At 41.7% G+C, this 54,014-nt stretch overlaps 1 protein-coding gene and 1 long non-coding RNA gene across 3 annotated transcripts; one reads left to right on the top strand and one right to left on the bottom strand.

Moving 5' to 3' along the window:
- Positions 1-936: 936 nt before the first annotated feature.
- Positions 937-46,808, bottom strand: PPP2R5A (protein phosphatase 2 regulatory subunit B'alpha). The gene is made up of 13 exons (XM_028724695.2): positions 45,638-46,808; positions 21,583-21,779; positions 13,418-13,519; positions 12,118-12,210; positions 11,026-11,156; positions 9,002-9,061; positions 7,351-7,459; positions 6,099-6,152; positions 5,009-5,059; positions 4,575-4,694; positions 4,367-4,494; positions 3,312-3,413; positions 937-2,262 (listed from the first exon to the last, which is right to left on the bottom strand). The coding sequence occupies exons 1-13, from the start codon at positions 45,789-45,791 to the stop codon at positions 2,106-2,108; spliced, it is 1,458 nt and encodes a 485-aa protein (XP_028580528.1). The 5' UTR covers positions 45,792-46,808; the 3' UTR covers positions 937-2,105.
- A 363-nt stretch (positions 46,809-47,171) lies between these two features.
- LOC114594693 (uncharacterized) lies at positions 47,172-51,070 on the top strand. Of its 2 annotated transcripts, none has more exons than XR_003706050.2 (2): positions 47,172-47,391; positions 50,072-51,070. It is a non-coding gene; the product is annotated as an uncharacterized LOC114594693 (long non-coding RNA). The 2 variants fall into 2 exon arrangements; XR_013392153.1 differs by having other exon boundaries at positions 47,172-49,320.
- Positions 51,071-54,014: the final 2,944 nt, after the last annotated feature.

Below are 54,014 nucleotides of genomic sequence, written 5' to 3'. Positions count from 1 at the left end.
CCCACCATCATGAGAAATTCCTAATTGAAAATCTGTGCATATTTATAAACACTGTACACAAGGAGCCCCTGCTGGGTTTTATTATTTTGGTGGTGGGGAGAATAGTCAGGAAAGAATCCCCCGCCCCAATATACTACCACCTGACCAGCAGGTCTTTGGATTTAGCAGTTCCTCCACCTCAGAATATCCCTCCCTTTCATTTCTTATACCTTGTATTTTATTGTTTTGCTATTTGAAGTCCACAGAAATCAAATTGTGATGCAACAAAGGACAAATCCTGAGCTCAAAAGCAGATGGAACAAGAAGAGAGAATCTAAATCTGCTTTGGGTGAAGGCAGGGACAGACCTGAAGGGGGCAGTCAAGAGAGAGCAAATCGGTTTAATTGCATGTCAGTGGCTTGGAGGTAAAAAAATCCCACAGAACACAGCTTTCCATGTGTATGTATCCCATGCCAAACTGAGAAAGAGATCAGCCAATGAAGTGAAAGTGAAACTAAGGATCATATAATGTAGGAGTAGCCTCTCTCGTTTTGTCACCACAAGAATTTCAGTTTGCCATATGGAATGATCCTCCCCTCTCCACACAGTTCTGGGGGTCCACAATTCGGGGAGGGGGTGGCACACGGGGGAGGGGAGAATGCATTGCACAAGCCGAAGATCCTTGCACAAGGCTACCGCTGATGGGACGCAGTTGAATCCCACCTTGTGTTCTCTGTACAAAGGCTCATTTAGAACTACACCAGAGACTTATGTACGTTCATTTCTTTTGCCAACTTCTCTCCTTTTCAGTTTCACAGCCCATATTTTGTTCAGTCCTTTCATTTTATTTTACACAAATCTGAATACCTTTCTTGAGAGCTCTCCCCACCCCCAAAAACACAACCAACCTTCTGTCTGGCATGGTAAAACTACAAAGATGGTAATATACAGCACTAATTACAAACATAAAGACTTTATTGATGCTGCTCAATCCCTCAATCTTTCAATACAAAACCATTTTCCGCACAATTGCAATTTAAGAGACTGGAATGGTACTCTGATAGAAAGTTCTGCAAAAAAAAAAAAAGAACACCACACCACCTGATCAAGTAAAAAACAGACAAGACTTCTAGAGTCAGCTTCCCATCTTAAATAAGCACACTGTATTTTTCTTAAAGCAAAACAAGGAACTGTTTTGTCACACAGATGTTTCTATACCCGAATAGGAATTGCACCTTTAATAAGAGACTGGACCATCTTGCAGAGCCAAGCTGAAAGCAAAAACTGCTAGGCTCTCTACAAGGAGTCCTGAGCTAAGTTAGGAGCTCCATTGATTGGCTCCACCCCCAGTTACAGGACCAGACAGATAATGACTGATTTCTCACTAAAGAGAGACATGAGAGGCAAGCACAGCAAAGCAACTGTTGAGTGGAAGCCAATGACAGTTTCTCTTTATCCAATCATAAAGCTCACATGTGCTGTATCATATTTTTAACTTGTGCTTCATTTACACTCCATCCCCATAGCGCTTTGCTCTCTGAACCTCTTTATGTAGGAATAGCTCTGAAATCTGTAATGGACAGATGATGAATATCCCATTCAGATACAGACTGCTATTCAATCCTAGACACATTTACTCAGAAGCAACCCCTATTAAGTTCAATGGGGCTAGCTCCCATATAAGTAGGAATACAACTACAGCATTAATCTGAGAAAATACAGAAAACCTAGAAGTTTCTTCCAGAATCTCAGCCAAAGTCTGGAGTAATGTGAAAGCACACTGGAGGGAAATGTAAATAGCTGACTTCTATGCCTATGTGCAACACAATAAAAAAAAGAGAAAAATTCAAGTCATAATTTTCACCACTCCCATAATTAAATCACACACATCATTGATGATAAAATTCATTTCTATGAAATGTCAGAAGTGACAATATAGCAATGATTAGAGACAAATTTACAATATGCTGTGGTAAATAATGTCACATTCAATTATTGTATTTAAGTTCAAAAAATTTCATTTACATTTTGCCAGAGGGGGGAAAAATGGCCATTTCAAATATACTGATGAGGTTTTTCTTTTGCATTTTTACATAGTTTTTTAAAAAATGTGTATAAAACATGCCTCACAAAGAGAGGCTGTCTCTCTCATTTGGCACTTGATCATTTTGTGCATTTGTCACGGAGGACGTGTTGCTCGGCTGGTCAGACACAGCGTGCTTTAGCTTTAGTTCTTCCAGCTTTTGCCACAGTTCTTCGCGTTCCAGCTCTTTCTTCTTCTCTCTGCAGAAAAGTAAAGCAAAGTGAGTCTTTGGTCGCTGTGCACTCAACGAGTTTGATAAAGCAAGCGTAACAGAAGTCCTGTTTATCATAGTGTGAGCCTGTGCCCTTGCCTGTTGGTGGCTAACTGGCAGCTTACAAGCCACATCTGACCCACAGCACCTACTGGTTCTGAAGTGGACCTCATACACAGCTCCTGGATTGGCCCAACAGCATCATGTGAGGCACTTCTTCCCAGGTCGCTGGACAAGTAGTGAGAGACGCCCAGAGGGCTCTGGGGTGACTTTCCAATCCACTGCAGATAAAGGAGTTTAATAGAGGTGCTGGCAGCAGAAAAGCTGCCCTCTCTGAAATAAGAGAATGCACTAGAGCAATGTCCTTTCCTTTAATGTTGAGAGGACTGGGAAGGGGGAGGAGAGAATGAGTGGCAATGTTATGCCAGGAATACTCAGTGCCCCAGCAACTTGGATGGAAAATTTATCCGTTCCTTGAGTAGATTTATAAGGAATAGTTTAGTCCACCTTTTTGCCCAAAACATCCTTCAAGGTAGCTTTTCAGTGTAAACTCAAAATCACAAAGCAAATAATAAAACAATATACTGATCAACACAGAAGCAGCAAAACACCACATATAGGAAATGTCGCAACAGGAAAAACAAAGGATAAAAAAGGAACCGAAGACCCAGCAAAACAAAAAAGGTTTTTAAAGAGTATTGACTGTAGTGGAAGGGGTCACACAGATCTCCTACCTAGTGGAAAGAGTTCCACAGCTTAGGTGCTGCTACTGAAAAGGCCCTGTGTCATGTCATTGTTAGTTGCACATCTGACAGTGCCAGGACACTTTTACAAGGTCTCTACCAGGTGCTGCTGGCATGGCAGGACAAGGCCACAGAGCTGCCTTCCTGACCAGCATCGGGGTTGCTTGATGAGGCTAGTGGGGAGAGATTTATTTAGCTACAAATTTACCATAATGTCAAATTAGTATTAATTTAGAGGATGTTTTCAGGCACATTTTGTATAGTCAAAATGGAGGTGGGTGAAAGAAGTAAATACCTTTGTCTTTCTGCTTTATAAGTACTTGTGAGTTCATCAAACAGTTTCCCATTCATCTCCATCAGTGTTTTCAGCACATTATATACTAATGCCACAATGGTCCTAGAAGAAAAGGAAAAGTAGAATGTTAAATTAAGAGAAAAATGTTGTGTTCCAACATTTGTCTTGAATGTCTGACTTTTGTTTCCCTTCTGTATAAAATACAAGGCAGCTTCATGACTCAACTTGTGCACTGGGGATGTTTGCCTTTCAAGTTACAAAACGCTGGGAAGGAGTTCCAGCTAATCCAGCTGAACTAATTGTTACCATTGTAATATTACCTAGTTCAAATATTGGAAGCGTTTGGTATGCATCACAATGTAACATCAAAATAGGGAATGCTATTTTCAACAAATTCCTATGTTCAAATAGTGTTATAAATGCCACAATTGCAAGAAAAAAAGCACTTTCATAATGGCTTCCATTTACAAGGACTCAGAACTTAAGTTTATCTAAAACCATTTGAAGAAACAAGTTAAATGAACCCAAGTTGCAGGCTGACGGGTACTGCGAGATGTAGTGATGGTTACCAACTTGGACAGCTTTAAAAGCAGATTAAACAAATTCCTGGAACATAAACTATCATAACTAGTAGCCTTTGTTCTACATACAGTATCAGGGGCAGTATGAACACCAGCTGCTATGAAGCAGAAGCAGCAGAGTGCTGTTGTGATCATGTCCTGCATGTGTGCTTCCCATAGGGACTTGATTACCCATTGTGTGAACATGATGCTGAACTAGATGGGTCCAACCCCTGCAATGCAGCAATCTTTCACCCAATGTGGGGCTCAAACCCACAACCCTGAAATCATAGAATCACAGAATTGTAGAATGGGAAGGGACCCCAAAGGTCGTCCACTCCAAGCCACTGAAATGCAGGAATCTAAATGAAAGCATCCATGACCGATGGGTTAAGAGTCTCATGCTCTACCAACTAAGCTATCCCACAACCACAGCAGTTACTGTATGAATATCTGAAGGAACTTTTGAAAGACTGAATGCTAAAGAATACATACGGATTCCAGTGTTCTTTGGAGATCTTGTATAAACTACCAAACATAATTGGCAGAATTTTATCAATGTTCTCCTCAATCAGACCCAGAATATATTCATTGTTCCAGAAGTACAAAGCCCTTTCAGCAACCTGAAATATACATACAAGAATTATCAGGACTATGAGGTTGCATAGAGTCTGTTAAAAAATTTGAAAATGCCGTGTTATACCTGAAAATGTGAACTTGACACACACTTGGCTATCTGTTTAAAGAGAGGTTCTTGTATTTTTTTGAACTGTGTTGGTTCTATAACATCCAGGATTTCTTCAATTTCACCTAAAAACATGACCTGTTATAAAGAAAAGCATGTGGGCTTGATTCTAGTCACATCACAAGTGGCTACACAACAGATCTGTGACAAACAGTAAGTTATTCTAGAGGGATTTGGTAACCAAACTCTTGAGCGCTAGAGGAATACCTCCATATACAGACACTGACCACAAAGGGATGGACTTCAGTGCTAAGACAATTATTTTTAAAATATGAGTAGAATCCTACTTATTAGCAATATTACAGGTAGAATAAACAACGTTCAGACATGTTAAGTATTATTATTATTATTATTATTTGCAATTCAATATATGGAAATTAATAAGAACTGACCTCTTTCTGGCTGCATGTTTTGGGCCAAAATTTGAGCAATCCTCTGATAACCTAGGTTGTAAAAATAATTTAATAGGAGTCATTACACACCTGTTAAGATTGATTTATACCTTTAGTCACTCACAATGCACAGAAAGACTACCTTAATTTTGAGTACTATAATTATATAATTTTAGATAAATGCATCTTGACTTTGAGTGCAGTTCTGTTCCCGTCATATCTTAAACTGTTTTAGCTCTGTGTTTTCGAAAGCTAATTCATACATTTATTGGTGTTATAGTATCTTCTATTATTCTCTTGGAATTCAACTCACAGCTTTTAAAAGGCTGAATTTATTTTTCTATCTGTACAAAAATGTACATGGTAACTTAAAAAACCATTTACACATTACACAAGAAACTACAAGGAGTCAGATAAACCATTAGTCCATCTAGCTCACTCAGTGTCAGAACCACGCTATCAGTAGTGGCATATAGGAGTCTTTCCCACTTCCCAATTATTTGGACAAACACTGATCTTTCAACAAACACCAAAGGAGTACACCATTCCTTAATTTTCAATCTTAAATTGATTTAACAATACCTTTATTCAGGTTCCATTTTGTTGTCTGTATTGCACATATTAACAGAAATGTGGGATACAAATTTGTGGGACAAGAAATACATGTAATGCTAGAAATGTCTGTACTAAACTCCACTTTTTCATGTAGCTCAAATGTTTATCAATATCAGCTTTGTTAAACAAGTCTGGTCCACCATAAACACTGCTTAATGTAAAATTCCCAGAGGCGAAAAGTCTATGTAGTAATTTCGAGAGTCTTGCTAATTCAATTATTTTAATTTGTTCAGAATTCAAGCAAAGTCTAGATCTATGAATTAGGCAATTCCTATTAACAAGCCGTCATGCTTGCAAAATTTGGCATGGTTTAGTAGCCAAATCATTATTTGTAGTCACACTGACCCTTCCCTGATTCTAAATCCTCTGGCACATGTGGACAATGAGGCGAGCTGAACAAACATAGTGGAACTAATATTATTATTTTTTAAACCAAGTGCACCAAAAATTTTCAAACTGAACATATATCACTTACCGGTTCTGTTAACGTCATATCTTTTTCCAGGAACTGAACAACACAATAGGCCAGCTAAAACACAGATAAAAGGTTTAAATGTTTTGTTGAAAAAGATAATATTGCACAGGTTTTCAGTGTTTTAAAAGGCAATTAAGCATGTTATCCATACATGATAATTACTAAATCAACAGAAAATGAGACTAATATAAAACTCTGGCTAAACTTTATGATCTGAAAGATCTGGATTCAAATTCAGATCTCAAGCACTCCATTCTTCTCTGCTGTGAGGGGAGGAGGAAAAACTGGCCAAGAGAGCTTCAAGTAGAGGATCTCCTGGTTTAGTGAACCTCCTAGTCAAGGTAAGACGGCAAGGAGCATGCAACCCAAGCATGGGAAGGGGGATGGAGAAAGAAACTACATACTAAGAGGAAGAATATGAGCATCACTGCTGACATTGTTAGTAGTAGTAGTAGTAGTAGTAGTAGTAGTAGTAGTAGTAATGAATTCATTAATTGCCTTCTAAACCACTGTCTGAAGGCAATTTACAGATAAGAAAATTAAAAACACAAGAACAAATCCATTTAAAACAAGAATAAAACCCTAACAAGAGGACACTTGTGGTAAGGACCCATTTATCCAGCTGTGGCAACCCAGTTGGATAGGTGGCATTATTATTATTATTATTATTACTACTACTACTACTACTACTACTACTATTTTAACGGGTGTTATTGTTTCATTTCATCTTTGTTTTTATTACGTATTTTTTGTTTTATCTTGTATTTTTATGTTGTGAACTGCCCTGAGACCTATGGATGAAGGGTGGTATGCAAATTTAATAATAATAATTAATAATAATAATTACTTAAAGCCATGTCTCCCAGGTGCATGTTTTACTTTTCTAAACTGTAATATATAGGTCAAGTTTAACAAATCCTGTACATTCCTAGAATCAAACAAGTACATGAGAAAAATATGTATATAAAACAGAGAAAACATTATTACAGACAAAAAATAAAAGGCAAGAAACTATAAAGTAGGTACATGAGGTGAGTAGTTGCACATGAGTCCAAGTAAAGATTATCAATTTTATCAGATCGTCAAGTACAGTTTCAGATTTGCCAGGCTTGTAACGAGGGTTGCCTTGAATCTGAAATATTTCTAAAACTTTAAAGTAAGCTAACTTTTTTAAAAATAACAAATAAAAATCAGAGCATGTGGCCATATCTGCATAGCCTAGAGTATTCCAATCAAGATTAAAATCACATACCTGTGCATGAAATAAAGCTAAAGCCTTTGCAGTATGCATAGGGATGAGAACCTTCATAAGGAACTGCTTATGTTCTGCCTTCAGTGGCAATGCAAAACCATTGATAATACTGTAGGGGGAAAGAAATTAGACAGGAAAGATTATTACTGTACTGTTTTAAAAATATAAATGTACAGTTAATATTAAAAATGTAGCATAAGATCAATCCATCAATGCACTAAATCCAAAATTTCTTTGTAAAGATTTATTGCAATAATCCTGTTGCTGAAGACATTGACTACAGGGCAGTAAATCTCAGGAACTGTTTATCAGGCTTGCTCCGTCCTCTTCAGCAATCAGATGCCCATCCTTTCAACCAGGAGCAGCAAGTGCTTTTGATGGTACAAAAAGCAAAATCAATCCAAAGCAGAATCAATGTAGCTAAGTTTGTATCAACTCAGTGCAGCTTCTAAGAACTTTTGACGCTTTGTTCTCCATATGGAAGACACTTCGGTACAAGGAAAAACATGCAAACTGCATGATCATTCCATGACAAGGGTACAGAAGCCTATTCCATGGCATGTGAATATTGCATGTACAAACATTGAAACAGATCTGTGGGAGGGGGTTAGTTTAAATAAGAGCTCTCCAAACAGGCAATTCATAGCAACTGGGGTGAGCCTCAGGGTGCCCCCTTTTTAATACTTTGAAGATGGGCTTCAACTCAAGCACCTTACTTCCCAAATTAGGCAATGCTCCAGTTGCCAGTCACCATGAGGAATCCTCTTACTGAATTCTTTTGAAAAAGTGTTCTCTGCTTTAACAATGTTTAGATGGGACGATAGTTGAACTGGCAGAAATGGTTTTGGTGAGAATCACACAGCTAAGAATTTAACTATAAAACTAATGCTTTGGAGAAAGGAAGAGACAGACAGGCTGTCACAGGCATCATATTCAGCCAACCTCGGTTCCTGGCAGTCATCTCATAGTTGTAGCATCACATGGTGTTTCTACAATTATCGTTTATGGTGTAAATCATTTAACAGGAAGGTAGGGAAAGGATTCACAATGTACCAGGGCAGTGCTGCAGTTATGGGATGCTCCTGAGGCGGGGTTGGAACAATGTGTTAGTACATTAGCTAAATACCAGAAGTGATTATGGCAGTCCTGATTTACCTAAGGCTGGAGCTCCAAATACAAAGAGAAGGGCCAAGTTTAGCAGCAGAAAGGGAGCACGATGGGTGCTAAAACCCTTTCTGCGTCCACTATTTATTACCCCATAGTCCCTTCATCAAGCCTTTTATATCCAACCAAGAGCACTTCTGTTATGAGAGCTTGGCTGAGGGGCATTTCATTCAACGAGAAAAGCTACAAAGAGGAAAGTGGCTGGCAGAGGCCAGGGATTTGGTTCTACATTTATCACCAGCAAGCCCCACTTATGGTTACGTTTTCCAACCACCTCTTTCTGTGTTTAACACACATGGAATTGCTGCTCCCACACTCAGGGAGCAAAATCAAGAACAAAATCCACCAAATCTTTTGAACATTGCTCAAATGGCTCTGCCAATTGCCCTGGGACCTTGGGTGAAGGGTGAATAATAAACTGTAACAATAATGATAATAATGATAATACCACCAGTTAATTGGCTAACTGGCGAAAGAGTAAACCTACCTTCCTAGTATCTCAAGTAGCTCAGCAACACCATTAAAATGTTCTGTTTCATATATAAACCTGTCAGGATACATTTACAGTCAGTCAATATATGAGCAAAATGGAACACAGAAAATAAACACACACACACTTCAACAGTTTCTTTTTTCTTTTCCTTTTTTTGCCTAAATTTCCAATCTAAATCTAATAAATAAATAAAAATATTAAATTGCTAAGCTCAGCTTCATTTTAGTCTAGACATAAGGGAATCCATTTGCAATATTGTACAACAATGCTCTAGCACTAGAGGTAGAGGGGTAGGTTGCGGTGCATCTAAGCCATATTGCATATTCGGTTTCAAGTCACCATCACTAAACATCCATTCATGCATAAAGCTTGCCATATCAGCAACCAGGCCTGATTAATTTCTATAATTTTAGAAAGAGGAAAACCATCAAATTGATTTTTAAAACCACAAAGAAAAGGAGACAAGTTAAATGTCTGCCTGCGCTAGAGGAATGGATATGTCATTACATCCCTGAAAATTCAATGCCACAGACATGGGCAGACACTCCACTCTCTCATACTACTCCCTCAAAAACCCCTTGCATGTTGCATATGAATTACAGACTTGTCTCCAGAGCTGATACACTGAAGTAGCAGAAGGTATTTGTGCTGCTGCCAGAGGAAAAGGAGAAGGGGGAGCCCCGCTTGCACCAGCTCTGGGAGTCTCGTACTAAATCATAGAAGAAAGCACAGCAAGGCTGGAACAAGAATGTGCAATTTCAAGCAGCAAGCACAGTTAAAGTGTTCATAGTGGAGGAGCAGCCTTTCTATACATCGAAATACTACTGGTTTCAGCTGTTTAAAAACACATATAGACACTTTTCTTCATAAACCTGCATGGATAGAAGTTATTTGATCAACTGGTGACTTTTCTAGCATTACTTGATCATTCTCCTTTCTCCTGGCCAGAACTTAAGTGTGACAGAACTTAAAGCCCTGCCTGTTTTATATGTGAATTACCACTTCACTGGACACCTATGGCAAATATGAATGTTCCCCAGGAGCTACGGCTGATCAAGGGAAAGTATACTTATCTTTGAAGTTTGTCCCTTCAAAAGGAAAAGAAATTCCTTGCACATTTACACTTCTCCAAGTGCTAAATAAACCTCCAGTGCCCAGATGTTTAAACAGTCCAAACTTACGGTTTCATGCTTGAAGCCTCCAATCTGCAAACAATGGTTGCTGAATCTGCTATTTGTATATAATACTTTATCCCTGAAACTTTCTTGTTGCCAGAGTCAGCTTTATTATTTGCAGTTCATACCTCCTCTGCCATGCAAAGGGTGAGCTGTTTCTCCTTGTGCAGGACCTTCTGCTTGTGCAGCAGGACCTTCCACCCCTGCCCCCATGCCACACCCAAATTTCCTCCAGAGGCTTGGGGAAACTTCCAGGATAGATTATGGGGTATGCAGGGAGAAGGGGGTAGGAGTTCCTGTTGCACAGCAGAAGTTGTTTTGCTCACGCAAAGCACTACTTAGAGCTACAATGAATACAACACAGTCTTTCAAAGCGGCTGAAGCTACCTATCTTTTAGGAGGAAAACAGACAAAAACCCTATTTTTGGATGCACATTATTCATATCTTATTCAGAAGTGGGTGAATAATTCACATCCGTCAATGAATTCAATCAGTTTAACTGGAATTAAGTAGGCATAGGATAGCAGCCAGGTTGCACAACATGTCAGTTTGGGGTTTATGGAGAAGATAGGAAGAAGGTTCTGGAAAGTTATGGAAAGTTACCTCAAGGGGGAGACAGTCCATATTTCCCTAGTCCTTTAACCCAGCAGCAGCTCTTTTTAAATCCATTGCTTTCAAGTGTATGAGAAGGGTGTTTGTTTGTTTGTTTTTTATCCCCATACATGTGGATAAGCACCCTAGTAAAAGACTGTGGCCAAGTAATTTTATTTTTGTTAAAATACATTTGCAAGATTAATTTGTATGTTTAGTAAACAACCAAACAAATACTACATATATTGTACCTGAGAAAAATATTGTTGATTTGTTTTCTGATGAATGCTCTTAATCCAAGGAATTTGCCATAAATTCGGTGAAGCACTGTTTTTAGGAAGTCTCGTTCTCGTGGATCTTCACTATCAAAAAGCTCCAACAGCTATTAATAAAGCATTGCTTATTACTTCAATACCCAGTAACTAAATCCCTAACTGATAAAACCCTAATAAAATAGTCCCTAATAAAAACAAGTTTGACCCGAATTCCTCCCGCCGTCCTCTAAACTATACCAAAATTAAGCACTGGATTGATTCAGTGACATGTTGTCAAAAATTACTTCACACATAAATGCAGGTCAGGGAAGCTCTCAGCGAATTCATTCTTTATAAACAGCATTACATAAGAAAGAGCAAAAGCATAGATGCTACATCAATCCTTTGGGCAGGTAGGGGGACACACAAAATCTACAGCAAGGAAATACCTTTAATTGGGACCAACCAAACCACAATGTTGTGTCAAATTTCAGTTGGTCCTTGTAAAAGTATTTCCCTATTTTAGAGAACAGGAACAATATTACTGCCATGTAATAAGTTCATAAAACATTTCCTTAAGCCCACCTAAGCCTCTGAAATGAATGAGCACAACCCAGATAGGTTACATAAGCAAATCCTGCTAAAATAAGTCTTAGGCATAGTTAAAAAAATTAAAGCACATTATTTCAGTATGACTCAGGTTTGGGTCAATTTAACCATGAAATGATCCCCATGTTGCTAAATTAGCTGAAGTGCTCAGTGGCAATGTTAAGTAGTTTTCTCCACCACAGTTTTGTTTCTTGCTCTACACAATGATACATGCAACATTGACTCAAATCCAGAGTTCCCATAAGCAGAATCAGCTCCTCCTCCTAAGGTCTTCCTCCCTCTGCTTCCTGAAAATCTACTCCAAATAACTGGGTGTCCCTTCAAGACAACTTCCCTCTTCTGCCAGCGGAAGCATCGACTGGATTGAAGCTCTCCTTTAAACTAAAGAAGCCTTTCCATTTGTGGAATAGGTTCTTTAGATTCAACCAATTATCTTTATACAAAATTAGTAAATAACAAATATTTCAGATGACTATTTACCTGTTGTACAAATTTCTGGTCAATGTGACGTTTTGCGATGCTAGGTTGGAAATCAGGACTTTCTAAAAACCTTAGTAAAAATTCGTACACCAGCTAGGAAAGAGTAAAACAGATACATTTAGAAAATATACCTTTAAATGCAGTAAATTCACAAATTTAAAAGTAGCAAAAAGCTTATCCACTATATAAAGGGCCAGCAGAAGTGTGTTCCAAATAAAAGTAAATGTGTTGGCTCTTAAAGAGACAGCACCTCTTTTCCTGATCTACTGTGATATTTCAGCAGCCAAGTGTAGCCTCTCTCAGGCTTGGTGCAGAGGAATGTTTTCCTGATCCCCTGTTAACCATTCTTAAGATACCAGGAGTGCTTCTGAGCACACATGTGCCCAGAGGTTTTGGGCCATATGCTGCCAGCAGGGATATACAGAGTATCCAAGCCAAAGCACAGAAGAATCAGACATGAGATGACAGTTAGGTGCATCCAGGGGAGCAAAGAAATCAAGATAAATGAGAACAGAGTAGAGACAAATATAGATTTGACAGTAAGGTAATCAATAATTCTGTGAGGGTCAGGTTCAGTTGAGCTCCCTTCCAAATCTACAATTCTATGATTCTACGAACTTAAAGAAGAATTAAAGAATTAAAGAATGGAAGCTGTGGGTTCAGAAAGTGACTGAGAAAAGTCAAAGCAGTAGGAGTAAACCTCAAGTTCAAGGAGTTTGGAGGTGAAAGGGAAATCAATATTATATAGTTACTTAGGAATAAAAGGTATATATTACATTTCCAAAACTGCTACCCTAGCATACTACAGTGGTACCTCGGGTTACATACTAACGCAGAAATAGTACTAAATAGTTCCACTAACGCAGAAATAGTACCTCGGGTTAAGAACCTTGCTTCAGGAGGAGAACAGAAATTGTGCTCTGGCAGCGCAGCGGCAGCAGAAGGCCCCGTTAGCTAAAGTGATGCTTCACGTTAAGAACAGTTTCAGGTTAAGAACGGACCTCCGGAACGAATTAAGTACTTAACCCGAGGTACCACTGTACTAGCATACTGCCGAATGAAACGTTTGAAAACCAAAAATCAAAAGGCTATTGGCAAAGTGAATAGTGAAAATGGAAAAAAGCGCTACAGAAGCCGTTGAACTTCCAAGGCATGTTTGAAAACGGAAGCATTCACTTCCAGGTTTTTGGCGTTTGGCTTCCAAAATGTTCGGCAGCCAAGACGTTAAAAAACCGAGGTTTCACTGTACAGAAACAGCATGAATTGGGAATACAAATAGTTATACAAAGGAACAATATACCTGTATATGGGGCCATGAAGCTTCTAACGTAGGTTCATCTTCTTCTGGATCAAAATCTGGATTTTCACTTGGTGGAAGTGTCCTGAAGATATTAGAACCAATCTGCAAGAATATGGATACATTTTAAGCTAATTTAATTGTGCGCAAAGAAGGACACAAATATTTATTTTTATGTATTTATAATTATTTGTTTATTGCATTTAGACATATGACATGCAACAGTTACATAAAATGAGAATTAATTTAAAACAGCATATGCTCAGATAAACATTTCTGGCAACATTAACAAGTTGTGTTATGATATAAATTGTTACAGATATGAAATGATGTATAATAGTGTATATGTTTGGGTTGTTGACCATTAGTAAAAAGGATTTTGAATCCAAAAAATTTAATTTATTGGAATTTATACGAAGTAAGGGAGAAAAGGGAAAGTTAACATATATTCCCTATGCATACCAAACTGTAAACTATTATTCGTATAATCAACAAAATCACAAAATGCATAAACATTGTTGTGTTTCTTCCGGCCTCTTGCTACTTATAATTTTTGTGTCAGTTTTTCCAATAATGCTGTTTACCAAATTACATTATACCATTGATCCATAGTCAATAATTGTAATGATTTCCATGTCCTGGCGATGGTTGCTCCTATAGTGGTTAATAGATGTGTTATGAATTCTTTATTTCTAATTTGTAACATATCAAGACTATACAAATTAAGTAGAACTAGTCCTGAAGTCATGGAAACTGTGTTTACCTTGTAATTAAAATACTTATGTAAATACATTTGTAAATACAACCCTTCCGTTTTTGGACATTCCCAACACATGCGCTGATATGTCCCTATAATAGGACATCCTCTCCAATGAATTGGAGATCTGTTTGGTTTTAGATTAGTACCAGTCATGTACAATTTTAAGGTTTCTTTCTCTTGTTGCCAATACAGATTTATATGGCACTTTTACCCCCCACACTGTTCCATGTTTCTTCAGTTTTTAACTTCCAATTCAATAGCCAGCACCTTCTCAAATTTTGCTGAGGGCAAAACTGAATCTCTATAATAGATTTATAGAAAAAATGTATTAATCCTTTTGCCATTATATTTTCTTCAACGATTATTTTCTCATATGTCATTGTCTTGTGGCTTCATTTTTAACCTGGAAGTTTGTTAAAAAGGACCTTAATTGGTAAGTTAATAGCTATGGTATTTCTATAGTTCCCAAGTGAATTTGCATCTCTTTGATGGTAAGTGGTCATCCATCTTTCTAAAAATCTTTCAATTAATGCAGGTCCCCCCCCCCCTTTCTGCACATTATATTAATAAAGGAACAAGAAGTAGACACTGGAATCAAGGTCAGGGCAAAAATGTCCCAGTGGAAAACTTATAACAAGAGATTGGTGGAACATAAGTAGGGATGGAAAGCGGGATAAAGGACAAACCCAGGGGAGGAGGCTAGTAATGAAAAGGGTGTTGAAGCTCCTGTAGCAACAGTCCCATCCAGTATACTCTGAAGTATCCTCTGGAAGATGGGAAGTGGTGGATAAACATAGAGTGACTATAGCATCAAAAATTGACACTTGAAATAAGCATGTGTCAAGAAATTTGTAATAATGAACAGCTAACTGGAGTAAGAGACGCAGGTGGAACTGTGGGTTAAACCACAGAGCCTAGGACTTGCCGATCAGAAGGTTGGCGGTTCGAATCCCCGCGACGGGGTGAGCTCCCATTGCTCAGTCCCTGCTCCTGCCAACCTAGCAGTTCAAAAGCACCTCAAAGTGCAAGTAAATAAATAGGTACCGCTCCGGCGGGAAGGTAAACGGCGCTTCCATGCGCTGCTCTGGTTCACCAGAAGTGGCATAGTCATGCTGGTCACATGACCCGGAAGCTGTATGCCAGCTCCCTCAGCCAATAAAGCGAGATGAGCGCCGCAACCCCAGAGTCGGTCATGACTGGACCTAATGGTCAGGGGTCCCTTTACCTTTTTAACGCAGGGAACAGAAGATATTAAAGATGCATTTTGCTACTTCCATGTGTCTGTAAAGCCCCAGTGACCACTTCTGTCCAGTGATCATACTTCTGCTTCTCCTGGTTTTGAAACCTGAAACAAATGCTGCCTGCATGCTCTCTAAACATTAGTTAGAAAGGAGACTTTTTGAGATGCTTCTCTTCATAGACTGTGGGGCTGATATTTAGCATATTGTCTACAGGGAAAAAGACAAATAGTGATCAAGAAAAGTGGTAGGTTATGTTGGCATGGATTACTGGTTTGAATCCAGCACTTCAAATCAACAGGACTTCAAATCACTGTTTTTTCAACAGTGGGCACAGATCCAGAAAATCAGATTATTCTCTTGACTTAGGCATGGTATTTACACACATTCAGTCTCCTTATCTGCTCAAGATTTGATAAAGAATTCTCATGCTGCCAGTTTCACATTTTCTTCTTATACTGCAACACCATGAGCAAAAACCTAGTTTCTGTACCAAAACCTTAATAAATCTATGGCTGAAGTGGGCAACTTTCAAATTTCACAGAGGTTTCAAGTGTATAAAGTTTAGCTGCATGTTATATTAAATAAATAAATGTAAATGATATTCACATGTATAATAAGGGTTGAGCACTTTCAAGGTGAATTTGACAGATGGTGCTAAAAAGAAGCTGATTAATTTACAGCTGAGAAACAAAGGACAATATGATGAACTATTGTTTTAATGGAATACATTCACGGCTGCTGTGAAGGCACAACGTGCCTCTGCTTTACAATTTACAATAATAAATTCCCAGACCTCTCACGGAAATTGTTGTGAAAAGCATCTTTGAAGATATGGAATGAAAGGTCAAATGTAGAACTACAATTTCAGGAAAATATCTGTTCAGAAAGAGAATCTTACATGTTATTTGTCTGGGGGGGCATTAGGAATGCAAGTATCGGTATCGCCTGCCCTAGAAATTTATTGTTGGCTTACTGCTGGATATGCTCCTACCATTGTAGGAGTCTCACTTGGCCATTACTGGCTTTATCTCTGGAACATCCAAGGAAAGCACTGGTAGGGACAGGAGCACAGTTCAGACATCATGCTAGATTAAATGCAAGACCATGGACTGACAAGAGTGAGCAACTCAGAGATTCACATGCCACTTATACGTCTGTCCACCTTTAATGACAACTATGATTGTATTTATTGCATACCTAATCTACATCTTTGCATTTTCCTTATTCTTCCTCTCTCCCCCCCTTTTCTCATTCTCCTTATTCTAAGTACTTGTCAGGTTAGGAAAAGAGGTCAAAGACATTTGGCAGCCACAATCTTTTCTGAGCTATCACTCAGCCAGAAATACATATAATGTCATGGCAACTTGTCCTACCTGGTGCTGCTACTGAATGGCAGATCAGTGCATAAGACCAGTCTCATGAAGCAATTGACATGGTGTGTATTACTGAAGCCTTGGTGGGTGAACTGAGCAGGCCTGACCTGACTCAGTGGTGTCCTCTCCCCTGGCATCAGCATAGGCTGGAAGGTCAATGTTGGTGGTGGGGGAGTCACCATCATCCACAGAAATACTGTATTTGCTTAGGAATTTGAGTTGAGGCTTTGCACCTTGTGATAGGCCAGTGAGAGAGAACAAGAGTCCTATTGGTCCAGGGTGGAAAATATCCAACCCATGGGCTAGGCCAGGCCCCAAATTTGGCCTTCAAGGATGTTTCCCCCAAATAACACACTCCTACACTACATCTGATGTCATATAGTTGTTTAATTGTTGTTCATCTTGTTTATAATATTTTAGAAACTGTTCTGTGATTATTTTGTAATGAAGAGAGGTCTAGGAGTGTTATTAATAAATATATATCTGAACTGGAGTAGTCATAAATGCTACTAACCATAATTTGCTCTCAAGCCAGATTTTAACATGGAGATCCTTGTTTTGATCTCTCTTAATTTTGAAAAAGTGCACAGTTAAACTGTGGCTTAGCAGTTTTTATGGTGATGCAAGTTCAAGTGTCATGGTAAACCATGGCTAAGTGGAGGGGAAACATCCAAGGGGCTAGAATAACAAAGAGAACCCATGAGGCTGTCGGACATTCCAAATATCAGACCATGGTAGCTGCCCACCATAATGTTTACAGGCCACTGTAAAAAGTTGTGAAAAGTGACTTCTAATTTCCTTTACAAAAATAATTAGGTATTTCCAAGAGATATTCCTCGTGCATTATTCAATGAATTATGGATGAGTTGTGTCTTTCATGTATGTATGGACAAAAAGCGCTGAGGAGCAGCAGCAGTTTTATTCCCACTTAATGAAAGGATCTTACAAATGAAATTACGTGGAAGTAGAATAAAGCTGATCCGCACAGCTAACCCTGGTGTGCCCAGTGTAAACAGATGAGTTGTGAGAAGAAAGATGCATGGAACAATGCTGTGTATCATAAACTGTTTTGTGGATGCAACTCCACATACTGATGGCAATAGTTATTTACAATTAAGTGTAGCCAGTGGTGAAATTCCAACCCAAGGTGGTAGGTCTTGGACCCCACAGATGATTCTAGCAATCAACCGTAATCAAGACTAGTACAATGTGCCACAAGCACAAAACAATAACTAGAAGTGTTCTGCAGTTTACTACTTTGTTTTAAAGCACAATTACTAGATGGAAGAACTGCACTTTTTAAAATCTCAAGTTATCTAGCCACTGTTACACCAATTACAAAAAGGGATTAGTTCTGTTTTTTTAATTTGTGAAGGAGCTGCTTTGCTCTAAAAATGTAATAGGTCTTTTACATATTTTGCAGGTCTTCACTGAATACATATTAATAATCTAACATTGCACTGCATTATAGATCTTTAACTGTGTATGCTGTGAACACACACACACACACCAAGGAGCTGGGACCAGTCCTGCTATAATCTGAATACCTGTCCAGAGGGCTAGCTGTGTCGGTCTGTTGCAACACACACAATAGCTTAAGGCACCTTAAAGACTAACAGATTTACTGTAGGAAAAGCTTTAAGTCTACTGAAGCAAAAACAACAGCTGGGGCACTTTAAAGACTAAAAGATTTATTATAGAACAAGCTTTAAACCTTCAAGGTGTCACAAGGGTGTTTAAGTTTATTTACCCTAGCAAGAGTATCTAATTCAAAGACAAGGGTTGAACACATGGGAAACTAATTTGGTTCTCAGTCATTTCTAGAATTAATGAAATTCTAATCATAGTATATGCACTATGATATTGCATGTACTCAAATGTTCCCAAAACGTTTTCTAAAAAAGTATTAACATGAAACAAAAAGTTTTTGTCCACAACTGTACATTTCAAATTGGTATTACATTGATGTATTCTCATGAGAAAAGGAAACATGCATGGCTATTGTATCTGAGAAGGCTAACCATTAAAAAAAGGATCCCTGGATGGTTAAGTCCAGTCAAAGGCAACTATGGGGTGCAGCACTCATCTCGCTTTCAGGCTGAGGGAGCCGGCATTTGTCCACAAGCTATTTAAGCTCTACCTCCAATGTTGGAGGCAGCAATGCTTCTGAATGACAGTTGCTGGAAACCATGGAAGGGGAAAGTGCTTGTGCTCATTTTCTGCATATTTCCCACAGGAATCTATCGGGTCGGCCAGTGGGCTGATCCAGCAGGCTAATCTTATGTTCTTATGAGATATCCTGGAAAACCTTCTACCAAAATTAATTTCATTTATTTTTACAAGATTTTTGAAATCTGGATTACTGTTTAGGAACAAGACATCTTTCTTTGATCATCTTAATTATGTTTTTACTTGGTAAACAAAGCTTTTTCCAGGATTCCTGGTCAGCATCATCCATACTCCTGGTGAGCAACACTGTAGTTTGACCACTTTTCCACCACTGTATTTTATGGCTGTCATCAGATGTTATACTTGAACATTTGTTTTCCAGGAACACAGTCAAATATGAATTTGTAGATGACAATGCCGGAGTTACTAAAGATAGAGCAACTGATGATGTGGATTCTAAATCCATGAAAGTTTATGCCATGGTGAATTTGTTACTGTTCAAGATGCCAAAGCACTTTCTTTTTTTGCTGCAACAGACTAACTGTGCTACCCCATCTGGAAACTGAAGACAAAGATTAAACTTGTAAATTTATATAAACAATTGGTGCAAACCACAGCCAATAAAATCAACAACAGATTTACCATTAACTTCAATAACCACAAGCAAGATTTCAACAATACATTTACAAGCATTAACAGAAAAAGTTGTGAAGTGTCAGATCCTAATTGACATGTTTAATATAAAATGTTGTTGGACTCTAAAGTCATCCCTAAAAGGAAATAAAAGCTGACCATTGCTCAATAATATTAAATTTAAGATAGTTAACCAATATGTGCACTTTTGTGTGCCACTTCTATTCCTTCAACTATGCTGAGGCTAAGGTTGTGGTGTACGTACTTCTTTTTACTCTGCATTCAGTGCTCTCTGACTGCTGGTTTGTGAAGTTGTGTACACACAACCTTAGCCCATTCCTCATCTGTCCTGCCATTTCTTGGGAAATTATGCATTTTGTTGCATTTGCCCCCAAACCAGCTTTGATCCAATATGAAAATGCAAGACACAAGAAGACATCCAGGCTCCCTCTCCAGCCATTGGTGTGGAGAGAAAGCAGGTGACTTGGAAACACGTCCAACTATACTGATGGACACTGTGGAAATGCAATCTGAAATGCAGTTGGGAGGGGGTTTAAGCTGTTAATGTGTGCACAACCTAAGTAACTTTACAGGTGTGACCAACATGCTACAAAGTCCACAGAAAATCTCATATTAAGTAGAAAAAGGGACAAACATTTTTGCAAATCATTAGAAGCCAATACTGGGGAGCTCATATGCAACCACCCTAGCACTCTAATTCTTGATATTATTTCTTCCCTACCCTATGCTGTTTTCTTGATTTCTTCACCTTTTGCTCTTTCTCTAATCTTCCTTCTGAACCTTCTCCATCATCTTAGTTTCCCCCCTTCCCATCCTCCTTTCCTTCTTCTGCTTCCAACATTATTGCAGTTCCTTTTTCTACTCCTTTGTCACTTTCAACCCAACTAATTCTCTTCACTTCTTTCCCTCCCTTCCTCACCCATTCTTTCTTGCAGTTTTGCTCCTCCTCATGATGAATAAGGAACAAGTGCACATTCAAAAATCAAGCAAACATTTTTTACGCCAGCATTTGTTCCTCTGCACTGTCTGTTTTGTACTACAAGTGCAGAGTCAATGTGATGTCAGGAGAAGGAGCTGCAAACTAAATTGCTGTTGTTGGAGGGAGAGAAATGACTTTAAAGCTACAATTTCTTCTGAGACACAATTCTATGTATAGGAAGAGACTTCTAAAGAGTATGAAATTGCTGGGAGAAAATTGAGGTATAAAAGTAGCTGGATCAAAAGCAATCTATTGACCAAGCTGTGAACTTTTCCTGCTTCAGCTGCAACTGGAAACATAGGAAGAGGTTTAGCAACTTTCTCTTGGCCTCTTACGGCTTAGGGAGACATGAACAGCCCCAGTCTGGCTCACACACGCCTTTACCTCTCCCACTCATGTGTGGCCAGGAGCAGTAGAAGTTTCTGCTTCTGTGCTTGCTGAATAGAAGCTTTTTGTACAGACTGCATAAACAAACTGTAGTAATGTAAAATATGGTTAGCTTCAAACAAGAGAACTCAATCTGTAGTTTTTGAAGCTGTCTTATCTGAAAGTAACCACAATTTAAAATTAACCACAGTTCTAGGTCTAGCTAACACAGGAAGCTGTGGTAAAGCAAAAGCTCCCAAACTCCTCCTCCTGGCTGTGGTGCCCATATCTCACTTAACCATAGTTTAGTGTGACATCCAAATGCAGCCATTGCTCTCTCCAGCTATAACCTTTGAGCTTTAATCCTTCATTCTGCAGTAAAAGAGGGACAAACAATGAACCCATTCCTACGTCCTTGTCACCTAGGAGTCTATGGTTGTCATGCAACTAAATGTAACCAATTTTAATCTGTTACAATTTAACAGCAAGTTAACAGGTAGTGTCAGCAAAAATTTTGTTCTGCTATAGAAAAATTAATACAGAACACAGACTATATTTAGCAAAAAAATATTGGGTGTCATTTTTAAATGTGTCCAAGAAGAGTATACTTCAGGTGTTTTACTTACCATTTTCACTATATCAGAATATGCTGATTCAACTAACACACCACGATGTGTTGAAACATATTCCACCAATTCATTCAGTGTTGCTCTTTTAATTTCTTTGCTTCTCAAGTCAGAGACAGAGTCCATGAAATCAAACAATACACAACACTGCTGTAGCTTCTGACAGAAGAGGTCTTGCTGTTCATTTGAGGTGGCATCTATAAAGGAAAAAAGGCTGCAAAATTAGAATTTAAATTCTGTAAAATTATAGAAATCAATATAACTTCCATCTCAACAGCAACAAACTAACACCAAGCAGGAAATATCAAATCCAATGTTCTATTAGCAGACATATAATTGTTACCTTATGTATGGAGGAGTCCCTTCTTTCTCCCATCGGTAATGCAGAATATACGTGCTCAGCTGCACTAGCTGAGCTGTAACCTATTACCGGTAATATGTTTAAATTTTTCTAATTCTGATATGGTCCTCTTTCCATGATCCTCAGGGAAACTGTATCCCCAGGCTCTAGGAAAGGCTCTTAGGTTTGCTACAAAGTCAGCCAGTGCAAATTTGTCGTGCATTTAGTGAGCAAGGGTTCTTTCTTGAGCAGGAATGCAGAACCAGCATTCTACTGGCTAGAGAAGTGGTTCTCAAACTATTTTCTCTGGGCCCCACTTGCAGAATAACAATTTTCTCATGCCACACTCATTTTTTTATTGATAAGAAATACATTGGAAAACAAAATGAAAGAACTCCTAGCAATGCTTGATTTATAACACAGAACACAACTATGATCATGGGACATTCAGAAAGTATAAAACAATGCAGCTACATATTCTGCAAACATAAATATTAGTGTGATACTATACTATGTTATGTTGTGCTGAAATGTTTAAATATTTCTTTGATTGTCCTTGAATCTTCTGGCCACATTTGTCATCCTCTCCTGTCACATCAGTGTGGTTCACCACACCCTTTGAGAACCACTGGGCTAGAGTACTGAAATTAGGCTGGAGAAACCCAGTCAAAATTCCCACCTACCCATAAAATTAACTGGACAATTTGGGACAGTCGTACCCTCTCAGTTTAACCTACAAACAAGATTAAACTGAATCTGAGTATCAGATGCAAAGTATCAAAAATGTCATATTGCATGACATGCTGCTATGCGTTCAACTAATTTTACTAGTAACATGCCATTAAAACTTCAAACTGTCCTAAGCAGAGAAAGTACCCTTTCAGTTTACCAATTTACATTTTTACAGTTCTTACACAAACAAAAAATCAACACAGGATCAAATACAGTATAATACTGTTGCTAAAAAAAATCACAGAGACAATCATTTTGCAGTTATCTTCCAAAACACTCATAACATGTTTACATATCTGTATCACCACACTTTAAGGAAATTATGAGAGGGGAACTTGTACAAATGTGTCATGAGCTCATCACAAGTTGTAGCACAGTGAGCAATAACTGCCAACAGTCTTTATTGTTAAAATTTGGACCACCATAAAGAACCAGCGTTCAAAACTCCCATTGTTCTCAGCGCATTTTGCAATGGGGAATTTCATTAGTGTGAGCAGTTTCTGAGCTCTGGGAGCAGTACTGTCCCTAAGATTTTAGAATAAAACTGCAGAGTGGAAGGAAAGGAGGACCTTTTTCTGCCTCCCCACTTCCAGCTACTCTCTGAAGACTGGAGAAGAGACCCTCTTAAGAATATTAGAAAGGTGGGTGGGGAGAGGACTAGACCATGTGAAAAATTAACATAACGTTTTAGCTGCAGTTCATTCATTTTCAGCTTTGTACTCTGGTTATAAAATAAGTGCACCTAGGCATTCCGTTGTTGTGCTCATAACCTAGGTTTAATGTGTCATTTAGCTCCCAGCTTTCATATCTCAGTTTCTAGCACTGGTTAAAACACCTATCACCATGCTGAGGAGAACCAAGTCAAGTAAAGCACTCCATGGGGTAAAAAATTTCTATGAGGAGGGTCCCAATTCCCATCTCTGGCTATAGTCTCTACTCCTCCCTCCCAAGCAACATAATATAAATTTTCAGTGAGTTCACCAATACAGTTGTAGCTTGGTTTTCGAACAGCTTAGTTCTCGAATGTTTTGACTCCTAAACGCCGCAAACTCGGAAGTGACTGTTCCGGTTTGCAAACTATTTTTGGAAGCCAAATGTCTGACAGGGCTTCTGCAGCTTCCAGTTGGCTGCAGGAGCTTTGTAAGTCAAACGGACTTCCAGAACAGATTCCGTTTTACTTCCAAGGTACGACTATACTAACAAGCAGCTTTTCAAGGAGCACAACGTACAAATACCTCTATATTCTAAATACCGGTAAATTGGTATACAGTTCATTTCAAGCCTTTTCAGTGGCACAGAGAGGGTGGGTGCCAATCAGTGCATTTGTGTGGTCCCTCCTTGGCTTCTATTCATCAAGCTTCCATTCTTTTTATAATACATACTAGAAAAGTAGTAGAACCTGAGTAGGCATATATGAAAACTTATGACATGTAATAAAAGTCAGCAGTGGCTGCCTGGAGCCCTGTCTAAATTCATATTTCCAATGTTTTTCTACCAGTACAGATCTGCAAGGTTAGATGTTTCCCTCAAGGAAGAGGATGCAGAGGGCAAAGCAATATCAAATCCCGAGTTTCATGTAGTCATTTTGCTTTATTTAATGAACTGATTTATAGTCCACCCTTTATCTGTGGGTCCTAGGGTGGAACCAGAAACACTAAAATGAAAATAAACATTACAATAAAATTAAAAAACATAAAACCAAATGCAATGCAAATATTCAAGTACAGATTTAACATTTGTCAAACTGAGCATTGAGACAGCAAGATGATTCCCATGACATAGTAAGTCAAACATTGGCTTAGTGAGACTGTGCAAAAATGTCAGGTCCCAGAGAGGAGCTGGCAGCTACTTCTCTTCAGTCCTATGAACTAAGCTAAGGTTTGGCTCAAGCCCAGTCTTCCAATGAGGCAAGGTGAGGTGGTCACCTCAGGCAGCACGTCTGGGCCTAAGGAGTAAAAAAGGACCACAAAGAAAAAAGCGGGTGCCAACTCGTCTCCAGAAACCCGCACATTCATTAAGTCTCATTAAATCATGGTTTGCTTTAACGCTTTGTGTGAACTAGGTCAATAAGAGAAATGACTCAGTCATTAAAATAGTAACCAAACCAATTCTGATTGCCTACTGTGCTTATTTCTTCTTCTAGCTTACATAGCAGCAATCTGCTTTCACTGTTGTTTTTTTAATAAGGGTTCTAAAGGAGATGCAGTAATTTTTCTTTAAAATTTAAAGTCCATCATGTGCCATATCATATTAAAGCCCACGAACGTCTGAAGACAATGGTATTTTTAGTTTTGAAATATCCCAATTCTGCGCTGAGTTTTTAAGGTTATTGTGTAGTCTGGCAAGGCCAACATTGACACTTTTTAAAATTTCAAACCCTCAAAAATGGGATGAGATAAAAAATGTAAAACAGAGATCTGGGACCTTCTCTTACACTACTTTTAGGACATTGAAAATGGAAGCAATATAAAATGGTAAAGTAAAATCCCTAGATCACTTGACATGGCATGGCCCTCATACAGCAGCCGGGGCACCATTTTGTTCTCAACACATCCAAAGTGATCAAAAGCTTAACTTTAACAATATATGCAAGTACATGCCCCACCAACATTATGCTGCAAGTAAAAACTCAACAACTACTTTTGCACACTCCTATGAAAACACTGCCACAGTCTCTCAAAACGGGGGGGGGGGGGGGACGACAGGTTTCAAAGATGGAAAGTACATTTCCAAATATGGCTCCCAAGTTGTTAACAGTGGTCAGCAAGGAGTCACTACTGGCTCAGAGAAAAACGTTTAACAACAACAAACAAACAAACAACGTTGGGTGGCTTCCAACATATGTAAAAACATAATAATACATTAAACATAAAACTACTTCCCTATATAGTGCTGCCTTCAGATGTCTTCTAAAGGTGATATACGGAATTTACTCATCTCCCTGACATCTGATGTTAGGGCATTCCACAGGGTAGATGCCACTACCAAGAAGGCACATAAAAACAACCCCTATTTATCAGCGTCCAGAACTCAAACCACAATGCCTTTTTCTTCCACCACCCCCCCCAGCAAACCTTCATTCTATTTTATTCTCAAGCCAATTTCTCTAAAATCCAGGCAAGTTCATATATTTCTCCCAACCTATCCTAAAACCCTCTCCAGCAACACATAAAAAGATAGAGAATTTGTGAAGCAGTTAATTTTCCTTGACATACTGCAGATATTGCCTGCAGGAGTACAATGTGAGGAACTCATTTTCTTCCACTAGCACAACACAAGAAAAACATATAAAACACTCAGAGGAGAGCTATTAGCATACTTCCATATCCTATGTAAAGTATCCTCCAAGGATAGCCAGAAAAAATGGAGAAGCACTGAGGTACAAGCAGATTCACAGGCTTTATCCAACTTCAACTTCATGCAAGAATAGGAAGCTATTACGTCTTTCTACCAAAGCACTATGATAAACATTGTGATAGCATACATAAGAGGATGTATGCTTTTACTGATGAAAATTGTGAAGGGAACTACCACTAGTATGGTGCACTGTTACTTTAAAAGAAAAGCAGGAAATGCTTACAAACACAGGTGAAAACACTGTGTTTAACTAACCAAGTTATATATGCCTGGTAATGTTGCACTAGGAGTGTATACTTAGCTTTGCTACTTTAGAATTCATACTAATAAATGTGAGTTCTTAGGACAGACTTAAATGTAGGAATCTCTGAATAACTCTAGTCTGCACAGATTTTTTTTTAAAAATCACTGGCTAAAAACAAAGCCTTTTTTTCTTTTCTGTGCTCAAATATGCATGATTTCTCCCTGCTAAGATATTAATGTGTGTCTCTTATAACTGAACTCTTCTGCAGATTCAATATGTATCTTTTGAGCATTCAATTTCTTGAGATAGTAACTGCACAGAACATGTTTCTTAAGCCACTGTAATGGAGTTGATTTGCCTCTAAACAACTTTTAATTAAATAACACATTAAGTTATCCCTACCAATCTTGTGCTGCCCTGAGTTTACCTAAATGTCTATTTAAAAATCTGCTTTGATTGATCTGTATCTTGTCTGCTCCTGCCATCCCTGCAATAGTCTGGTTGTTTAGGTATGCAGTGAGACAGATCTAAAGACACCCAAATCTTCCATAAGAACATTTAAAAATGTAAATTCAGACAAAAAAGCTAAGTGTACACTCCTAGAGCAGGGCTACCAGGAATACACAACTTGGCTCGTTAAACACGTTCAGCTGCACTGGCTATCATTTCCAACATTTCTGTTAAAGGAACAATATACATCTCTGTGTACTGCACTTAGCTCTCATCTGTGACTCCTCAAAGCTGCCAAAAGTGACAGCAGCCATACCCCTCACCTGTGGCTCCTTGAAGCTGTCAACAATGGCAGTGGACACACCCTGTGGAAACTGCTTTGACTGGCTGGCCAAACCAGGTGAGGTAGCTGATAGGTCTCAAAACCTCAGTGACTTAGGGACTTCCCCTGCATGCAAAGACAGGATCCAGCAGATTGAGCAAATGAGACCAAGAATGGGTCCAACAATCCAGAAAGCGGTTTCTGCACTTGCTGTAGAGGGAAGTGAGGGGCAGATGGGGCTTGTCAACCTGGGAAGGTAGCCCATCTAGGAGAAGGGAAACGCTGATCCTAAACCCCAGCTGCCTCACAGGATATCGTTGGGAGAACAAAAGGCTAAGGGGTAAACCATACACAAATCCAGAGTAAACTCCTGAAGACACCTGGTGACCAAGCTGGTGCCAAACATATTGCTCTGCTTTCCTCTGGACCACATCAGAGGCCAAACCCCTCATTGAAATGCTCTAGAAAATCAGAACACCTGGATCTGGTATGCCTATGTCATTAATTCATTTAGGGTGCAACCTTGTGGCCCCTGTGAAAATGTTCTAGGGGGTCATAGGATTGTAGCTCTCCATCTCTGCCTACAGAGTGGGAAGCCTAATCATGGGTGCCTCTTTTTTGTAGCCATGGAAACCAGCGGGAAGGAAGGGGAAAAGCTACTGATGGAAAGCAGAGCAGGTGGAACCAAAATGCCACACCCCTTTTATCCTGCTGATTCAAGGCCAGGAAGGCTTTTGATTTGGTTCTTTGTCTGCCTTTGATTTCCCCCCCTCTACTAACCAGGCAGGGATTGGTGTATTGCGCTCATTAGTATCAGACACCCCTTAGGTAATTGAAGGTTTATAAAAATTATACTAACTCTTGGAAATGTGGTAGGAATTCTTTTTTACACAGTTGGCAGCATTTGGGGCAAGAAATATTTTATAATGAAGGAGGTTATACCACAAGTCATACTTTTAAATACAGTACCTATATTTATTTATTTTCTTATTTGGACTGTGCAGTATCAAGGACTGCAGGCTAACCTTAGCATGTAATTGACCTGTGATGCTAACTGGAATTCAATTATAGCAGAAACACAGGCATTTGAATGGTCTGCAAGTGGGAAGAACAATGAAATTGGAATAACCTTCTCAGTATATACATTTTCCAACTCAGATGAATTACACAAGGATGAATTTCCTCCAGAAATAATTATTCTGCATGGAATATAAAATGCCATGTTCTCAATCTGATTACCCAGCACAACAGAAGTGCAGAAACTATACAGGAAAGTTGAACATTCTCACTGATGTGGGAATTTTACCAAGTTATGCCATTTCATACCATTATGGATTCATTGCCAATGAATTTGGCTGACCACCATTTTATGCCTTTCCCCTCTCTGAAAGTTTACTTCTCTCAGTGCTCCAGCTTATTTTCAGTAGTCACAAATAGACCATAAATACATATAGTGTGTGTGAAATGTAAGGTAAATGACTATTCACAAGCCTACTTCAAAAAAGTGTATTAGGATATTATTAAGATTTTCCCTGGCTGTCCCTATCATTCTTCAGAAAAATGCAAGGTATACAGTAAGTAACTAAAAATGGTCAACAAAGATTTGAATATTTTAGTTTCCAAAGTTCTGAAAGTTACAATTGTACAAAAGATAGCACACAAAACCATAGTTTCCTGTTGCCAAGGCAAAATGAATACCCAATGCATCTATGAATAGTTGGGCAAGTTTAAAAGTCCTTATTTGATATGCAGTGGAACCTCAGGTTGCGAACGTGATCCATGCAAGAGGCATGTTCACAACCCACAGTGCCGTGTCTGCGCACGTGTGGGTCACGATTCGGTACTTCTAAGCATGTGCAAGCACAAGTGCCGAAACCCAGACATAACCCATTCCGGTACTTCTGGGTTCGGCACGGTGCGCAACCCGAAAACGCATAACCTGAAGTGTCAATAACCCGAGGTACCACTGTATATCTAAACAATTATCCTATTCAACACACACTGAAATGAGAAGTTCTTGCTTTACAATTTCATACCCACTTCGACATCCTGACAATTTGTCCATTGATGTTGTCAGTAACAAGCTCAAGGTAAATCCTGCTGAGTTTTGCCTACCGAATTTCCTGAATATAGGCTACATTAGGTAAACCAAATCTATGGCCTGTTATCCACATACAGTATGTCAACTTAGCAATTCAACTTATTGTGAATATGCTACTGATATAATTGGTTTCCCTCAGAGCTTCCAGACATGTGCAAGGCCTAAGAGAACATGACAGATGTTAACTTGAAAGCTAGCATAATCTGCAGGGCACTGGAGGATGGGGATTGGGGAAGGTGGTAAAGATGTGAGAACTGCAGCCTGGCATGAATGCCATGTGCTTTCTCATGTGCAATTAAGCTGCTGAGCAATGAAGCTGGAAGAAGCAGAGCTAGCAGCTGGATAGGAAGAAGAAAGAATAGGTAGCAGTAGCAATCATGCATTTTGTTGCTATTCTTGCAGGAGTGTTTGTACCTCAACATAACTTGTCCCAGTCTCTTAGCCTATGCTATGAGGGTTTTAAGGCTTAAGAGCTTTAGTCACCTCTTTACTATTTGAAAGAAAGACGTTATCCATTTTGAGACACTGTTGTACAGTGGTACCTTGCTTTTAGAACAGCTTAGTTTATGAACAACTTGGAAACAAAAGGTTGCAAACCCAGAAGTAGGTGTTCCGGTTTGTGAACTTTGCCTTGGAAGCGGAACCTGTTCTGCTTCCTGTTGAGTGTGTTCTGTTTATGAATTGAGTCCCCTGCTGCTAATCAGAGGCTGCCTGTTGAGTCTGTCGGCTGTTGAGTCCCAAGCACCCATGCAACACAGAGGTGACATTTGGAGCTTTTGTTTTTGCTATTTTTTTGCAATTTTGTTTCTGTGGCTTTTTCGGTTTTTTGACTGTGACTGTGGCTTGTGACTTCATTTTTGTGACTTGTTTTTGTGACTGTGTGGAACCCAGTTCAGCTACTGATTGATTGATTGATTGTATGACTGCAGAAATGGATAAAAGCCCCCCATTCAAACAATGACTATCATCAGTGCACGCAAGAAAAAAAAAGTTTTTTTTATCATCTACAATACTGTCTTATTTATTTTATAGTACAGTACATTGATTATTGCTTTCATTTTATGGATCAATAGTCTCATTAGATAGTAAAATTCATTTTAAATTGCTGTTTTAGGGGTTGTTTTTAAAAGTCTGGAACGGATTAATCTGTTTTGCATCACTTTCTATGGGAGAGCACGCCTTGGTTTTGGAACACTTTGGTTTTGGAACAGACTTCCGGAACGGATTACGTTTGGGAACCAAGGTACCACTGTAATGGCACACTGGAATAATTCTTCTTCTTGCCTGTTGCTCTCATCCATGTCTACAAAAATAAAATTCAAATATTCTAGACCTGAAAAAGTCTAAATCAAGCATTAAACTTCTACGCAAGTTAACTGCTTTAAAAACTGAAATAGGTTTGTTATACATAAACTTTCTGTAGGTTTAGCTGTTGCTGTGGAAACACGGGAGCAACCATAGCAAAAATGGCAGCATAATGTGAGGCACATTGACAAACATGATTCACTGATCTTTAGTATCCATCTCCCTTTACTTCTTTTTTATTTACGAGTTGTGAGTTGGGACCACCTAACCATTGGGTTTTGGCACAAGGCATCAGCAGCACCTTCACAGGCATTGTGCAATGTTCCTGTCTATTTTGCAAAGTAGCTTTTTACAATTTAGAAACAAGAGGGCTGCTGAGTTTTTTATATAAGCCCTTCTCAATTCTACCATACCATCTATGCATATTCATAAGAACTGCCTTCCTGATCAGATTGTTTTGCATCCTGCATCCTAGCAAATATTTTAAGACCAACAATGTGCAAGAAACGCTATCACTCACAACTGATGGTACATAGTTTGCCTTTATCAAAGGTCTAAGGACACCCTGGCTGTGACATTTTGTAACTATCTTGGCTGCAAGATTTATCACCAACAGGCTTGTCTACTCTCCTCAAGCATCTTTCCACACATTGCAAACACTTCAAAATATAGCCATAAATTTATTTCAGCCTACATTACTGGTTCCCAGTACCTGCCAACAGTCTTGATTTCTGCAAGGCAGGCCTTGCTTGGGAAACCCTTTGGTGACTACAGTCCAAAGGGCAACTGCATAAAGCAGAGCACCCTGTTAATGAAATGCCCTCCCTGTAGACATTTGGTTTCCCCCCCTCTCACTCTGTTTTCAGTTAGCAATTGGGAACTTTTTTGTTTCTGCATGCCTTCAGTTCATAGTGGAATTGCCCACACATGTGCAACTTTTTAATGGGCATTATACTGTATTTTTATTGTATAATATATTTCACTGTTTTACTGCTTAATGTTTCATTCTTGAAAGCTGCACTGTGCTCTTTCCAAGAGGAACAGGAACTGTGGGGAATAAAAGTAACAATGATAATATATCAGGCACTGCATGAAATCCAAACTCATGTGAGCAGACTTCTACTTGTACATTAAGGATTCCCCTTCCTCTCTTCCCCCTGCAGACCCACACCATCCTCAAAATCTGCTCAGAGTTCTTCAACCCTCCAGAACAGATTTGAGGAGCACACAGAACAGCAGAGAGGCACAGAAAGTCTCGCTGTCCTACTAGAAGTCAGTTCTAAGGATGCAACACATTATTTTTAAACTCACCATATTCCTAGAAAGATTATCATAAGTTGGGCTACAATTCATACTTTATGTATTTGTTTAATATGACATATTTACTGAAAGAATAACGTGGCACTAATTGGACAGCCATACCAGCCAGTTTCACAAGGCTAAAAAAGGTTCTTATGTAAGTTTTAAATGCATAGTTAGGGTCTTTCAAGAAGAGAAGAATAACCCACTTCTGGAACAATCCTACTATATTTATATAAGCATACTGACAATTCAAACATGACAGCTACTTTGTAGGCTGGATCTAGAAACATCACAGAAGCAGTTCAGTTAAACACGTTCTAAACTTCATACAGGGACATCCCATTGGTGAAAGATAGGACTCTACAGCACCATCAGTGCTACAACACATATAAAGCACTTTATCTTTATAAACGTATCTGAGTCCATAGTCCATATTTTAACTAGCATAGGATGGGCAGGGGTAGGCAAGAGACGCTAGCTAATTTCTAAGTGAGGGAACATTCTAAATAGCTTTTGAACACTAAGTTACTACAAATCCAAAAAAGGAAAGAAAAACTGGTTCCAAGACTTGTGACTATATACACTAACACAGGGATAGCAAGCATAGCCTAGCCAACAGTCAGGGATGCTGTAGACTCCCAGTAGCATCTGGATGACACCATGTTGGCTACTCTTGCAGTAACTTCACATTAGCTGTTTCAAGAAAAATAAAATCTCACCCCACAGTGAACTGCTTCATGAGAGACAGTATTAACCAACAATGAAGGGAGTGGGAAACAGTGCTGTGTATTGCCCTGAGTTTAAACCCATGCACTCATTGGGTTGGGCTTTCAACACATCATTCCATCTGTTTGCCACCTGCAACTAAGAAGAGGGATCCCTGGGCAGTGCACTGCTTCAGAAACAAACAAGATCTCTCCCAACTTGTTCAAGTTTCCCCTCTTCTTTTAATATCCCTCCCCTTGTATCTCCCTCTGCCTTTTTCCCCATTGTGAATTGGCAGGCAAAGATCTGGGTTTTTTTACTTTTATACAACACCCAGCACATAAATAAAATATAAATATATAAACAAGGTGATAGCTATGATAATTATAGTAACAAATATTACAAATTATTTGAAATAATAAACTGACATTCTGCTGAACTCTCTTAAGTCCTCTTGTACTCTGTTGTGCAAGGGAAGAGGTCACATTATTCTAATACCACACATGCAGCATTTCCCCCTGCTGAATATATTAATTGCAACCAATATCATTAGGTATTTTGGTTAGATTCCTTCTATACTGCACAAGACTGAACTTCCAAAGATGATGACATGTAAGCCCAGAGGATAAGATCTCCACTTATAATTAACATCTGGAGAGGGATGGAACAGGAACACTCATAGCATGTATAGAAAATGTCAGAACCAATTATTGCTTTAGCCAGCAGGAAGCCACTATATCATGGAATAGTGTGTGAACTAGGCCTCAAAAATCTGCTGATAAATGGACAACAGATTTGCAAACAAAGACCTTTAAAAATATTATTGCTGCCAGTTAGTAGGTTAGACTGAATTCCCCCCCCCCCCCCGATAGGTTTTTATCTATGAAAGGTAGGTTTAAAATATTATAAATAAATAGACTTCAGACCAGATAAAGTCAATTAACCTTCAGCAATATTTAATATTTCCCTCATATTCAAATAAATAAGTTTATTCAATTTAACACCTGCACAACTAGAATCGGACTCAACTTGAATGCAATAAACATGGAAAAAGAAATTCAATACTATGCTGGCACAAAGATGCTGAAGATTAAAATAGAAAGGTTCTGCATGTGAAGACTGTCAATGGACACTATATTTAGCAATTACTGTTCATGAAAGTGTATTTTTTTTAAATTAGACATTCTAAGGAGGTCACATCTTGAAGAACTTAAGCTATGAATAGTATCTTTGTTTAGAAGACATGGAAACTTTGCAATGCTATGTGAAAGCTGTGTTAATAAAACTGAAAATACCTTAAAAGCCCACATATTAAAAACACAATAGTTGTTGATCCACATTTCTAAAATTTAAGAATGTCTATGTTCCTTCCTTTTCTTAAGAAATCAAGAGGCTAACATTAAAAACAATTAACATAATAACCAATAATTACTGAAACAAAGCAACAGGACACAAATAAAGGGACACAGTCTATCAAAATAAAAGCAACATATAGATTGATAGCTCCACTGCAGCAACTAAATCAGCAAAATACACACTGTGTTCAATTTCAAACCCTTGTCTAAAATGCCAAGCATTTCCCATGTTTCTAAAACACTCAATATTGTGGTTAAAAGGACTTACCATAAAACTGTAAAAGGTATAAAGCAACAATTAAGGTGACCCTGGTCCTTATAAACATTTTGTGGAATAGATCTGCAGATGCTGAATGGAACATATGACAGAAGGCGTAGGATGTTACATAACCAGACTACCTTTGGTTGAAATGCTAAGCATACTTATAGGGAAGCTCAGCTGAAATCAACAAACTTCCAATTTTTTTTATTTCTCATGAAATATATCAAAATTATTTATTTATTTTATATATTTTAAAGTGTTGTAAAGGTGTTTTTACTTTTTATTTTGTTGTACCACCATAAACGGTGGTTGTATCCATGTATTTTTGTTTTGTTTTGTTTTATTTTGGGTTGGGGTGGGCTGGTTGTTGAGTGGGGTGGGGATTGGTTTTGTTCTGGTGTAATTGTTTCTGTTTGTTTGCTTTTATATTTTGTAAATGGAGGCGAATATGAGGCCTGGGATTCCTACTGTGGAGGGGCGAGGGAGGTATGGCGGTGGGGGCAGATGTTATAGGCGAAGGGGATCGAGATACGGATATGCTCGTACCCCTTCCAATCTGCGCCCCATCCCGAGATACGAGGGTAGGGTGAGCAAGGATTACTCACCTCCGTCACTGGTGTTGTGCAATGCCAGGTCTACAGGCAACAAAACCGCCACCCTGCGAGATTTCTTCATCTCTCAGGGGGTCGACCTGGCTTGTGTGACGGAGACCTGGGTGCGCGAAGGGGATACTGTTACCTTACGAGAGATGGCGCCCCCGGGTTTCTCCGTCCTCCACCAGTCGCGGACTGTGGGCCGGGGGGGAGGGGTGGCATTATTAATCCGGGAAGATTGTTCTTTCAGGGCTCTACCATCGCCATCGATCCCCGGCATTGAATGTGTTGGCCTAGTGTGGGGCTCCGAGGTGAGCTTGGCTGTCTGGCTGGTGTACCGGCCACCTAGCGCACCAGCAGCCACCCTGTCAGGCCTGCTGGAGGCGGTGGCCGGCTGGGCCTTGGAGTTCCCTAACCCAGTGTTTCCCAAACGTTTTTGGGCAACGGCACACCTGTTTACCGGAAAAAAATCTCGCGGCACACCACCATTAAAGCCCCGCCCCGTGACGTCAGCGCGCAGCGTCACGCCGGGAGGGACGCACAAAAGTGAAAGTTTTTTCCCTCCCCCTTGCCGGGGTGGGAGGAGGCAGCAGAGCGAGGGACTGAGGGACGGCGGCAGCTGAGGCGGCCACCCCTCGACGCCGTCCCAAAAGCCGCCAAAAAGCCCTAAAAAAAGAGGAGCAGCACAAAAAACACACCACACACGGGGGGCGTGTTCTAATTTGCTTCTAACTCCGGGTTAGAGCGCAGCACGTGGAGGATGGGTGGGGAAAGAGAGAGGAGGCGCACTGATAGAACGCCAGGCACGGGGGCCGCCAGGGAGAGCCAGCGCGCGCCCCACCCCGGACGCTCGCGGCCACCGCCATCCCTCCCTCCCAGGGAAGGCGGGATTAGAGCAAGCGCCCGGGCAGCAAGAAGCGCGCGCGCGCCGGCCCTGCCCTGGATCCCTCAGAACCGCCAGTCTCTGGGAAAGTGGGCGTGGCTTCAGAACTCTCAGGCAGCAGCACCCGCCGCCCGGCAAGGCTTCCCATTGGGAGGCGCGAATGCTTTAGTGGGCGGGGATTGGTGCAAATATAGGCAGGGCGGGCTGAGAGGAGGAGCCGCCGCCGAGGAGCAGCGACACCAGCAGCGTTTCCTCTCCCCCCTCCCCTCCTGTGTCAACAAGCGGGGCGCCTGCGCCGGGGGTTTGCGCGTCAGGCAGGCAGCCAGGCAGGCAGACGGCGAGAGCCCCGCGCTGGGCAGCCGCTGCTCGCCGCCGCCGCCCCGCGTCTCGCCGCCCGACTCGCCCGCCTCCCTCCCACGGCACACCAGCCGATGTCTCACGGCACAGTAGTGTGCCGCGGAACACCGGTTGGGAAACACTGCCCTAACCTATTGGTATTGGGGGACTTCAACATCCATGCTGATGCCACTCCCTCCTCACAAGCTCTGGACCTGGTGTCTTCCATGGCGACACTAGGGCTCTCCCAGTTTGTTTCGGGCCCCACACATCAAGCAGGCCACACGCTGGATTTGATCTTTGGCGTCGGTATAGATGTGATCATGTTTCCTTCGATGAAGGTGCCATGGTCTGATCACTACGCTCTGAAAGCCAGGATTGACGTTCCACCCCCACCCTGCTTGGGTGGCGAGCCGATTTGGGCTCGCCCGCGGAGGCTGATGGACCCTGATAGATTCCGTCAAGCCTTGCGGGACCTTGCTCCCCCTGGCGACTCATTGACTGAGCTTGTTGAGGGCTGGAATACCCAGCTCCTGGCAGCCATCAATGAGATCGCACCTAAGCGCCCTCTGCGACCCCGCAGAAACCGGGCTCCCTGGTTTACCGAGGAGCTCCGGAAAATGAAGCGGGACCTCAGACGGCTAGAGCGAGTATGGCGGGGTGCCCGTGACAGAGCTTCAAGAACATCCTATAGAGTTTTTATGAAAACCTATGAGATGGCAGTGAAGGCCGCTAAGAAGTCCTACTTCTCGGCCTCCATTGCATCCGCTAGCTCTCGCCCGGCGCAATTATTTAGTATAATTCGGTCTTTAACGTCCCTCGAAGGACAGCCAAATTTAAATAACAATTGGACACACAGCTGTGAGGCATTTGCGAGCTTTTTTGCGGAGAAGGTCCTGTTGCTCCGCCATGACCTCCCCGCCAATTTCGATACAATAAAGGAACTGGAGGCCCCTCGACTGTCCTCGGGTCCAGTATTGGACCACTTTGACCGGATATCCCCAGCCGATGTGGACAGACTCCTCCGAGCTGGAAAGCCCACCACTTGTCCTCTCGACCCGTGCCCGTCCTGGCTGATTAGAGTGTGTCCAGACGAGGTGCGGGCCCCCCTGGGGGATATCATCAATTTGTCCCTTGGCACCGGGACATTCCCAGGGGAACTGAAGGAGGCAGTGGTGCGCCCGCTTTTAAAGAAAACATCATTAGATCCCTTAGATCTATCCAATTACCGCCCGGTTTCGAATCTTCCATTCCTGGGTAAGGTGATTGAGAGAGCGGTTGCGGAACAGCTTGGTAGGTTTCTGGATGAAACATCGGCTCTGGATCCATTCCAGTCCGGCTTCCGCGCTGGTCATGGGACCGAGACGGCTCTGGTCGCCTTAACAGATGATCTCCGTAGGCAGCTGGATCGAGGCGGGTCGGGGCTGCTGATTCTTCTAGACCTGTCAGCAGCCTTCGACATGGTCGATCACGAACTCCTGGACCACCGCCTTGCCGACGTGGGGATCCAGGGCACAGCCCTTCAATGGCTGCGCTCGTTTCTCTCTGGTCGGGGACAGAGGGTGGCGCTTGGGGGGGAATTGTCATCCCGCCACTCCTTGGTGTGTGGAGTGCCTCAGGGTGCGATTCTCTCCCCGATGCTTTTTAACATCTTTATGCGCCCCCTTGCCCAGCTTGTCCGGAGTTTTGGGCTGGGCTGCCATCAGTATGCTGATGACACCCAACTCTATCTGTTGATGGATGGCCATCCTGACTCGGCCCCAGACACACTGATCAGATGCTTGGAAGCTGTGGCTGGATGGTTACGTGGGAGCCGGTTGAAGTTAAATCCTTCGAAGACAGAGGTCCTCTGGCTGGGACGGGACGATATGAGATTGAGGGGGCAACTCCCTTCTCTTGCGGGGGTGCAATTAGTGCCAGCACCGTCCGTTAAGAGTTTGGGTGTAATCTTCGATACCTCCCTCTCCATGGAGGCGCAGATTGCAGCTATAACAAAGGCGGCATTTTTTCATCTCCGCCAAGCTAAGCAGTTGGCTCCTTACCTCTCTCGCCCTGACCTAGCCACTGTGATCCACGCGACGGTCACCTCCAGACTGGATTATTGTAACTCGCTCTACGTGGGGCTGCCCTTGAGACTGACCCAGAAACTCCAGCGGGTGCAGAATGCCGCAGCGAGACTCCTTACGGGGTCTTCGCTGCGAGATCACATTCATCCGGTGCTATACCAGCTGCACTGGCTCCCGGTGGAGTACAGGATCAGGTTTAAGGTGCTGGTTTTAACCTTTAAAGCCCTATACGGCCTAGGACCCTCGTACCTACGGGACCGCCTCTCCTGGTATGCCCCACAGAGGAACTTACGGTCTTCAAATAAAAACATCTTGAAGGTCCCAGGCCACAGAGAGGTTAGGCTGGCCTCAACTAGAGCCAGAGCTTTTTCGACTGCGGCTCCAACCTGGTGGAATGCCCTGTCGCAAGAGACAAGGGCCCTGCAGGACTTGACATCTTTTCGCAGGGCCTGTAAGACAGAGCTGTTCCACCAGGCCTTTGGTCAGGGCGCAGCCTGACTCCCTCCTTTGGCAATCTCTACAAAGCTTTAGTCTATGGTTGCCATCAATTTGTATTTTAATTAATTTTTAGAATGTATTTATAATGTTGTACTGTTTTAGTGTTGTTAGCCGCCCTGAGCCCGGCTTCGGCTGGGGAGGGCGGGATATAAATAAAATTTATTATTATATTATTATTAATATTTAAACACATGCAAAACAATTTCATATTAAAAACTATTTTTTGTACTCAAAATTAGGATAAAAGTATGTGCTTAAAAGACTCATTTAAAAAGGAAAGTCTTGAACAGAAGCTGAAAAGGCCATGGGGAGAGCACACCCCAAATGCCCAATTCCTACATCATACAAATGGACCTCCTGATAAGATAGTATCTGCAAGAAAACTCTCCCTGCAGAACACCCCCCTGGTTGGTTGCATATATAAAGGAGTGAGCTTATCCTTTAGGTATTCCAGTACCAAGATGTATAGCACTCTGTTCAACAGGACAAGCATTTGGGACTTCGCCCAGTAGATAACTAGCAGTGTAACGTGATGGCAAAAGTCTGCCCAGGGAGCAGTCAAGCTGCTGTGTTTTACACTAGTTGCACTTCTGCTCAACTCCAGGAGCAGTCCCCACACACAGCACATTGCAGTAGTTTAACCTGGAGGTTACCACATTGACCAGGCTACCCAGGACCAGAAAGGTCTATAGCCATCTTACCAGCACAAGCTGGCAAAACACACTCCTAGCTACTGAGGGCCTCTAGCAGAGATTATCCAGCAGCACCCCCAGACTACAAACCTGGTCCTTCAGGATAAGTATGGCCCCATTCAAAGCAGGCAATTGAGGGAACCATGAACCCATGGCACTTTTGTATTGCCAGGTTTGGGGCTCCAGTGAGCCTCCTAGCCATCTGCCAAGTTTAAGCCAGGAGCCCAGGTTCAAATGACATGCTAAGCTAAACCTTGATTTAGCTCACCACAGTGCGGAAATGAAAAAAAAAAACCAGAAACTAAGCGCTCCTCTCTGGGATCCTGCATATTTACGCAGTCCATACAAGCCACAGTTTGGCTTACCAAGTTATGCAAATGAGGTCACAAGCAGAGATTCAAAGAGTAAGTCTTGCTAGTGAAAGGCCTTGTAATGACTTCTGCTAGCGCAATGGGGCTTTTCTCCCCCCTCCCTCCTTCCATTCTGCCCCAAGGTGGCTTGGAGTAGTCAGCAGAACTCCCAGAACAATAGGGGGGGGGGGGATCGTTCCATCTGGCAAGCTGATATGCTTGTGTTGATGCAATGCTTTCCATAGCACTACACTGGATCCTCTCTGAGTGTCTCATTTTAAGAAATCATTAAACGCCTATCTGGTTAACTAGGTTACACTGAAATTTAGTATAATACTGTACTCATGTTTCATTTTAAGTATAATCTAGCCCAGATGGATTTATCAAACTACAGCATTTGATAAGAGTTTTTGAAAAGTTTGCCCACTGTAAAACTATGGTTAAAGTAACTGCTTTGCAATTATATCAGAATTCGCGCTCTTGAGAGTAGAAGAGGTACAGAACACTTCTGTCACACAAATTCTTGAATCCATATTTGGACACTCAGTTTTTAAATTGGAAAAAACCTGAGCCTCAAAAACCTCTCTCAAATCTTGAAATTCTTTGGCATACTTCCAATCCTTTCACTATAAAGGGCATACGTTTCCACCAGGAGTCAACCTCATTTGGAAACAATCTAAAATAAACAGATTTGATTTCAGTGTTTTAAACAAATTGTTCTTTTTCTTTTCCAGAGTTGAAAATGTGAATGTTTTCACGGTGCTAACTACAGATTTACCACTGGGTGCGGTGCTTTATGAAATCAATTCCCTAATGGTATTTAATCTAACATAGGCACCATCTTCCTGGGGCCCTGAGTGCCAAGACTTCCACAGTTTTTGTTGTGGGTGCCCAGTCTCTACCCCCTGCCACCCACTGTCTCTATGGCCACCTCCGCACAACACGACCACCGTGCATAAACTCCATGGCTGCCTCTGTGCACCACATGCCGGGCACCATGGCTGTCACCTTACCTCTTGGGCTCTGGCACTGTGGCAGCGACTGGACCAGGGCCTGCACCTCTGCTGCAATGTCCTGGTCCAGTCGACACCGCAGTACTGGAGTGACATCACGTGACATCGTGACATCATCACGTGACATCGTGACATCATCATATCATAATGTCAGCACACTGCGGCATGGTGCACATGTGCTTCTATGTTCAATCAGCAACATGCTTTCTTAAGTTGATATTCTATAGGTAGCAAACAAGGACCAGAAATAACAGTAACATTTTAAGTCTAAATTATAAGGGTAAACCTAACAAGTGCTGTAAATGGAATCATAATAGTCCCAATTCAGTAAGCCCTGTAATATAAATGCATGAAGCAGTTCCCCCCCTAATTTTACCAGTCCATAGTGCCCACACATCATAGTGCAAATCTGATCACATGACTATAACTAGTATCCCTTGTCCACCACCTGGATGAAGTCCAACAGCGAGTGGTTTTGCCATTTGCTCAGAACTGCAAAAGCAGGGGAAGTTACAAAGCACCTACTGGACACAATACAAAGCTGCTGGATTAGATTTAGCTAAGTGGGTCATATGTTGCACAGTCCTGTTAAAGAACTTGTTGCAATGTGGCACATAAGTTGCAGATCAGCAAAATAAAGGATAAGTTCTGTTGTGCTTGTGGCTTTCCCATACATATCTGAACAAGGTCCTTCAATTTGCTTTACAATCTATTCCTTATAAACGCTTAGTACAGAAAAAGCATATTTAAGACAATCCATCTATTATTCTCCCTCAAGCCTTCAATTTCCAGAGAATGAAAACTGATGCAAGGCACTCCTTAGCAAATAGCTTGTACAAGGTAACCAATAACATCTAACTGTCATGCATTTTAAAAACCACAATCTAGTGTCACCAGCTAAAACAGCACATACTTCAGAATGATGAAAGGGAAGACAACAATGTCACAAGACCTGGAAATATTCCTCAATTGTAGAGCATACTCAGTAATCTACAAATTTTTGCTAGGCTTAATTGCCAACTACTACTTGAAGTCACCATCAACTACTCTCTTCTCTGTTTTACTGAGATTTAGGGCACATGCAGAGTACCAAGGAGAAAGGAAAGGTGGTTTATCTCCCTACCAATGGCCTTTTGGAAAAGCTGTGAGCGACACCTTGCTACTTTGGTAGAAGTCTAATGGGAAATGAAGTAGACCCCCTCTTCTCTCTGACCTGCAGAAAACAGTGAAATAAAGGTTGCCAAGACCTAAGGTGAAGACAGACTGTCCCATCTTCCCCACAATTCACAGAAAACTCAGGAAAATGTATCTCTGTGCTGGGTATGTGGAAAAGAAATAAGGGTAGTTACCATTAATAATATATAGAAGACTGAGTACAGCCATACCTCACGTTGTGTCCACTTCAGGTTACGTCTTTTCAAGTTGCGTCCTGCGGCAACCCGGAAGTACTGGAACAATTACTTCCAGGTTTTGCCCGGGTTTTGCTAAATCGCGCCGTGTGCGTCCGCAGATGCAGCGCTTCTGGATGCGAACGCTTCGAGTTGCGGACATGCCTCTGGGACAGATTACGTCCACAATTTGAGGTTCCAATGCATGATACTTTACTTTCTTGCACTTATTTGGGGTATCATGACATAATGTTTCCAAGTATTTGCCACATAATAGACAACTTTAATGGACTACACGACACTATATTCTTGCTATGGCACTTGCTTCTCTCTTTCCTTCCCTCACTATCTCTCTCCACACCCATTTTCTTATCCACCCTTCACTCAAAAGTCCCCAGGTGGGTTATATACAATTAAAAAATACAATACTTAAATCCACAAAAAATACAGACAGCCGCCATTTATGTGAAGTCAATATGCGTGCGACCTTGTATACACGCCGAACGCAGAAGCGACCCGGAAACATCATAAAGACATCACTGAAATGTCTCTAAAAGGGCATGGGGGGTAGGAAAAGGGTATTTGCTGGCTTTTTCAAAGGGTTTCAATTATATGAGATTTCACTGATGTGTGCAGTGTTGCAGAACGTAACTCCGCATAAATGGGGGTATCTGTACAATAAAACAGCACCACTCAAAATCAGAGGAATTTGACAAAACAACACCTCACCCCACCAAAAGTCTGGGCAAAGAAGCACACCTTGACATGACAAAAAAGTTACAGTATCAGTGTAAGATGCACCTTAGTGAGAGCATTCCACAATGCATGGGCTACCACTGAAAAGGCCCTACGATACACCGTTGCCCTCAAACCCTTTTTGGCAATGTCACCATGAGCAGAACCTCCCTGGGTGATCTTACTCAGATAAGTTGATATGGAAGTAGACAATACCTCACATACTTTGTTGCCCAATGTTAGGACTTGATATTGTTGGAATACCTTTTGGGGGCTTTTACTTACCATCACTATCAACATGCTTAGTTTATGCTGAGTTCATTGCTCCTGTTTTGATTGTATTTCAATGCCTTATTTTGAACCACTTTCAGATATTTTTATGATAGGTGGTATACTACTTTAAACAAAGAATAAATACATTTCCTATATTTTGTGTATGCTAATTATATAAATTGGTATCCAATTTGCAGGTATTTCTACCAATAATTTCTAGTTTAGTAGAAATTTCACATTAGAAATTATTTCAGCTGGAAAACATCACCAACTGAAGTTTCAGAACCTGCCTTATGAGTCATCACTTTTTGATGGGCATGCAGTATATACACAGATAATGTGAGAAACTTGCTTCGGCTAGTCCTATCCCCCTTCCTACTTCAATTCATTCATCCTTCTTCTTGCCATCCAAAAACATATTCCAGTTGGTAGAAAAAGTAGAATTGGGATGAGGAACATGTAACCTTCCAGATGTTGTAGCACTACCAACTCCCTTCTCTTGCGGGGGCCCAATTAGTGCCATTGCCTTCCGTTAAGAGTTTGGGTGTAATCCTTGACACCTCCCTTTCCATGGAGGCGCAGGTTAAAGCAACAGTCAAGGCAACATTTTTCCACATTCGCCGCATCAAGCAGTTGGTGTTTACCTTTCCCGCCCTGACCTGGCCACAGTGATCCATGCGACGGTCACCTCCAGGCTTGACTACTGTAATTCGCTCTACGCAGGGCTGCCCTTGGAACTGCCCCAGAAACTCCAGTGGGTGCAGAATGCTGCAGTGAGGCTCCTCACGGGGTCACTGCCATGGGAGCATATTCACCCAGTGCTTTTCCAGCTGCACTGGCTCCCGGTGGAGTACAGGGTCAGATTTAAGGTGCTGGTTTTGACCTTTAAAGCCCTTCACGGCCTAGGACCCTCGTACCTACGGGACCGCCTCTCCCAGTATGCCCCACGGAGAGCCTCAAGGTCCATAAATAGCACCACCCCAGTGGTCCCAAGCCCTAAGGAAGTTAGATTAGCTTCAACCAGAGCCAGGGCCTTTTTAACACTGGCTCCGGCCTGGTGGAACGCTCTGCCTCATGAGACCAGGGCCCTGCAGGATCTGATTTCTTTCCGCAGGGCCTGTAAGACAGAGTTGTTCCACCTGGCCTTTGGCTTGGAGCCAATTTGATTCCCTCCCCCTCTTTTTTTTCCCTTCTCCTCCTGTGATGAGGCTGCATTTTAATATTTTAATGTTTCAATATTTTAATGTTGTCTTTTAATATTGCTTTTAAGTTGTATCCATTCAACTTGTCTTTATTTTTGCTTGTTAGCCGCCCTGAGCCCAGCCTTGGCTGGGGAGGGCGGGGTATAAATAAATATTATTATTATTATTATTATTATTATTATTATTATTATTATTTCCAACAACCCTGACCATGGCTGGCTGGGACTGATGAGCATTTTAGTCCAGCAACATCTGAAGAACCTCAGGTTTCCCACGCCTGATGTGGAGAGAGAAAGCTAAAGAAGAGACACAGGGGCCTCTCTCTTCTGCCTTTTAAAGGGCTTCCCGCTCAACCACTAGAAAATAAATAAGTTAGCACCACCTGCTCAAGACACTATTTGAAACACATAGTATACTCTGCCAGAATGTGTCACATCTTTGGATGGTCAAATATCCCTTCAAAAGATGTGGTATTTTCTTCATTTTCTAGACACGCTAGTGCAGTGCAAGAGTCTCAGTACTGCTTGTATTAGCAGTATTAAAAAACAAACAGAACTCATTACACTACACTACAAAAATGTCAGTCCTAACCCCTTTCAGCTCAAACTATCATTTTTTATCCTCTCCTCCCTTTTTTAAAAAAATGTGAAAAACTTTTTTAGACAGCCAAAAAAAAGTGTTGAGTTGCACGTAAGAATTCCAGTACTTCAAATTAACATCAGAGTTGGTAAAAATGGAGTTTGGATTGTCATAGGCCTGGCAAACCCAGAAAAGAGGATAAAGAAATTTACAGAAAAGCACACTTGCTAAACTCTACTACTATGAGCTTCTGGGAGCCTAACTAATCATGTGAGCACTCTTTAATTCCAGGGGGTGAAAGTAACACAGTACCACAGTTTTAAAGGGAAGGATACTTTTTACACTAATTTAAACAGCAATAACAGCCCCTGGAGGAGATTACACAAAACCCAGAGAAGAATGAGGAAGGGGAGGACAGGTTAAAATTTATGAAGGCCTTGTTTCTGAGCAAGTTCTGCAGATTATGCCATAAACCCTGGTGCTCCCAGCCGGTGTTGGCCTGGGGGTCCTCTTTTGTCCCTGGTACTACCCACAAATGCATCAAGCCAACATTTTGCATGGCCAACTCCTTAAGGGCAGAAAAGCTTGAAATCCCAGCAGCTCAGGGAACAAGGCCCTTAAAAGTGCAAGGTCTTCAAAACAGGAAAGCACCTAATCTCCTGAAAGCTGTTCAAATGCGAACCTGTGGCACTATATTTCAGAGGGGAAAGGGATAAAAGGCAGGGTTTTAAACAAGGCTGCGGAGAGGAAGTTTCGGAACAAGAGTTGCGCCTTAACATGGAGTAACAGAGGGCAATGAAACGGGCTGCCGCGAAATTTAGAGGGTTGGCACAAGGAAGCAAGCAGCACGTAGGCGGCGGCGAGAGGAAGTCTCTTCCCGCAGAAGGCAGCACCTGTAGCCCGGGGCTAAGTGAGCTGCAAGCTCGCTCGATTCCTCCCTAGGAGATACATACGGTATAATTGATACATTACCTTTGAGCTGGGGCAGCGGGAAGAGCTCCACGGGGCTGCTTTGGGTGCGGAACTGCGAAGACCCCTGCGACCGCTTCTGCTTCTGAGCCTTGCGCACCGACCTCCGCGTGAAGCCGTCCACTTTCTCCGCGGCGGAGATCGCCGCCGCCGACATGGCTGGGAAAGGAGGAGGCACGAGGGGGGATCGCCTCTCCCTTGAAGCATATAATCACGCCGGAGGGGCGGGGGGAGGGAGGAAGGCAGAGCAAGCGGCGGCGGGAGAGAAGACACCACCAGCCAAGGAAGGAGGAAGACACTTAATCCAGTGCACCAAGGAATAGGGGCCGCGGGGGGGGGGCGGTTCTTCCAAGTCCCAAAAAAACACACACACACCAAGAAAGGGGGAAGAATCCAAACACCTTCCAAAGGGGGAGGGGGGAGAGGCTGTTTATCCAACACCTCAAAGACAGAAGGCTCTTAATCCGACACCCTTGAGAAGGGAGGGGATACACTTAATCCGATACCCCAAAGGAAAAAGGGGTTTCCAAATAATGGATACTTTTCCGAGGAAGAGACCAAATGAGGGTTAAACCAAAGGGGGGGGGGCGGCACGCAGCAAAGACCCGCCCCCGCTGCGTCCTCCAAATCAGCCGAGCCTCCGAAGGAGAAAAACAGAAGAGGAAACTTTTATTCTTCCTCCCTTCGCCAGCGACGTCTCTTCGCCGCCCGCCCGCGAGCGGCAAACTTTGGCGGCGCGCGGTCTCGTGAGGAGGAAGGAGGAGGCGCTGTTCTCCCGCCACCCGCCGCCTCAGCCAGGCTCGCTGTCGCCTGGGCCGCCCCGCCAGGCGCTCGCTGTCATGAGCCGGGGTTCCTCGGCGACTCCTGAGGGAAGGACGGCGGCGGAGTGGGAAGGGGAGGGAGAGAGGCCAGGGCCGCGCAGCCTCCTCTTCAGCCACCGTCGGGAGCCCCCGGCGCCTCTTCCGCCAACATCTTGTCACGCCAGCGCCCCCCGCCGCCGCCGCTTCTCCTCTTCTTCCTCCTTCTCCTCAGAGGCCGCGCGCAACGTAACAGCGGGGGGGGGAGGGGCGCGGAGGCGGCGAACCTTCCACTCGAGAAGCGGCGCGCAACTTGCTGCAAGTGAGCGCGCTGTTAAGGGCAGCCGAGTTCCGACTCGGAGGAGGGGGCGGGGCCAGCGGCGAGGGGAGGAGAGGAGGCAGAGGAGCAGGAGCAGGAAGGCGGTTGGAACAGCCGTTGGAGGACGCCGGACGGAGGGTAACTGACAGGAGCAAAGCAGCCAATCGGAGAGGCGGCGGGGCGGGCGGCAGCGGTGGTTAAAGCGAATTGCCTTCTGTTGGGCGGGACGAGCTGGAAGCCAAGCGACGCGACCTCTGGGGGACCGGGCGAGTGACACCAGGATTTGCCCAACGCGAGGGGGTCAAGGGCGGGGTGTGGTGCGGAGGACGCGATTGGGTCTACGGCAGCGGAGGCGGGACGAGCAGAGACTCAATGACGAGTTGCGATCAGGACTTTTTCGTTGGTTTGTTTTGAGGTGGGAGCTCAGAGGGCAGGAATCCCACCCGGCAGCTTTCTGGGGTTGTGAAGTTGGGCTGGTCTGCTGCTTGTGTTTTTCTTCCGGGAAAGGTCACCGTTGTTGGCTTTTGGGTCCCTAGTGGCGGGACGGGGGGGGGGGGAGTCCGCAAGAAACTTCAGCAGCCCAGTCTTGTTCATCTTTACTTGCAAGTAAACCCTGTTCAACCAGTAGAGCTTACTCTTGGGTAAGCAGGCAGTTACTAACTTTTGTCTTCTCTCTTCCCCACCGCTCCTCTGGAGATGCAACATTTCCAGAAAATGGGAATAAAACCTATTTCCCCTTCTCCTGACATAGTTTTTTCTTGCACACAAAACAGAAAAATTGAGAAATTGTGTGTGTGTGTTTTATATATTTATATATAAATATAACCCAGCCAGATGGGCGGGGTATTTTATATATATATAAAAGGCGTGGGGAAAGAGGGATGTTTTTGCCTGGCACCTAAAAATATGTAACACAGTTGCCAGGTGAGTCTCCCTGGGGAGAGCATTCCACAAACATATATGCAATACTTATCAACCCCAAACGTATGTTACTGCTTTAGCAAAATAAAGTGTATTGTTCCAAAGCTAGGGTAGAATAAAATTATCCCCATAAATTTTAGACAATAAATGTACCAAGTAAGATTACAATATTACCCACACAGTCAACTTCCTTCTGTGGGTCTTGGTTAAAGCTCACACCCCTATTTGCAGTTTCTGCCCCACTGCCTTTTGACCTTTTTTATCCCCAGCGAAACAAAGCAAGAAGCTGCTTGTTTGTTTCCCATTCTGCAGCAGTGTGTCTGTGTCCTTCAAGGGGCAAGGTGAAAAGGTTGACCACAAAGGAGGGAACAGGTCAGAAGGGCAGCAGAAACAGGATGATTGCTACTAGTATCTACAGACTAAACCAAAGGTGACTAGGAGACGGCAGGCAGCAATTCACAAGCGACAGAGGCCCTGCATGTTCCTCTAACGAAGATTACTGCACCCATAATACAGAAATTCATTTTGAATTGAAGTGTTGTATTTGCCAGTGCACTAATGCTGTACATCTTAAAATAAAACATACTTAATAGAGGGTTTTTTCCAGTGTCCTTCAAAAGATGGAAACATTTGCAAAAAGTCCTCTGGAAAAAAACACCTTTCCCTGGGTGAGGTGTAATAGGACCCTCACCTCTCCCCTCAGCCCATTTCTTCTGGCAGGAGGGAAAGGGTTGACCTCTTAAATATTAGGCTGTACGTAATACAACTTTTTAAAGTGCATTAGCCCTGGAGAGGCATAGCAGTCCAAATTATGGAAAGAGGTTCAGTTTGTGTTGTTGTAACAGTGCCTGGAAACAAGTATGCAAATAGCAGCTGTTTCAGAAGGGGAAAACAACTTTTTGAAGCTTCATTATTGGTATGCTAGGAATAACAGCTGTGAGCTTCTCTTTAAAGCCACATACACACAGGATGGGTCTTGTTTACACATTCTGGGAGAGTGTATTTACTAAATGACCATTTATAATGCATGTGTGCGATGTTCTTCACACCTGAGCACCTCTGCATGATGGAAGAGAAAGAGTTGCTATGCCATATTTCAAACAAATGTGTGAAGCGTTCCTAATTCTGCCATTCAAGGAGATGTGATTAAGATCTAATCATAGACACCCTGCAGCTCAAAAGCTTGTGTAGTGGTTTCAAGAGCCTACATTAGTGTTGTGTATGCAGCATCTCATCAAATTATGGAAGCTGTGCAGAGACTTGTTCAACTGTGCTGCAGGCCTGCAGTCTTGTGTAGCCAAACAACTTTAGTCTGTTTTGCTCAACCAATCCTACTTCGGATTCTTTCTTGGATTACTGCATCAATTAAGAACTCTGGAACAGAGACAGGATTCCTTGCTTCTGTCATGTCTGCACCTCAGTGTGGTTCCACCAACAGAACTCTCCTTCCCTCAAAAGTTGGTAATGGAGATACTGAATCTGACATAACCCCCTAAGGTTGAACATGTCTTTGCTGTCCTTGCTATGGCTTTGCATCCGTGGCCTTCTTGGATTTGGATTTGATATCCTGCTTTATCACTACCCGAAGGAGTCTCAAAGCAGCCAACAATCTCCTTTCCCTTCCTCCCCCACAACAAACACTCTATGAGGTGAGTGAGGCTGAGAGACTTCAGAGAAGTGTAACTGGCCCAAGGTCACCCAGTAGCTGCATGTGGAGGAGCAGAGACACGAACCTGGTTCACCAGATTGCGAGTCTATCGCTCTTAACCACTACACCACACTGGTCTTCTTTTATGCCATATCCTCAATTTTCATCTTGTTAAAAGAAGGGTGGTTCCCAAATTGTTTAGAAAAGAAGACCCAGCAAATAATTATTTAATCCTAAACATAACTGGCATTTAATTTTAGGAATAATTTTTTGTTTTGACCCTTCCGTTCCTTTGAAACCAGTATCCCTGTAATTTGCTGCAGCCTACTGGTTAAGTCCAATTTTCTATATGGTTTCTCATGCCTTATGCCTTCTTTAAAGGACAACTCATGTGCTCACTCAAATATGATCATCAATTAATAGCAGTTTGCGAGGCAGGTAATCTCTGTGAGTGGTGCAGTAGAGATAAACCTCTGCTCCCACTGAGAGAACAGTGGGAGTCAAAGTCAAAGATAGAGTAGAATTCAGTTTTTTAGCCATGGACATGTAAATCAATACTCTTTGCTTCTCAGTACTAACAGATGCCTTTAAGTGGTGAGAGTGGAGTTTGGAATTTTGCCACACTAGCAAGATTGTGTCAGGAAATTGATGCATTTGTATACTGTGATCTCCATGATGATGGGTAACTGTTTATGAAAAAATAGCCTGAACTGTTCCATTTATGCACTACCTTTTTTATTTCCTTTTGGCAGGATTATAGTATTGGCTCCAGGGCTTTTAATAGCTTAGAAGCTATAGTATTTACTGCTGCACTACTTTGGCAGGAAATGCTCCACCTGCTGAAAATTTTTCTTCTATGCATTTATTAATAAGAACCTGAGGACAGCACCCTCTGCCATTAGCTAAGGACAAGGGCACTGGGAGGCCACTCCCCCTGCCTTCTAGCGACATCATCACAGCAAGATGGAGACCAACCTAGCCCTATCAGTGGGCCAAAGGAGGACTTGTCATAAAGAACACTTCCAACTGCTGGTTGCCCTGCAGAAGCAAGAAGGGCCTCTCTGGTCCCATCCATCAGCCAAAGGAGCAAGAGGCATCAGTTGCCAGTCACAGGGTTTTTTAAAAAGCTGATTTTCCAACTGCACAAATTCCCCATCAGTCACTCCCTTCACTATATTTTCCTACCTTTCTCTGGAGGCCTAGAATCATAAAACTGTAGAGATGGAAAGGACCCTGAGGGTTGAATCTCAACTAAAGCAATGGCAGATGGCCATCCAACCTCTGCTGTAAAACCTGCAGTGAAGGACAGTCTGCTTCATAATTCAACAACTGTGAAATCAGGATAGTCTCTTGGATTTCTTGTTCTTAAAATGTTGATATTGAAGAAAACATTGAATGTTTGTCTTTTTTGCCTCAAGTTCTTTAAGATATTTGGGGACATAGGAAGCTGCCTTATGCAGAGGCAGCTCATTGGTCCATCTACCTCTGGATTGTCTACAGTGACTGGAAGCAACTTCCCAGCATATCAGGCAGGAGTCATTCCCCAGCCCTACCTAGAGAATCCTGGGATTGAACTTGGGACCTTCTGCATGCAAAGCAGATCCTCTAACAATAAGCTGCAGCCCCTTTTGATTTATCGATTTTAAGAAAATTTTAAAAAGTGCATTTACTTTTGTGTGTCAACAAACTTAGTAACAAATTAAACAGCATAAAAAGTTAATAAAATGTTGGTCTACATTTTTGCTACTGTACTTGTTTGGCACTGTCTGCTTTCACAAGTGGGACTATCCTATTGCTCAAATGCATGGCAAGACTCCTGTCTCATTCACTGCAAATTGCACAGGCTCTCCGGCACTCAATAAATGAGAGTCCTTAAATAACATTGGAACAAATTGTCCGAGAGACCATCTGTTGTCTCCCCCTTGCATCTTAGGATTTGAGATAGAGGGATTGGAACTGAGATCAGGAGGTACTTAGGAAGAACTTAGGGACTCCTAAGTAAGATCACCCTTCAGCTTAGGTTGTGCTGAAACCTATTTGTAAATAACAGCTTCAGAAACAAACTACTATGGGGAAGTATTTCAGTTTTAGGAGTGTGCATTTGTCAGTTACAGTTGTGGCTCTTCTCTTTGGGGTTCTTCATTCCATTTTTAAAAATAGTTCTGTGTGGAACGCTCATCTGCCAAATGCCTCATACAGATATAAAACGGAATATGTCACGTACATAAATAGCAAATGTCCCCTGACTATCCTGGCCCTTGACTGTTTACAATTATTTCAAGGTCCCAGGACACCTGCAACAATGTGGTGTAATTTGGAAACCCATAACGGCACATCAAAGATATAGAATCATTTGACAATCCGTTAAATTCAATAAAGGTATACTATTCAATTTAGAATTAAAATAGTGATTTTTCTACAGCCACCTTAACTACATAGCTGCCTAGACCTTCAGCAGATAAAGCAGGGGCAGCCAAATGGGTTCTCTCCAAGCCTTTCCCTTTCCCTGCCAGGTTTTCTATATGCAGGAAATTCTTTTGTGTGGAGTATTCACTCCTGTCAGCCTCAACAGCAGGCTGAAGCAGGGATGTTACAAACTCTGATGTGCATCTCCTGGACTAATGTGCAGATCATAACTTAATTATCCAGTTGTTTTTGCACAAACCAAAAGTTCAATAATGTGTATTTTGAAAGAAAATATGTACCGACATGTATTTAAATGGGCATTTTGTGCATGTTTCGTTATTACAGATTAATGCGAAAGCAGGATAAAATCTACTGATGGGTGAACACAAGCAGAAGTTGTGTGGATCGGAAATAGATTCTTCCCATCCCTAATCTGAACAGGAACAGGGACAGATTTAGTAGTTTACCATCTCTGTTTGTAAAAACAAGACAACAGAAGCCACAACCCAGAGGTGGTTTAGTGACTAGAGAGTGGGGCTTGGCTGTGGGAAGCTGAGAGTCTAATTCTTCAGTCTTGCTGTAAAGCTCACTGAATGGCCTCAGGCAAGTCACAGACCTGATGCAGATGCCACAATCTCAGCTTCACAAACCACAGTATATTGAGCCATGATTGTAATGGCTGACTTGGATCAATGCTTCTTAGCCTCCTTCACTCAGGGTTGCTCTGAGGAGCTTAGAGGCTGGACCTGAAAGACAGGACTGGAAATAATAACGAGCATTTATTCCACTTGAAAATGGGAAAATACATATGAGTCCTTATTGCCTTTTATGGGGGTGGGGAGGGGTGGAATCTGTAGAAAACCAGCAATTTTGTAATGTACAGAAGCCACAAAAGAAAATAATGTATGTCAACTAATCTGTCTCAGAAGGGTTAGGAAGCACAGATATTTCAAGAAACTTGCTAAAGTATAAAAAGGCAACCAGTCTAACAGAAAACTTAATGGTTAGCATCCTGTCAGCTTGTTAGCAGGCTTTTACCATGAGTTTAATACCTGCCTGAAATAATATCCAGCTGGAAAACAGGCAGTGCTGTTGAACAAAACTAATACAGTACAAATCAAATGCAGTGGATCTCATGAATAAAGTCTCCATTATTTAGGATACACAGTGACTGCGTATCATCTATGTAAAATTATTGTTCTGTTCAGATTGCACTACTATTTATGTGAGTATAAGGTAAAGGACTCCTGGATGGTTAAGTCCTGTTAAAGGCGACTATAGGGTACGGCGCTCATCTTGCTTGGGGAAAGAGACATGCACATGTCACATTCCATGCATGTGGTGTCTCATTTAAACTGCGCCATCAGCTGCCACGTGTTCAGCATTAGGGTAACAGAAGAGTTCCCACATGGATCATGGAACTCTGGTATGCTGGTGCCACATGACTCAGTTTAAATGAGATGATGACTGCATGGAATTAGAGACTTGTCAATCTCTTAATTTCAGATTCTGTTTTACTCATTTTTTGTATCTTATGCTCAGTTTGCCTCATTTTCTTATCAGTTTGTGATTTTATTTATTGCAAATAGTTCCACACAAAATTTTGTGTGTTGTACACTATTTTCACTAATATACACTCCTTTTTGCACATTTTCACCTATGCTTTTTTCTATACATTTGTTTTGGTTGGAGAGCTATATTGCAAATGCAGAAAAGTGTGTCATTCAAACAAAAGCTGCCATTTGGTTTGGGAAGTGCGAATTAGGGAGGTTTCATTAAAACATGAACAGAACCAATTTCACCTCATTTCTACATGGAGCTACTGCCTAATTACATTTTCCCAGCATCAAATGTAAATCAGGCCTCATGATAAATAGATGCCACCAAGTAACACAGCTTGCCTCAGCTGAACCCATGATAGACTACAGTCAACAGCTTGCTGCAGACATTTTACGGCTGTCACTTTGCATATGCAGGAAAATAATAATATGATGAGCAATGCACACATTTCTACTTATCTTTCCTGCATGTGATGTGATGGAAAACAGGATTTTTCACAACCACTGGAGAGAGAAAAATAGCATTCTATATTTATTGTTCTAGCTTCTTGTCATGTGGCTTTCAAAGCAGATTTTGGAATACATTATATAAGGTAAATGTTCACATACATTTCTTTAAACTGGGGCATGGCAAAACATTAGAAGGCCGGGACTAAACAGTAAGAATAAAATGAGCTGGTGAGTCTAAAAGACTAAGCTAAACAGTACCTACACGTGATTTTTCCTTCCT

This window comes from Podarcis muralis, chromosome 3 (assembly GCF_964188315.1).
Source record: "Podarcis muralis chromosome 3, rPodMur119.hap1.1, whole genome shotgun sequence".
NCBI lineage: Eukaryota > Metazoa > Chordata > Lepidosauria > Squamata > Lacertidae > Podarcis > Podarcis muralis.
This window is presented reverse-complemented; position numbering and strand designations above follow the sequence as displayed.

Coding starts and splice junctions, on each gene's coding strand:
- PPP2R5A (XM_028724695.2), bottom strand. CDS start 45,791: ATGTCGGCGGCGGCGATCTCCGCCGCGGAGAAAGTGGACGGCTTCACG. Junction 21,780..45,637: donor CCCGCTGCCCCAGCTCAAAG/GTAATGTATCAA, acceptor TTTCCTTTATAG/ATGCCACCTCAAATGAACAG. Junction 6,153..7,350: donor TAGCTTTATTTCATGCACAG/GTATGTGATTTT, acceptor TCTGTGTTTTAG/CTGGCCTATTGTGTTGTTCA.